At 39.8% G+C, this 71,148-nt stretch overlaps 4 protein-coding genes across 10 annotated transcripts; all 4 read left to right on the top strand.

Annotated features, from left to right (window-relative positions):
* The first annotated feature begins 10,913 nt into the window (after nt 1-10,913).
* Nucleotides 10,914-18,084, top strand: LOC117467714 (mitochondrial antiviral-signaling protein-like). The gene is made up of 5 exons (XM_034111542.2): nt 10,914-10,998; nt 11,996-12,118; nt 12,403-12,583; nt 12,996-13,549; nt 15,492-18,084. Exons 2-5 carry the CDS (start codon nt 11,996-11,998, stop codon nt 16,203-16,205), a joined length of 1,572 nt encoding a protein of 523 aa, XP_033967433.1. The 5' UTR covers nt 10,914-10,998; the 3' UTR covers nt 16,206-18,084.
* Nucleotides 18,085-23,876: 5,792 nt separating this feature from the next.
* Nucleotides 23,877-39,804, top strand: mavs (mitochondrial antiviral signaling protein). 2 transcript variants are annotated; one of them, XM_034111228.2, is made up of 6 exons: nt 23,877-24,135; nt 26,439-26,561; nt 33,331-33,453; nt 35,160-35,340; nt 35,725-36,413; nt 37,057-39,804. In XM_034111228.2, the coding sequence occupies exons 2-6, from the start codon at nt 26,439-26,441 to the stop codon at nt 37,768-37,770; spliced, it is 1,830 nt and encodes a 609-aa protein (XP_033967119.1). In that variant the 5' UTR covers nt 23,877-24,135; the 3' UTR covers nt 37,771-39,804. The 2 variants fall into 2 exon arrangements, with proteins under 2 accessions (XP_033967119.1, XP_033967121.1); XM_034111230.2 differs by lacking the exons at nt 23,877-24,135; nt 26,439-26,561 and adding an exon at nt 30,743-31,029.
* Nucleotides 39,805-40,160: 356 nt separating this feature from the next.
* pank2 (pantothenate kinase 2) lies at nt 40,161-46,524 on the top strand. Of its 2 annotated transcripts, none has more exons than XM_034111338.2 (7): nt 40,161-40,537; nt 41,018-41,370; nt 41,873-42,126; nt 43,069-43,212; nt 43,622-43,745; nt 44,331-44,456; nt 44,552-46,524. In XM_034111338.2, the coding sequence occupies exons 1-7, from the start codon at nt 40,324-40,326 to the stop codon at nt 44,600-44,602; spliced, it is 1,266 nt and encodes a 421-aa protein (XP_033967229.1). In that variant the 5' UTR covers nt 40,161-40,323; the 3' UTR covers nt 44,603-46,524. The 2 variants fall into 2 exon arrangements, with proteins under 2 accessions (XP_033967229.1, XP_033967228.1); XM_034111337.2 differs by having other exon boundaries at nt 43,069-43,245.
* Nucleotides 46,525-48,591: 2,067 nt separating this feature from the next.
* On the top strand, nt 48,592-68,709 carry loxl3b (lysyl oxidase-like 3b). 5 transcript variants are annotated; one of them, XM_034111787.2, is made up of 17 exons: nt 48,592-48,887; nt 51,528-51,878; nt 52,176-52,339; nt 53,387-53,604; nt 56,869-56,934; nt 58,277-58,333; nt 59,118-59,325; nt 61,193-61,373; nt 63,428-63,582; nt 64,304-64,474; nt 65,065-65,220; nt 65,688-65,847; nt 66,193-66,436; nt 67,177-67,292; nt 67,436-67,572; nt 67,688-67,799; nt 67,985-68,709. In XM_034111787.2, exons 2-17 carry the CDS (start codon nt 51,536-51,538, stop codon nt 68,071-68,073), a joined length of 2,577 nt encoding a protein of 858 aa, XP_033967678.1. In that variant the 5' UTR covers nt 48,592-48,887; nt 51,528-51,535; the 3' UTR covers nt 68,074-68,709. The 5 variants fall into 5 exon arrangements, with proteins under 5 accessions (XP_033967678.1, XP_033967675.1, XP_033967674.1 ...); XM_034111784.2 differs by lacking the exon at nt 65,065-65,220 and having other exon boundaries at nt 48,593-48,882; XM_034111783.2 differs by lacking the exon at nt 65,065-65,220 and having other exon boundaries at nt 48,593-48,887.
* Nucleotides 68,710-71,148: the final 2,439 nt, after the last annotated feature.

Below are 71,148 nucleotides of genomic sequence, written 5' to 3'. Positions count from 1 at the left end.
AAAAATTGAAAATGCCCTTATACGCTTATAACGTATAATGTGCAATAAACACTTTTTTATTTTATGGATTAATGTATAGGTAAAATCAGTTAAATGTTTATGGGTGAAAATACATTAAGAAACACTTTAAAAGTGCTCATATCTGCTTATAACAGTTTTGTAATGTGTTATGTACATTGTTTACATAGTGCTTATAGATATTAGAACGATTGGAGTAAAATGTTCCTTTATTGCAGGGGTAGCCAACACGGTGCCCGCGGGCACTCAGTCGCCCGCAGGGGCAACGTGAGGCGCCCGCCGGGCACGTTCTAAAAATAGCTCACCAAGAAAATCCAAAATGTATAAAATACACAAAACAAAAAAGGAAATGTAATTAAAAGAATCTACCCTATGCATAAACAAAACCTAAATCATAGCGAACTCTATCTACTTACTACAACTCTATATCTATCTAACACCCCTCCTCCCCCCACTCCCACAATGAATATCGACCAATCACGTTCTTGCTTGATTTGCGGGACCAGCGTTGCAGTCGGGAAGAAAAGCAATGTGGCACCTCCCCGCTGATTTTCCTTCTGGCAGAATCGACACTACACATCATCCCCATTGAACACAGCCTAGTCATGCCAGTCTATACAACACATGAGGGGCAGTTTTACTCTGTGTGTTGTAACTTGCATATATTTGTTCCACTTGACGCACACACGCGCATGGCGTAATCTCCAGGGGAGACATCTCCCCCGCTCTTTTCGAAATCCCGTTTGTGTCCCCCCACTTTACAAATATGTTTATTATTTTTTAACGCAAGCCGTCATCGCCACGGAAGAGCACACAGCCTGTGTGTGTGTGTGTGTGTGTGTGTGTGTGTGTGTGTGTGTGTGTGTGTGTGTGTGTGTGTGTGTGTGTGTGTGTGTGTGTGTGTGTGTGTGTGTGTGTGTGTGTGTGTGTGTGTGTGTGTGTGTGTGTGTGTGTGTGAGAGCACCCCATTTATCTATTTAATATAGATAAAGTAAGAAATCATTCCAATGTGTACTATAGGACAGTACAAAAAACTGTTTGAAAGGGGAGTGATTAGTAAAATATGCATAAATAAAAAGAAAGAATGCTAACTAGGTAACATAATATAACAATAAACAAGTTTAAATTATTTGTTATTGGTTGTGTTAAGATGTTTGGATTATTGAAAAATATACAGCTCCCTTTCATCTGAGTGTTGAGAGCTGTATCCATAAATTCATGTTCAAAGTGCTCCAGATTGATGCATTTAACTTCAACATTTAAAAAAAAAATCTTCCCGGGGGAGCATGGATCCCACTAGAGGAGGTGAGGACCCCCCTAAAGGAGGTGAGGTCCCCCCTGGAGGATGTGAGGCCCCCCCTAGAGGAGGTGAGGTTCACCCCCAAATAAAGCAGGTTAAAATAATTAAATTGCATACATGTTCTTTTAGTAAACACTGAAAACGGGTCCCACAGACCCAAACAGCACAAAAAGGTTAAAGGTAAGCATATCACAATGTTAAAATGTGCTAAATATATACACTGCAAAAAACAAAAAAGAGAGGAGTAAAAGTAGCCCCGACTTGTTTTATTTGTAGAAAGTAGCCCTCATCCTAAAAAAGGTTGGTGACCCCTGCTTTATTGTCACATTGCTTATATTCAACTATTAAAGGTGGCGTAGGTAAGTTTCAGAAACCGGCTCGAGATACACTTTTTGTTATATTCCATGGAATGCTCTTAACATCCCGATAGCAATGAATATCTTAAGTGCTTTGACAAAAAATCCATAACAAAATTTCATCTGTAGAAGCCGTAATACTGTAAAAAGTACAACCAAACCGATTGGATGGCCTACCTGCCTGTCAGCCTTCCATCGGGGCACAAACTTATCTCGTGCCCTCATTGGTCATGTGCGCGTTCGTGTGTGTTGGAGGAGGGGCTCTATAAGGAAGTGGCAGATTTTCTCCGGTTGTGTATTTTCAAATTCTAGCGATCTCGAGCCGGTTTCTCAAACTTACCTACCCCACCTTTAAGGCAGATAGATAAGTACACATTAAGTGCTAACGTTCTCTGCAACACACTCTCACTCCCTAAGCGTCCAGGAGCGACGTTTGGTCAGGGTCCCGTGGCGTGCAGTTGTGACGCTCCTAGGCTCCTTCAGCGTCATAACGGGACGCAAATAGCTTTCAACTGATTGCAATGTATTCCTATCTGCGGCGGGATTTGACGCTCATGGAAGCACGGCATTCGTTTGTGTCGGCTGCCCTTAAAGGCAATGTGAGCGTCCATTCCCATTGGATAACGGAGAATTGTACACCCGGAAGTAAGTATTCCTCTTACTGTCGATTGATTTTACAGTGATATCTGCACTACTCATCGACTAAAAAACACCAGATTATCCTTGTTAATTACACAACATTGATTGGTTTAAATTGTGTGCAATGCTTTTGTATTTTTCCCCTTCGATTCGGAGAAACAATATTTTTTCGGAGTAAAGGATGGCAGAAGACACTACACTACCCAGAATCCCCAGCTATCGTTTGGACTACACCATGTGCTCCGTTTGACAAACCCTGGCGTCTATGTCACATGATATTCAAATTTCTCCCTGCAGAAAAAGAAAACATGGCCGAACTTCGTTTTATTCTCGGTGGAAAATGCCTATTTTAAAGTTAGTTTGGCCATTAAAATGCGTTTTGATGTCATTTGATGCGAGAAATATGAGTTTTTATTTCAGATTATGTGTGCAGTGGATGTACATGATCTTTAGTTTGCTAGTTATTACGAAGATTACTTCAGGAAATCGCGACGTCTTCATTGTTACCAAGGTGGTTGCTAGGGACTCTGCTATCGATATTATTTCTGTTATGTTGTGTAACTGTTTAATGGTGTTATCTTTATTGCTACCCCCTTCCCCGTCAATGTATAGTGTTGGTCCACAGCGCAAACATATTAGTTTAACAAAATCCGCATCTAAAGATAGCCTACGTTATTTCCCCCTGTGCAATTCCAGTCTCACATCTCACAGCACATCGTCATTAACAAATACCGGAAACAGACCGAAAACATTTAACAAAAATAATAATAATAGTTTATTCCGAGTGTGCTTGCTTTTCTCTTTGAAAGTCATCACACAACGGCATTGTAATACACGGTTCGGCTTAAATATTACATATCTGCCGTAGTTCTGTATTTATAGAGCCTGATGAGAAGACTTCTAGACAAACATGAGGAACTGAAAACGTGACGTGGATCATAAATATATCAGCCATTAAACAACATCTTACATTTCTTTTCACACAATACGTCTCCTTGCAGTATCAACACTAATTCGGCTCACTTTTATATTTGATCCAATTGGTAGATAGGCTGTATTTACACCATAAAAGTGCACAGCTGATATAAAGGGACACCTAGTGGTTAAAGCATGTTATTGAATTTCATTATTTGTATTATTAGATATTAATACGATCCCTATAAAGTATATTCATTACTCGTTATTCTCTACTAATAGTTAATTAAACACTGTATATAATGACTATTTTGCACATCCCTTTCAAGATTTCAAGATTTTCTAAGGTTTATTGACATATCATATAGGCCTACACAACTGTGGTGTAGTTCTGCACTGAATGAAAAACTTGGGTCACAGGTTCCTCAACAGTGCATTACAAGACATCTATCAATATGTGTGCATACCTCCAGCAATGTTAACTATGTTGAAGCACTTATTTTAACTGATATTATACATAATGAATTATACTCTTATAAGATGTATATAGATATTTCATCTCCGGCCTTGTCAGGTATTGAACAATCAATAAATAAAGAACACAGAATTGTTGAATATAAAACACAGAATTTGTGTGATTATACTAAATGATTTACAAATAAACACCACTGCATATTTAACTGTTACACATGCTGATGTAACGCAAATGTTCCAACTTGGGATCAATAAAGTATATCTTATCTTAAGCTGATCGATGGCTACTGCCATATTTGCAAAATGTGCCTCTGAACCTTGACAAGTGCATGTTTCAGGCTTATCAATTAATGTAATATAATGTAATGTTATCACAGGGGTCACACACATAAGACCAGCTGTTAAATAAAGCTATTCTGACCTTAGCTGGCATGTGTGTATATATATTAATACTGCCCATTATGGGCACAAGCAATTTTCACCCATCTATTAATTATATGTTTTAAATGTGAGTGTTTCCTGTCCCCTAAACCTCCAGGGATGTACACAGTTTAATACTGGCAACTTCTTATTATGGGAAATACGAAAACGTCTTTTAAAACTACAACTCCCAGTAGAGACGGGAGGGGGGACGCGGTGGACCCGGTCAAATCCAGTTTTGGACAGTCTGCCGTGGTTCCATCCCATTTCAAGTGCTGTTCGAGAATCGGCTTAACCCTCGGAGCACACTCTCCAATCACAGAGCTTGAGGACTATCACGGGGTTTGTCAAACAGAGCACATGGTGTAGTCCAAACGATAGCTGGGGATTCTGGGTAGTGTAGTGTCTTCTGCCATCCTTTACTCAGAAAAAAATATTTGTTTCTCCGAATCGAAGGGGAAAAATACAAAAGCATTGCACACAATTTAAACCAATCAATGTTGTGTAATTAACAAGGATAATCTGGTGTTTTTTAGTCGATGAGTAGTGCAGATATCACTGTAAAATCAATCGACAGTAAGAGGAATACTTACTTCCGGGTGTACAATTCTCCGTTATCCAATGGGAATGGATGCTCACATTGCCTTTAAGGGCAGCCGACATAAACGAATGCCGTGCTTCCATGAGCGTCAAATCCCGACGCAGATGGGAATACATTGCAATCAGTTGAAAGCTATTTGCGTCCCTTTATGACGCTGAAGGAGCCTAGGAGCGTCACAATTGGACGCCACGGACACTGACCAAACGTCGCTCCTGGACGCTTAGGGAGTGAGAGTGTGTTGTTCTCTGAGGCATCATTACAGCATTTATGTGACAACTCAAACGTGTAGTTTGAGTTACCTCTGCAGTAAATTCACATTTTACACATTTGAGACAAGAATCCAGACACCGTTAGATACTTGAATCTTAATGTTTGTGATGCTACAGTATGTACAGAGGATGGTCAGCTGCCCATCCCCCCCTCACGTGACCTGCGTTAACAGACTAACCTTTCAGCGTTGGTTAAAAATAGAAAAGGAAGGAAAAACATGCTTTTAATCGTCTGTGTGTATCCAGTAAAAGCATCGGCCGCCCGTGGCTCCGGCTCCACGGCAGATTTGACATTTTAGTCTGCCTGAGTGAAAAGAAAGGTTACAAGTCGAGTAAAAAATGAAAACCCCTCTTCATCATGCTTGTGCACATCAATTATTCACGACTGTGTCTCCAAAAGTCTGCCCTTGGGTCACTTGGGTTTTTTGTTTTTTTATATTATTCACACTTTTTATAGAGCTTTATATAAAACACCAGACATCACAGAGTCACAGCAGCATTGAAGTACACAAAGTAGATGATTCGTTTTTGTACCAGACTTTGTAGATTGGTTTTAAGAGCAAATATATAGCAAAGTCTTTATTTTATGTTGACCTTAATATTTATAAAATTCAGTTTACAATGTCTGTATTATATGTAAAAACAGTGTCATGTGTTCAAGTGAACACTCACATATGATATTTAAAGATGTGGTGGTCTGCTTTGTCTTTACGTTTTCATTTTTAAAATATTTGTATCCTTAATGTTGTTCTATTTTAGGGGGAGAGACATTTTAGCATTTGCAGACCATTTATATGCATAAAAGCCTATATAACACACACACAGCATAATAGGGCCCCTTTAATATAAGCCTCAATATGCACATTCTACCAATGTGCATGAAAGTGGTTGTGCAATGAGCATGATTTAACTTCATGATAACATTGGTGAGATTTAAATAACAATGCAGGCCCTTTGCTATAAATAGTCAATTCTATGATGAAAGAATGAAATGAATTGGTGTTTACTGATGTTCTCCCCATTCTGTTTGCTGTCTTAATTGGGTTAGAACCCCAATGGTGATTTGACCTTTGACTCGATGGTGTTAGTTCATGTGTGAGCAATACACGACTCAGATCACAGACACAGCACTTTACGGACAACCGCCATGCACTCAGCAGAGAGTCAGGGTCGAGGTCAGGGCACTTTGTCATATAACCCACAGCGATATGACACAAGTATCATCAATTTTCCCTCCTTCATGTTACCATCACATGAAGAGATACTATTTGCAACAATCTCATTAGAAGTTAAATGTTCATCAAAGAAGCCATAATGAATCCTGTTATGTAATGCTACAGTATGTAAGCAGTAACAATGCGTGGTTCACTTGGCTATTTAAACATAATAGAAATTGAACTTTCTTCAGGGGATGAGGTCCATACGGTCCCATTTCTGCTTCACATAGCTCCCTCAAGTGTGCATGTAAAAAAGATACTCATGCATCATTCATGCAGACAGTGAGCTCCTTCATATGTGGGCCAAAGGACATCCGTCTCTACTGAAGGCTGAACTCATTAACTTCAACCAAAAGCTGAACTCATATTAAATGAAGACGCAGTCAGGTTTGATCAGCAAAAGGAAGAGAAGAACAAGAAGGTAGGATTAAGTAGCAGATGTCACTTTATGTATACTTCAAAAGGAAATATTGTACATTTTTGCACAGTTTTTTGACAACCTTAGCTACATTAAAAATAACCTATATTGAAAATCCTATTTAAAGGGCCCTATTGTGATTTTTGGGGTTTCACTTTATTATATGGGTTTAGGGTTTGTGTTCATGTAAATGATTCTCTTTTGACCCTGCCTGTCCCTGACCTGAATAAACTGAACATTGCAATACACTGGTTGTATCTGAGTCGTGCTATTGAGTTCTGATCTGTACCTGTGATCGTGACAGAGATAGCCCCAACATCTGGAGACACTGAATCACTTGTCTGACCCTTAGGCTCGAAGCCAGCGTTCTTGCAATCATAAACCATTTGTGACCGAGAGTTGCCCGGTCCTAAATTGGGAATATCAACATATAGCTGCAGCAACACATTCCTTAAGGGAGAAAACAGAGTCAGGGTTGATCGCAGGGGCGGTTCTAGGGGGGGCAGTGCCCCCTAACACTGACCTCTGACCCCCTGTGGCCCCCCTAAAAATAAAAAGTGAAAAAAATGAAAAATGTATGATTTATTACACGATGTATTGAATGACGGAATAGGCGGAACTAACGTTATTCGTCATTCTAGTCGGACCCATTAGAGCGGTGCACTCAGGACCCATTAGAGCGGTGCACTCACTTTCACTGTCCGGCTGAAGCGCGCGAAAAACAAACACTTTTCATCTCGGATCATCAGAGGCTGTTGCATCCAAGAAAGGCTGATTGAAACCTACGTTTCGAGAGACTACCACGATAATTGAAGGTGAGTTAAACTATTGTATCCGTGTAATTGTAGATCTAAAGTAGAGATGTAACTGTTCATTGCCTTTATTTTTATATAAATATGATATGGTGTTAGTGCAAAAATGGTACTATAACTTAAGCTGAAGCTAACAGTAATAACTATAAGATATATCTGAAATAAATAAGTGTACTGAAACAAATACCAATAACTGTATTGCATTGTTTTCTTATACACAATTACTTCATACTGTCTAGTTCTCTTTTTCGTCCTGCATTTATTGTGCCCGCCTCAGAAGATAACTGGCCCCCCAGTGGCCCCCCCAGTCAAATTGGTCTAGAACCGCCACTGGTTGGTCGTAAACGTCAACAGGCTAAAAGGTTAAATATCTTAGGAGTAAAGGAAAATTATTCTCTAACATGTACTTTTGGTCTGAAAAAAACAACATTGTTAAGGTGTGACTTTGGGTAATTGTGACAGCATTTCTTACTGTTTTCTGAATTATTACAAACCACATCTAAATCCATATCATATAGTTAATACATCAAAATGAGCTTTTACACTAATACATGAGCAAAAATAATGTAATGATAAAAGATGTAATAGCTTAACAGTCACAGAGAACACTTTTCTGCATTCATAATTTAATTTCTAATACTTGAAATACCACTAAAGCTGAGTGGAAAAATCTGTGCAGTCCTGTGCAGCATTACATTGTTATGAACACATTTGTGAGCAGAGCGCTGTAGTTTTAAAGCTAAAGTCTTCTGACAAGAAACCAGTCCTGCTCTTTTATTGAGACATATGATGTTATTGTTCCCCACTCAACCGTGATGGATGGTTGATGTTGCCCTCAGGCTCTCGCTGTGGCTTTATCCGAGTGCTTCATCTTGCAAAAGAAGCAATGCCCTGCAAGATGGGATGAAAGGTTTGACTTGATTCAAAACAAGACTCACTAGTTTTAGCTTTCTCTGAGCTGCATGTAGAGTTACAGGGCTGAGGTAAAGATGGTTTGTTGTCTACATTTGTTAATCTCTTGATATTTTGCACCAGATTGAGTGTACTATGTGATTCAGCTACACTTCTTCTATGTTTTTAATCCCTTACAGGAAAAAAACACTCCGATGTATAGACTGCAGTGCTTTGATCAAATATCTTTAGAATTGTTTTCATAAAAAAAGTTCTGTGGCACTGAGATGCTTTACACAGTTTAGTTGGTCATATGTCATATTGAAGACAATACAGTTACTTTTAAAAGACAAAAAATAAATAACAAGTGTTCATTCAGGCATTACGTATTAAGGGTTATCTTGTTTTGACATGCAGCAATCTTTATTTGGCAAAAATGGAAAATAACCATCATTTAAAGTTCAATATTAAAATGCATCCCAAATTATTTAAATCTTTTACTCGTATGGATTTATTGTTTGGTGCTTGAAATTGGTTATCTGTTTGACTGTTTCTATACACCGATTGAATGTACATGTATAGGTGTGTATTCATGGACACATGTACTGTGTATGTGTATTGTATGTGTTGATATGTATGCATATGTACACATGTAGACATTTGCCATTTCAAACAACCCCTGTGTACTTTTTCGTTTTTATTTGTATTTTGACTAATTTTGTTTGCTATTTCATTTGTCATTTTCGGGTCTCTAAAAATATGATTTGAAAAACTGTACTTTTAATATAATGTGACCCCAAATAAATAAAGTATACAACAACAACCACATTAGTTATCTAAGGTCATAGGTTCATGAGAGTAGTGTATTTATATATTAGAAAGGGGAAAAGAAATGTAAAATATGTCATTCGGTTTTTGTATTAAAAGTGGTATCTGTAACTCTACTCATACACAAATGGGACTCATTTATAACTTCGCTCTAGATACATCCAGCTTCTCTGCGTAATACAGATATGGTTTAAATGTCTGAGTTGCAGTGAGTCTAATCTAGGAAGAAATTGAGCGGTAAAGTAGGAAAGAGCACCACCTACATGCAGTGACCAACAAATGCATGACAGTTTGTCACAGGCAAATTCCACCCACAATGTTTGATTGACAGGTGCAGTGCAAAGAAACCACAATTATCCAATTTTTAAAAATGCCAATTTTTTACGAGACACTTGTGGCAGATGTGGCTTTACTTTCACATGAATAATGCAAAAATAATATTAAATCTTTACAGACATTAAAAGAGCATTTAATCATGAAAAACCTCTACATTCAAGCAGTGCACTTACATGTATTCAATCCCTGTAACTGACCTGCTATATAATGAACGAACTTCCGTCCTTGTGTCATTATCCCTGCCATAATCCTTCAGTAATTCAGATTACTGGGATCCTGTTCATGTTAACTCACTTCTGGCATTACCACGATAAGAAACCTTAAGAATAAGACGGCAATTAAAACTAATGATGCGTTTCTTCTGGACCAATGATACAATAGTTTGGATTTTTTTTAACAATATATTTATGTGTGTAGTGTACTTGTTTTTTCTTCCATAAATAGATTAAATTGTAGGATTATTGTCATACAAAAGACAAATCTTCTTTTAAAATCATTGAAGGTATTTTTTTTGTATTCAGCAGATCTGACAGGGGAAGGCATGAGACCTGTATGTTGCCTCACATATTGTTTTAGGGAGAGATATACATAAATAATGTATTTGGAGCCTAAAAGTGTACAGACCTTCTTTGGGTAATAAAAAGGGGGTTAATAATAATGATAATATTTCTTTAAAAAAAGGTCTTTAAAGAAATTAATTATGGATAAATCCTGAGAGTAGGTATACTTAAAAATAAATAATACATATATAAACAAATAAATATTGCCACTGCAATGCTCATCGTTGTCTGTATAGATTAGTAATGATTAAATGTGGATTACTTAAATTCTGTGCTGCGTACTAAAATACATCTGTATAAATCTGTATGTATTATCAGTATTGGGGCGAAATAACTACGTACATTTACTGAAGTACTGTACTAAAGTATACATTTGAGGTCCTTTATGTATTTAAATGTCAAATTACCAAACATATCAATTTATTTGACATTGATATAGTCCTCACCTGGTGCTCCTCTTAATGTAGTTTATTGTGTATCATGTTTTATGTAGATGTGGTTACTGTATCAATGTAATAGCAAATATAGCACAAGACGTATTTCAACATTTTGTGTGTGTGTGTGTGTGTGTGTGTGTGTGTGTGTGTGTGTGTGTGTGTGTGTGTGTGTGTGTGTGTGTGTGCGCGCGCGCGCGTGTGTGTGTGTGTGTGTGTGTGTATTGTAAACCAGACACCCAGATTCACTCCAATTCTGCAGACATTCCAAACACAGCACAGCAAAAATCAAGATTAAGCACGCCCCGCCTTCTTTACAGTTTGACCTCAATCCTATTGGTCCATTCTTTGATCGACGGTGCTCTTGTCCAATAGGAATCGAGAACGGGGAGTTCAAGGGTAACTTCTGCGCAGATGTGTGTGAAGGTACAACAACGCAGCTTTTAGTGTGAGAGCTGGAATAGCTTTTGCGAGGGAGTCACATACTACCGAGGCACCACAACTCGAAAGGTGAGCACTTTATTACGATTAATTAAACTGAATGTAATGTGTTTCCCCCCTACCATTGCCCCGCCAACGGAGCCCCGCACCACATTGCAACTAATCTATCTAGGCTACTGTCACTTTTAACATTGAACATGTGCTCTTTTATTAAATAATTGAATAATTCTAAGTTATGAGTTTAGTGTTGTTTACCCTAAGAAACACCGATGCATCAATCAATAACAATAATACACAGCTCCTCTCTCTGCTCCAGGATTTAAACATGTTTTTTAAATATCCCTCGATCTTGCATAGTCATTTGTTCTACTCCAAAACTTGCTCGATGGGTTATTTCCTCATGCCAATATGTAGATCTAAATATATCTGCTCTCACTTCTTGTCACTCTTGTTTGCTTGCCCCTACTTGCAAGCTTTCTCAGACTGCTTCAAATACAACTTGAAGCAGTACATCGGACTTTACTGCTATGCATGATATTTTACCCACTGTCTTGTAAGGCAAAGATACTGCCAAGTAAAGTGACTGTCATGTCCTGCCAGTATGGTTAGGGGCCTGTGAAACTTCTTACAGTGGTAGGCTACTGCAGACAGCTGCAACCTTGACAATAGGGAGCGCTGTCCTCCCATTGAAACGAAACACGAAAGGAAGCAGAGTTTTTATGTTTTATGTTTCCCGTAAACTGTAATACAGCAGGGTGGCTGATCTCCACTTTCACTTTCGGTTTCATCGAGTAAAAACCCTGTAAGTGTGGTTGACAACCACGCTTACAGGGTTTGTACTCGATGCAATGATTATTACAACCACTGGTTGTAATAATCATTGCAGACAAAAAATATTTCCTAAGACTTTTTTTGGATACTTTCACATGTCATAAATATGCCTTGCCAACTGAAGAAGTACAATTTAGCGAAATTGCAAAGGACGTGGGAATTTAGAGCAGGAACACATATGGAAGTTGAAGTCTTTACTATCTCTTTGTCTATTTTCTATTTTCTAATTTCACAGATGTCATTTGCCAGTGACAAGCTGTACAATGGGTATCTGCGGCGGAATATGCCGGCCATTGTGCGCAGGGTGCTAGTGAGAGAAATAATTATCCACCTGCCTTGCTTGACTTCTCACGACAGGGTAAGTTTTAACAGGAAGAAGGGCCTGACGCTAGAGCTGGGGGGATCAAATCTCCCAAAATGGTTGTCAAATGTTTTTGCCAAAACCCTCTAATTAGCATTGACAAGGATGTTTACATTTGTTTATTGTAGGTTGGGAGATTGACAGTTTAACAATACAGTTAATTATCGTTGATGACAGAAACAGTTGTTTGTGAATAATAAATTCCACTAATCATCAGCAAGTCACCAACAAGACGCTGAGGAATTGATGTATGTGTTTTTTTTATATCATCTCAATTATAGGAAAACATTGAGGCAAAAAGAGAGGTTTGTGGGAATGAGGACAGCATGGTGCTTCTGCTGGACTGTCTGAAGAGAAGAGAAAACTGGCCCGAGCAGTTAATCGAAGCACTCGAGGCGTGTGAGCATCCAATTTTAGCAGCTGGGCTTAGAACAGAATACGACACTTTGCGAGGCACCAGAAGTAAGTCTTTAAGTCAAGTACCTAACTGTGTATTAATGTGTGGAGTTATGCAATTATCGACGAGAAGTTGTGAGTTCAAAAGATATTACTACAGCCAAGGGGCATCTTTAAGCATTAGATGTACCATATAAGATTCAGTGAATCTTACCCTGAGAATTCAAGAGGTTTATTTCAGTCCTACACAACTTTCTCACAACACAGTCATCTCTGATGGTCGCTGTTTTGCTTCAACTGTAAAAAGAGTGTATAAAGCTGTGAACTGTTCATGCAGGGGCCATAAATGTGCAGGATAGATGTGTATCAATGTCACAGTGTCTATAATAAGAGTCTGTCATTGAGTGTCAAGGGCTATGATATTGTGTATTTGAAAAAGGATTCAAAATGGATTTGATGATGTCATCATTTGCTTTAGCACCAGCTCCTGCAGAGCCACTTGCCCAGGCCTCATCGCCTCTGGAAATCCCTGTGCAGCCACAAGCCCCCCCGAGTGCAGAAGCCAAAGTTCCTGAGGTGGTTTCCCCTCCACAGCCAACTCAGGGTGAAGTGGAACCCCCTCCATCAACCCCTCCTCCTGAGAGCAACTCTCACCAGGAGCCGGCGGAAAACTGTGAATCCGACATCGAGGATGTCTCCGGTGATGATGCTGCGATCCTCGATCAGGTGAGCGCAGGAAACAGCGAGGTTTTGATCGACACTGTGGCCCCTCCGCAACCACCTGCTGAGGAGCTGGAAACAGAAACTCCATCCATGCAAGATCCTGTCGAAACAAGAACAACAACCTCCACGGAGATCAGTCCTCCACAGAGTCCCTCTCCATCTCAGATGAACTCGGATGTGACCGATGGATCCTATTTCCTCACTTTAACCCCAGAGAGGCCTCCGGTCCAGGACACCACCCCCCCTGTGGACATGAAACCTGCTCCTGTCCTGCTGCCTGAAGAGACGTCTGAGCCGCCTGTGACACAGGTGAATACCAAAATAAATGAAGTTTTAAAGATTTTTTCAAGTCATAAATACCTTTCACAGAACGTAAATATTATGCAGGGTAAAGTTGCATTCTTTGAACTTTACTACAAAGGCATCGACCAATCATGTTGTGTGTTACAGATGTCACGTCAAAACATACACGATGAGTATCTTTATAAGGATTATAAAACCACAACATTAAGTCTCCATATAACAAGGCTGCAAATGTTATTGTTCCTTTCAACATTGAAAAAGGCAGCACATACCAGATCCTTCTGTCCATACCTTTCACAATAAAAGCCCAAGATATATACAGTACACAGCGTAACTGTTTACAAGAGGGGACTTCAGAGCATTTTGCTAAAGGGAATTCAATTGAATTTTCTGCAGATTTATGTGAACCTTTTATTGAATAAGTGTTGCAATTGTTGCTACTTCCCATTCCTGCCGTAATAAATAGCTGTTATGTTAAAGGGGAAAGGAAACACCATTACAGCTATAATATTCCGGTAGTTTATTCATTTTACAATGGATATTGATCGTAATATTTATTGTATATGATATTACTCGCCAAAAGAAAATTAATTATCCGCCGGCCGGGTGGGGAATTCCGGGACCAGGCCGCTGCCATTAGGGGAGTCCGGCTATCCATACCGGAAATCAACACAACGTGGCAGATATGGCAGATATGGCAGCGATGGAGGAATTTTGCAATGAGATCGACGTTTTGAACGATGAATTTGACTATTCGTCGGTAGATGACATTGATGTGGAAGCATCTACAGTTACCAGGCATCCCATGGCCTATGCTTATGAACCGATTCGGTCTAATACTAGAGTGGCATACGATCCGGAATCCGCCGAAAGTACCGACAGTTCTGAACTCGCCGAGTGGGATACCACCAGTTCCAGTACATTATTACATAAGGTCACACTGTGTCAGTAAATACCTGTGTGAGCTAGTAATCTGGTAGTGCTGCAATATTTACCTCTCTCTCGGCAGCTGAAGCAGCTCGTTTGGTGGCTCGAACTTCACGTTTGTTGACACTGGTGTCATTGTCTTGCGCGGCCGACGTGCTGGGACGGTCGGTGTTCCCGACTGCATACGATGAGAAATCGAATATTGTGGGAACAGATCCTGGCTTCAAATCCGATGTTTTGTATTGAACCAGGCATCCAGACTCATCAAACCTCATTTTGTGGACATAATCGTCATTTGTAAAGTGTTCGCTGCACACACGTGCGTACTGATTCAGCGGCGGATCGGACCGTTTGATGGAAATAAGCCATGCTTTGAGCAGCTTCTCATCCTTTAGTGGCAGCCTATGGAAATGTACTTCTTCCTTCTTTGTATAAAAACCATTTGTGCAGCCTGGCGCAATACAATACGCTCCTGACGACGACCGTTTTCTTTTGTTGGAAACCACTGGTGCATTGCACGCCATGTTGTTTGCAGCTGTATTGAGCTTTGGCCCAGGAAGCCGTACTCACACAGTGACGTCACTGGGAAAGTCCCGGATCGATGGAAGCGCCCAAGGTCATTAGGCGCGTATTTCAAAAAATAAATGTGCGTATCTCGATCGTTTACATTGGAAATAGACTAGATACATTTCCTAATGTGAATATTGTCGCATGGAAAGCAATTTGAAAAGTGTTTCCATTTCCCTTTAAATGTTTGCAGAAAAGTATTCATAATGTAAAAGTGATACGTGAAAAGCTACTTTTTGTCTGCAGCATTTTGTCGGCAGCATTTTAATACAAATGAGAGGAATTGTATACAAGGCATTCAATCATTTCTTACCTCTGTGGAGCTTATGATGTTGAGTTTTTGTATAACAGTGAATCAGAGATGGATACATTCATTTAAACTTTGAACATATTGTCTACACAGATTTAAAAAAACAACAACTAAATTGACATGTAACATGATTCTCTCCTGCAGGTTATTGAAAGCAGCCCGCAGACAGAAACTGAAGCTGCCACCTCCCCCCTGCCGGTTGATTCAGAGACGGACTCCTCTATCTGTGATGACAGCTCTGTGTGTCTGAGCAAACCTGGCCCACTCCTCAGCATCCACCCACAACAAGATGCTATCCCTGCTATCCCTGAACAAAGAGAGCCGGTGCAGCTCTATTCAGGGAATAGTGAGCGTCTGGAAATCAGCGATGCTGCACCAGAAGCTGTGACCTCTTCCCTCCTCCCCACATGCTTCACCACTGTGAATACCGCACTGCCATGCCAGGAGAACGGCATCGCTCGTAACCACAGCGAACCGGAGGAAAACCACTACGAGTCTCCCTGTGAGAGTTTGGATATGCAAGTGCTGGAGAATGTCGTGCATATATCCGAGGAGCCGTCTATCCTTGACCTAGACGGCCAAAGCTCAATACCACGAGTTCAAATCATGAATGGTGACGCAGCCAAAGAGATCACCCCTGCGCCACCAGTATCCACCAACACTGGTGATACTGTATTGAGTGTAAACACCCCCTCTGGTGAGAACTGCCTCCCTTCTGAGCCCACACCTGCTGATATCTCCCCAGAGCCGAAGACGCTGCAGAATCCAGAGAAGAAGCCGAATAATACTAAGTACATTCTGATGGCTTTAGGAGTGGGCGTCTGTGCCCTGGTGATGGCGTGGAGGTTTAAGAATTAAGTGGATTTAATACATTACATGTCACTTGTTAGACAATTTTATCCAAAGCGACTTACATACTCAATACTGTGGGCAATCCCCACAGGATCAATCAATCAATCAATGTTTATTTATATAGCCCAATATCACAAATGTTAAATTTGTCTCAGTGGTCTTCACAGTGTGTACAGAATATCAGTATGACAATACGACACCCTCTGTCCTTAGACCCTCACATCGTACAAGGAAAAACTTCCGGAGAAAACCCACAGTTTAAAGGGAACATGGGAGAAACCTCAGGGAGAGCAACAGAGGAGGGATCCCTCTCCCAGGACGGACAGACGTGCAATAGATGCCGTGTGTAAATTGAAAAGATAATACATTTGCAACATAGGTAGTCCAAATGTTTGGAAATGCATGTGTGTCTAATAGGAAGATGAATCCAGGACCGATGATCCAGGACCACGGCCACGACTCGCGATCCAGGACACAGGACCGCAGGATCATCCATGACTCCGGATCCCGGCGTATATAGACACCAAAAAGAAAGAAATTTGGGGAAGCTGGGTTAATCGGAACATGAGAGTACACGGGTATAGACAGAGAGAAGGAAGAAGTAGGATGTCCCCCGACAAACTAAGCCTATATCAGCAAAACTAGGGGCTGAATCTAATCAGCCCTAACTATAAGCTTTATCAAAAAGGAAGGTCTTAAGCGCACTCTTAAAAACGGATAGGGTGTCTGCCGCCCGAACACAAACTGGAAGCTGATTCCACAAATGTGGAGCTTGATAAGAAAAGGCTCTGGCTCCCATTGTACTTTTAGAAACTCTAGGAACAACCAACAACCCTGCATTCTTGGAACGCAATGCCCTAACAGGGGTCGGCAACAGGCGGACCGCGGTCCGGATCCGGACCCAGATGCCGACCTATACGGACCCGGAGCTATAATCAATACATTAATAGGGGATTTTTCGAAGCCTCCTGCTTTTTTAACGCTGATATGGGTGACTTGTGTAATTCGTGGAGAACCGAAGAGTTTTCGTTTTGGGGTGGGGGGAGTCAGTCCGACTGACGGACAACTTCTCACTTCAAAAAAGAAGAAGAAATCTAGTCTTTAGAAGTATGCACAGTGGCGAACTGTTGTTATTAGCATCTGGTTAGCTAGCTATGCTAACGAATTTAAAGAGCTTTTCTACAACCAGGTGGAAGAGAGCTCTCTCCTGAGAGGCTCAAATAACCTCAGCTCAGTGAGGTTAAGGCACACCTTGATATGATCATTATAGTTATTAATGAGACTAAATGAAAAACAGGTATAAAATACTATATGACAGTAACAAAAAAGTTGTTAAAAATAACAAGAATAGAGTTTAAAAGGGGAGTGATTTGTAAAATATCCAAAAAGAAAAATCTGCTTACAGTTCTGTTTCATATGGGTGTTGAGAGATGTATCCATAGATCTCTTAATGTTGCTCTCAAAGCGCACCAGATTGATGCATTTAACTTCAATATTTAAAAAAAAAAAATCTTCCCGGGGGAGCATGCCCCCGGACCCCCCTAGACAAGGTTAGGTCCCCCCTCCCACTTAAATCATGTTCACATGGATAGGATACTAAATACATTTGCACACATCTTGTGTCCATATCTTTCTGTTTTGGTGGTCACGCCACACCGTGCACATGCATGCATACGAGAGTCATGGTGAGATATCTGGATTCAGAGGTTGCTTTTTCTTTGCACAGCATGAAAGAAAGGCCAAATTAATGGGCTGTGATTTTAGTTTTTTTAAGCAGAGGTTGAGTTCAATCATTTGTACGACCCTCGGAGGATGTTGTAAAAATGTAAAGGAAAAAGGTTCCCCACCCCTGCTGTAAATAATAATAAAAACCCTTGATTTTTAACTTAACATCTCTATCTCCTATTGATCCGAGTAGAATAGCCAGTTAATTGAAGCATTATAGCACAGGCCTTTGTCAGATGGTATATTACGCTGTTTTTTTTCTGCTTCGAATAGTTCTCTCTTTTTTCACCATACCTGTGTTTGCATCACTGTAACCAATGAGCACCTGCATGTGTATGAGAATGGCCCTGACACCATTTCAGCCCAGATTTACAAACTCCTGGCAGGACAATAAGCTCAAGCTCAATTCTCACACTGAATTTTAAAAAAGTGAGAGAGGGACTGCAATATAAGAGGAAAAGAAAGAGAAACTTTAAAACTGTTCAATTGTTATGATGTGTAAAGACTGATATTGTTCTATAATCGTCTGAAACTGTTAAAGGTGGGGTAGGTAAGTTTGAGAAACCGGCTCGAGATCGCTAGAATTTGAAAATACACAATCGGAGAAAACCACTTCCTTACAGAGCCCCTCCTCTAACACACACGAACGCGCACATGACCAATGAGGGCACGAGATAAGTTTGTGCCCCGATGAAAGGCTGACAGGCTGGTAGGCCATCGTTGTACTTTTTACAGTATTACGGCTTCTACGGATGACATTTTTTTATGGATTTGTTGTCAAAGCACTCAAGATATTCATTGCTATCGGGATGTTAAGAGCATTCCATGGAATATAACAACAAGTGTATCTCGAGCCGGTTTCTGAAACTTACCTACCCCACCTTTAAGTCATGATGTGAAACGGTTAACAAAGAAAAAGGGAAACTCAAGCTGCTGCTGCTGCTGCTGCTACACTTTATTTGATTTATCTAAAATTAAGCACTTTTAAGATGCACATATTTTCAAAAGCTATTTCATTTATTGTAAATGCAGCCCGAGAGGAACATTACACATATCCACAGTATTTAAGTAATGTTAATTGACAATACATATTGTTTATGAATTGTACTTTCTTTATTTGATTGTCAGTCAGTTGCTGATTACATGCAGACGTTGATAAAGCTACAGGCTACTTCAATATATATCACACTAATTCATAATGCAACTTAGACATTTTTATGTTCCGGACCTTTGCATGGGGACATTTTCTCTAAGTGGACCTCGTTGAATTTTAGTTGAAGACCCCTGCCCTAGTAGGACAGTAGGGTATAATGAGTTCTTTAAGGTAAGATGGCGCCTGCCCATTAAGGGCTTTGTAAGGCAAGGCAAGTTTATTTATATAGCACTTTTCAACACAAGGCAATTCAAAGTGCTTTACAAAAAATTAAGCATTAAAAACATTAAGCATTAAAAAAGAAAAGCTAATAAAATAAACATTAAAAGGAAAAATACATGGATAAAAGTTACAGTGCAGTTTAAGATATGAATAGTTCAATTAAAAGCAGCGACAAAAAGAAAAGTCTTCATCCTGGATTTAAAAGTAGTAAGAGTTGCAGCGGACCTGCAGGTTTCTGGGAGTTTGTTCCAGATATTTGGAGCATAATGACTGAACGCTGCTTTACCATGTTTAGTTCTGACTCTGGGGACAGAAAGCTGACCAGTCCCTGAAGACCTGAGAGATCTGGATGGTTCATAATTTAGCAGGAGGTCAGTAATGTATTTTGGGCCTAAACCATTCAGTGCTTTATAAACCAGCAGCAATATTTTGAAATCTATTCTTTGACACACAGGAAGCCAGTGTAAAGACTTCATAACTGGAGTGATGTGATCCACTTTCTTAGTGTTAGTGAGGACTCGAGCAGCGGCGTTCTGAATCAGCTGCAGCTTACTAATAGATTTTTTTAGTGAGACCTGTGAAGACACCATTGCAGTAGTCGAGTCTACTGAAGATAAAGGCGAGAAGAAGAATTTTAAATTATATCCTGTGTTCTATAGGGAGCCAGTGTAAGGCAGCCAGAACAGGAGTAATGTGGTCCCTTTTCCTAGCTCTGGTTAGTACACGAGCTGCAGCATTTTGAATCAGCTGAAGCGACTTGACTGACTTCTTGGTACTCCCTGATAATAAAGAGTTACAATAATCCAGCCTAGAAGTAACAAATGCATGGACTAGTTTCTCTGCATCGTTTTGAGGCAAGATATGCTTGATTTTTGCAATGTTACGTAGATGGAAGTAGGCGGTCCTTGAAATTGATTTTATGTGGGCGTTAAAGGATAAATCCTGATCAAATATAACACCAAGATTCCTTACAGTCTCACTGGAGGCCAAATTAATGCCATCCATAGTTAGTATATCTTTAGATAATTTGTTTCGTAGATTCTTCGGGCCAAGTACAATAACTTCAGTTTTGGTCGTGTTTAACATCAAAAAGTTTAAGGTCATCCACGTTTTTAAGTCCTTAAGGCAGTCTTGAATTTTATTTAGATGATTAATTTCATCAGGCTTGATTGATAAATATAGTTGAGTATCATCCGCATAACAATGAAAGTTTACAGAATGATTCCTTATAATATTGCCTAACGGAAGCATATATAATGTGAACAAAATAGGTCCGAGCACTGAGCCCTGTGGCACTCCATGGCTAACTTTGGTTTGCGTGGAAGATTCATCGTTAACACGTACAAACTGAGAGCGTTCAGATAGATAGGACCTAAACCAGCCTAAAGCAGTTCCCTGTATGCCAACTAAGTGCTCTAGTCTTTGCAATAGGATATCATGGTCGATAGTAACAAATGCAGCACTGAGATCGAGCAAAACAAGAATAGAGACAAGTCCCTTGTCTGAGGCTATTAGAATGTCATTTGTGACTTTAACCAGAGCTGTCTCTGTGCTATGATGTGTTCTAAAGCCAGACTGAAAATCTTCAAATAAATCATTGTTTTTTAAGTAATCACACAACTGTTTTGCGACCGCTTTCTCAAGAATTTTTGAGAGGAACGGAAGATTAGAAATAGGTCTATAGTTGGCTAAAACCTCTGGATCGAGGTTGTGCTTTTTAAGAAGCGGTTTTATTACTGCAACTTTAAATGATTGTGGAACATAGCCTGATAATAAAGACATATTCATAATATTTAATAAAGAAGTGCTAATTAATGGAAAAACTTCCTTCAACAGCTTAGTTGGAATTGGGTCTAACATGCACGTTGATGGTTTAGAAGAGAGAATCATTGAATTTAATTGTTCAAGGTTTATGGCTGAAAAGCATTCTAGTTTACTAGTGTAATATTAGAACTTATGTTTTCGGGAGCTGTTGATAACACTATACTGGTCAAAGGCAAGAGGTCATTAATTTTGTTTCTAAGAGTAACAATTTTATCGTTAAAAAAGCACATAAAATCATTACTACTGAGTGCTATGGGAGTAGAAGGCTCAATCAAGCTGTGCCTCTCTGTCAGCCTGGCTACAGTGCTGAAAAGAAATCTTGAATTATTCTTATTCTCATCTATTAATGAAGAGTAGTAGGCTGCTCTCGCTTTACGCAGTGCTTTCTTATATTCATTGAGAGTAATATGCCAAATTAAACGAGATTCTTCAAGTTTAGTGGAACGCCATATCCTCTCAAGTTGTCTAGACTTTTGCTTTATTTTGCGGGTTCTATTCACCAGGATAGGGTGTCTTGCCCAGGGACACAACGACATGCTGACTGAAGTGGGGTTTGAACCTGTTCTCCCCTGATCAGAACACCAACACACTAGCCCACTGCACCACACGTCTCCTTATATATGTAATAATAATTGTTTTTAAAGGAGGAGAAGATTAGGCTTTAAAGGGGACCTATCATGCAAAATGCACTTTTTGATGCATATGTGTCCCCGGTGTGTCAGGGAACTCACGCAGCATCAGAAAATAAAACCCTCTCTCTTTTCCTCCGTACCCAAATCTCTAAAAACGGGGGTACAACGGAGCTGATCCAGATTTGCGGACCCACAACACTATCAGAAACGTTGCTATCAGAAACATTGCCCGACTGTTTTAGACGTAATATGGTCAGTGTTTACATTAGCGTCGCTAACATTCAGAGCTAACCTGTACTGGAGAACATGTGTGTGAAGAATCAGGAAATAAAAAGGAACTCACCTTGTGGTATAACCGGCAAGAGAGAAAGCCTTTGAGCTCCATACTGTTTCAGAAATAATCCTTGATAATCCATGATATGGCGTTTCATCACGGCAGTATTTCGTTTAGACAGTAGCTGCCGGGTCCCGCATGAGCTCAGCCCTAGGGCTGCTCAATTAATCGTATTTTAATCGCAATTACGATTTTGGCCTGCAACGATTATGAAAACAACATAATCGAAATAAAACGATTATTTATTTAATTTATTTTTTAATTGGTTTTTCAGTTGAAATATACTTAAAGTTCAGGGTAATCAACTGTTAAAAACATACTGTTCAACATTTTTTTTTCAATGAATGGATGTTTTCAAGGTAAATTATCAATTATTAACCCAAATAATCGAGATTATGATTTGCCATAATCGAGCAGCCCTACTCAGCCCCCTCCTTTTTTTTTTAATCAATTTTTTATACCCAAAATCAGCACTTTTGAAACAGGAAGTGAAATAGAGGGATATGAGGCATGGCTAGAATGGGTGATCTGTTTGGTATTTTGAGCAAAACACTTCATAGACATATTTTTTATATATCTGAGACCTATGCTATTGCCTAAAAATAGCATGGGCTTTTTAAAAGAGGATCTTAAGGTTATGGTGCCTTATTGTAGTCAGTGAACTTGAAGGGTTCGAGGCAGCTGTGTAATAGCCATTTTATGGGTGTTGTTGGTGTCTCAGTTTACTTTATTTATATTTATACTGCAACATTATTTTTGGACACTTGGTGGCGGGGGTTAGCTGCACTGGGTATATAAAAAGGGTGACAGGAAAGGACGAGGACACAGGAGGAAGAGAGCATACCGATTTCACCAGCCTTGATGCTCATCACCACAACTATTGACTGTATGATAAACCTTGATATGTAAAACGCTAAATAAAATATCATTCTAAACTGCAGCAAAAGACCGGAAAATCATCTGTTTGTGTATGCGTCTGGATCACTCTCCAGCCCTCCTGTGAAGTAATGGCAAAGAATAGGACATTGGAACATTAACATTGCCATTACCTTTAGTAATAATAGCTGACTTGCCAGACCTTTGATCATGTCATTAATTACAAGTATGTTGTAAAGTTGGGCCGTGTATTATTATTTTACTGTTGATGAATTTACCTTAGTAAACAAAAACAAACATATCCATTTATTTTACATTGATGTAGTCCTCACCATCAAGTAACTGGTGCTCCTTTTAATGTAGTTTATTGTGTATCATGTTTTATGTAGATGTGGTTACTTTATCAATTTAATAGCAGATATAGCACAAGACATATTTCAACATTTTGAACGCAAAAAGGTAGGCAAAGCATTTTCTATGCTATACTAACATTTCACCACTGCCTGCTTTAATGCACTGGATTGCCTGTTGTTGAATACCAGCTTTATTACAATTTTGAAATACAAATGAACTAGTCCTATTTTTTGTGAAATGTATGTATTTAACAGTTGATTACCCTGAACTTTAAATATAATTCAACTGAAAAACCAATATAAATCGATTATGTTGTTTCATAATCGTTGCAAGCCAAAATCGTAATTGCGATTAAAATACGATTAATTGAGCAGCCCGTGTGTGTGTGTGTGTGTGTGTGTGTGTGTGTGTGTGTGTGTGTGGTGTGTGTGTGTGTGTGTGTGTGTGTGTGTGTGTGTGTGCGTGTGTGCGCGTGTGCGTGTGTGTGTGTGTGGGGGGGGGGGGGGGTTTGAAAGGATTAGGATCAGGGATTAAAAACAGATGTCAACCAGAAATCCACATCCAATCCAATTCTGCGGTCATCCCCGCACATCACGGTCAAGATTAAGCACGCCCCGCCTTCTCTACAGTTTGAACTCAATCCTATTGGTCCATTCTTTGATCGACGGTGCTCTTGTCCAATAGGAATTGATAACGGGGAGTTCGAGGGTAACCTCTGCGCAGATGTGTGTGAAGGAGACAACGCAGTTTTTAGTGTGAGAGCAGGAATAGTTTTTGCGAGGGAGTCACATACTGCCGAGCACCACAACTCGAAAGGTGAGCACTTTATTACGATTAATTAAACTGAATGTAATGTTCAATTCCGTGTAAATGTTGTTTAATTAATGTCAATAAAGTTAACTCAGGAAACATCAGTGACATCAGCTTGGTTGTGTCGTATTAATCAGCTGCCAACTTCTAAATGCTACCGTTAATTCATTTTGCTGTCTTAATTGCACGATATCTTATGTATTACAGGCAAACATTTGTCCCTAATGGTCATGTTTGTTGTTGTTCAGGCAGGTTCTTTGTCTATCTAATCTTTTTAGTTAACTGTTTTATCCATAAAAAGGTTAAAAGAGTATATTTCACGACATATTTCAGTAATAAACAGGCAGGAATCTGTCTCTAATCGTTCCTGTTTGAGCAAAGGCTCTTTATTTTTATTTGTAATCTTCTTAGTCCTTTGTTTTAACCACTAAATAACCCTGATAAAGTATATTTCACGAAATATATCAATATTTTACAGGCATATATCAGTCTTTAACGTCCTGACAGTTTTATGCACAGTCTATATATTTACTCTCCAATTATTAAATCACGTGCTTTAATCCAAATGCATGCCTGACAAAGTATATATTACACTATATTGTAGTCACTTCATCCTTTTGGTTTGTGTACAGGCTCTTTTAATTCTTTCTAATCTTCTTAGTCAATTGTCTCACCCATAAATAGGCGTTAAAAATATATCTGTCGCAATATATCTCAATATTTTACAGGCAGATATAAGTCACTGTCTTCCTCGTTGTTTTTGTAAAGGCGCTTTTAATTCCTAGCAATATTGTTAATCAGATTCCATATTAAAAAAAGGCTTGATAAAACATTTTCACCATATAGTTGTCATTGTATACACCAGATATAAGTCACAACCATCATTGTTTCATGTTAGCTGCCCTTTTAATCACTCTCAATCTTCTTATGTAGACATTTAACACAACAAAACAAATGTTCATGATGTTTCAGTTATAACCGGCATACCACTATGTCACTAGGTCATTGTTGTAAGTGTGCAGCTTTTTAATCCCTCGATCTTGCATAGTCATTTGTTCTACTCCAAAACTTGCTCGATGAGTTATTTCCTCATGCCAATATGTAGATCTAATATATCTGCTCTCACTTCTTGTCACTCTTGTTAGCTTTTCCCTACTTGCAAGCTTTGTCAGACTCAAATAAAACGTTCTATAATAATAATAATAACTTGGATTTCTATAGCGCCTTTCATGATACCCAAGGTCGCTTAATGCATGAAATTTGACCCACCGTCTTGGGAAGGCAAATATACTGCCAAGTAAAGTGACTGTCATGTCCTGCCAGTATGTTACTTAGAGGTCATTCATTGGGCTCAGCTTAGCATAACTCACCCTCGTGTCAAGGTGCTTTTTTTTCTCTCACACCACCTTCCTTGTTAATCTGCAATCTCTCATCAGTTTACACTTAGATGCATGCCTGGAAATAATACGCCTACATATTCCCCTTACAGTAAGGCCTGAACACAACGGTAATGGCATTTAAAGACAGTCAACTGTGTGTTGTGTGTGTGTGTCAGGTAAACCCTGGCCTATGAGGGCTAATGATACAGGGAGAAAGACTTTGCTCTTTGGTTCCTTCCTGTGACATTTATTCCAGACTGCTGCTGCTCTCCCACGTTTACATTAAACTTGAACGTACTGCTCTGTTTGACCTGGCCAGAGATGAACAGATAATCCTGTGAAAACGTTCCCCATGACTTGAACCTGTCAACAGATTAGTTCAGCTGACTGTTTATATACAAACAAAGTGAAGGTTTTATGGTGTATCGGACACAGACAGCTTGATTTGACCCTGAAAAGGACATGGTGACTTTTGAGAAGACGACGCTGCACATTTGAAGTTTGATATTAGGACCGAGGGTGATTAATCAGTGACTAGTCAGGGCCTGTGCAACTTCTTACAGCAGTACTGCAGACAGCTGCAGCCTTGAGAATAGGGAGCAGAGTTTGAATTTTTTACGTTTCTCGTAAACTATAAGGGAATTTTTCTTTTTACCACTAATGCTGCAGGGTGGCTGATCTCCACTTTCACATTCGGTTTCATCGAGTAAAAACCCTGTAAGTGTGGTTGTAATAATCATTGCAGACAAAAAAGATTTCCTAAGACTTTTTTTGGGTACTTTCACATGTCATAAATATGCCTTGCCAACTGAAGTACAACCTTGCAAAATTGCAATGTAAAGAAAAGGCGTGGGACTTTAGAGGGGAAAAAAGATGGAAATTGAAGTCTTTACTATCTCTTTGTCTTTTTTCTATTTTCTAATTTCACAGATGTCATCTGCCAGTGACAAGCTGTACAATGGGTATCTGCGGCGGAATATGCCGACCATTGTGAGCAGGGTGAAAGTGAGAGAAGTAATGATCCACCTGCCTTGCTTGACTTCTCACGACAGGGTAAGTTTTAACTGATACTAAGTAAGTAAAGTTTATTTATAAAGCGCTTTTCACAGACAAAGTCACAAAGTGCTTGACAAAACAATAAGACATCATCATAGGAGGCGTACAATGATCAATGAACTCACAAAACACATGTTCAGAAGTCATAAAAGCACCAGAGCATAATTAAGACACAATAAAACAAAATAAAACAAAACTTACAAATGAAATTTAAAACAAACAAATAAAAACATAGTATTAAATGGAATAAAAGCAAGCACACCGGTTACCCAAACGCCTGCCCAAACAGGAATGTCTTTAAAATAGTTTTAAAAGAGTCAACAGACTCCGCAGACTGTAGATGAGCAGGCAGAGCATTCCATAATTTAGGAGCCACAGCTGCGAACGCTCGATCACCGCGGGTCTTAGAGTGGACCTATCATGCTATATTTGAAACATATATCGTAGGGCCATACCTATATAAAACATGTCTGTGAAGGTTTTTTTTTCAAAATACCAAACAGATCATGCATTTTAGCCATGCCTCATTTCGCTCTCTTTGCTGTATTCCAGCCCTGTTTTTGCAAGGGCTGATTCTGTGACGTAGCTTTAGTGCAAATGAGCTGCAGCTGACCACGCCCCCCTGCAGGAGAGGGGAGCGTGCTTTGAGATCAGCTGCTGGGCTGTCAGAAGAGGGGGACAAAAAGAGATCTCCGTCCTCCGTGTTTTATTCTTATATATGATTATATAGAGTCGTTATTAATTTCATCAGGCTTGATTGATAAATATAGTTGAGTATCATCCGCATAACAATGAAAGTTTACAGAATGATTCCTTATAATATTGCCTAACGGAAGCATATATAATGTGAACAAAATAGGTCCGAGCACTGAGCCCTGTGGCACTCCATGGCTAACTTTGGTTTGCGTGGAAGATTCATCGTTAACACGTACAAACTGAGAGCGTTCAGATAGATAGGACCTAAACCAGCCTAAAGCAGTTCCCTGTATGCCAACTAAGTGCTCTAGTCTTTGCAATAGGATATCATGGTCGATAGTAACAAATGCAGCACTGAGATCGAGCAAAACAAGAATAGAGACAAGTCCCTTGTCTGAGGCTATTAGAATGTCATTTGTGACTTTAACCAGAGCTGTCTCTGTGCTATGATGTGTTCTAAAGCCAGACTGAAAATCTTCAAATAAATCATTGTTTTTTAAGTAATCACACAACTGTTTTGCGACCGCTTTCTCAAGAATTTTTGAGAGGAACGGAAGATTAGAAATAGGTCTATAGTTGGCTAAAACCTCTGGATCGAGGTTGTGCTTTTTAAGAAGCGGTTTTATTACTGCAACTTTAAATGATTGTGGAACATAGCCTGATAATAAAGACATATTCATAATATTTAATAAAGAAGTGCTAATTAATGGAAAAACTTCCTTCAACAGCTTAGTTGGAATTGGGTCTAACATGCACGTTGATGGTTTAGAAGAGAGAATCATTGAATTTAATTGTTCAAGGTTTATGGCTGAAAAGCATTCTAGTTTACTAGTGTAATATTAGAACTTATGTTTTCGGGAGCTGTTGATAACACTATACTGGTCAAAGGCAAGAGGTCATTAATTTTGTTTCTAAGAGTAACAATTTTATCGTTAAAAAAGCACATAAAATCATTACTACTGAGTGCTATGGGAGTAGAAGGCTCAATCAAGCTGTGCCTCTCTGTCAGCCTGGCTACAGTGCTGAAAAGAAATCTTGAATTATTCTTATTCTCATCTATTAATGAAGAGTAGTAGGCTGCTCTCGCTTTACGCAGTGCTTTCTTATATTCATTGAGAGTAATATGCCAAATTAAACGAGATTCTTCAAGTTTAGTGGAACGCCATATCCTCTCAAGTTGTCTAGACTTTTGCTTTATTTTGCGGGTTCTATTCACCAGGATAGGGTGTCTTGCCCAGGGACACAACGACATGCTGACTGAAGTGGGGTTTGAACCTGTTCTCCCCTGATCAGAACACCAACACACTAGCCCACTGCACCACACGTCTCCTTATATATGTAATAATAATTGTTTTTAAAGGAGGAGAAGATTAGGCTTTAAAGGGGACCTATCATGCAAAATGCACTTTTTGATGCATATGTGTCCCCGGTGTGTCAGGGAACTCACGCAGCATCAGAAAATAAAACCCTCTCTCTTTTCCTCCGTACCCAAATCTCTAAAAACGGGGGTACAACGGAGCTGATCCAGATTTGCGGACCCACAACACTATCAGAAACGTTGCTATCAGAAACATTGCCCGACTGTTTTAGACGTAATATGGTCAGTGTTTACATTAGCGTCGCTAACATTCAGAGCTAACCTGTACTGGAGAACATGTGTGTGAAGAATCAGGAAATAAAAAGGAACTCACCTTGTGGTATAACCGGCAAGAGAGAAAGCCTTTGAGCTCCATACTGTTTCAGAAATAATCCTTGATAATCCATGATATGGCGTTTCATCACGGCAGTATTTCGTTTAGACAGTAGCTGCCGGGTCCCGCATGAGCTCAGCCCTAGGGCTGCTCAATTAATCGTATTTTAATCGCAATTACGATTTTGGCCTGCAACGATTATGAAAACAACATAATCGAAATAAAACGATTATTTATTTAATTTATTTTTTAATTGGTTTTTCAGTTGAAATATACTTAAAGTTCAGGGTAATCAACTGTTAAAAACATACTGTTCAACATTTTTTTTTCAATGAATGGATGTTTTCAAGGTAAATTATCAATTATTAACCCAAATAATCGAGATTATGATTTGCCATAATCGAGCAGCCCTACTCAGCCCCCTCCTTTTTTTTTTAATCAATTTTTTATACCCAAAATCAGCACTTTTGAAACAGGAAGTGAAATAGAGGGATATGAGGCATGGCTAGAATGGGTGATCTGTTTGGTATTTTGAGCAAAACACTTCATAGACATATTTTTTATATATCTGAGACCTATGCTATTGCCTAAAAATAGCATGGGCTTTTTAAAAGAGGATCTTAAGGTTATGGTGCCTTATTGTAGTCAGTGAACTTGAAGGGTTCGAGGCAGCTGTGTAATAGCCATTTTATGGGTGTTGTTGGTGTCTCAGTTTACTTTATTTATATTTATACTGCAACATTATTTTTGGACACTTGGTGGCGGGGGTTAGCTGCACTGGGTATATAAAAAAGGGTGACAGGAAAGGACGAGGACACAGGAGGAAGAGAGCATACCGATTTCACCAGCCTTGATGCTCATCACCACAACTATTGACTGTATGATAAACCTTGATATGTAAAACGCTAAATAAAATATCATTCTAAACTGCAGCAAAAGACCGGAAAATCATCTGTTTGTGTATGCGTCTGGATCACTCTCCAGCCCTCCTGTGAAGTAATGGCAAAGAATAGGACATTGGAACATTAACATTGCCATTACCTTTAGTAATAATAGCTGACTTGCCAGACCTTTGATCATGTCATTAATTACAAGTATGTTGTAAAGTTGGGCCGTGTATTATTATTTTACTGTTGATGAATTTACCTTAGTAAACAAAAAACAAACATATCCATTTATTTTACATTGATGTAGTCCTCACCATCAAGTAACTGGTGCTCCTTTTAATGTAGTTTATTGTGTATCATGTTTTATGTAGATGTGGTTACTTTATCAATTTAATAGCAGATATAGCACAAGACATATTTCAACATTTTGAACGCAAAAAGGTAGGCAAAGCATTTTCTATGCTATACTAACATTTCACCACTGCCTGCTTTAATGCACTGGATTGCCTGTTGTTGAATACCAGCTTTATTACAATTTTGAAATACAAATGAACTAGTCCTATTTTTTGTGAAATGTATGTATTTAACAGTTGATTACCCTGAACTTTAAATATAATTCAACTGAAAAACCAATATAAATCGATTATGTTGTTTTCATAATCGTTGCAAGCCAAAATCGTAATTGCGATTAAAATACGATTAATTGAGCAGCCCGTGTGTGTGTGTGTGTGTGTGTGTGTGTGTGTGTGTGTGTGTGTGTGTGGTGTGTGTGTGTGTGTGTGTGTGTGTGTGTGTGTGTGTGTGTGTGTGTGTGTGTGTGTGTGTGTGTGTGTGTGTGCGTGTGTGCGCGTGTGCGTGTGTGTGTGTGTGGGGGGGGGGGGGGTTGAAAGGATTAGGATCAGGGATTAAAAACAGATGTCAACCAGAAATCCACATCCAATCCAATTCTGCGGTCATCCCCGCACATCACGGTCAAGATTAAGCACGCCCCGCCTTCTCTACAGTTTGAACTCAATCCTATTGGTCCATTCTTTGATCGACGGTGCTCTTGTCCAATAGGAATTGATAACGGGGAGTTCGAGGGTAACCTCTGCGCAGATGTGTGTGAAGGAGACAACGCAGTTTTTAGTGTGAGAGCAGGAATAGTTTTTGCGAGGGAGTCACATACTGCCGAGCACCACAACTCGAAAGGTGAGCACTTTATTACGATTAATTAAACTGAATGTAATGTTCAATTCCGTGTAAATGTTGTTTAATTAATGTCAATAAAGTTAACTCAGGAAACATCAGTGACATCAGCTTGGTTGTGTCGTATTAATCAGCTGCCAACTTCTAAATGCTACCGTTAATTCATTTTGCTGTCTTAATTGCACGATATCTTATGTATTACAGGCAAACATTTGTCCCTAATGGTCATGTTTGTTGTTGTTCAGGCAGGTTCTTTGTCTATCTAATCTTTTTAGTTAACTGTTTTATCCATAAAAAGGTTAAAAGAGTATATTTCACGACATATTTCAGTAATAAACAGGCAGGAATCTGTCTCTAATCGTTCCTGTTTGAGCAAAGGCTCTTTATTTTTATTTGTAATCTTCTTAGTCCTTTGTTTTACCACTAAATAACCCTGATAAAGTATATTTCACGAAATATATCAATATTTTACAGGCATATATCAGTCTTTAACGTCCTGACAGTTTTATGCACAGTCTATATATTTACTCTCCAATTATTAAATCACGTGCTTTAATCCAAATGCATGCCTGACAAAGTATATATTACACTATATTGTAGTCACTTCATCCTTTTGGTTTGTGTACAGGCTCTTTTAATTCTTTCTAATCTTCTTAGTCAATTGTCTCACCCATAAATAGGCGTTAAAAATATATCTGTCGCAATATATCTCAATATTTTACAGGCAGATATAAGTCACTGTCTTCCTCGTTGTTTTTGTAAAGGCGCTTTTAATTCCTAGCAATATTGTTAATCAGATTCCATATTAAAAAAAGGCTTGATAAAACATTTTCACCATATAGTTGTCATTGTATACACCAGATATAAGTCACAACCATCATTGTTTCATGTTAGCTGCCCTTTTAATCACTCTCAATCTTCTTATGTAGACATTTAACACAACAAAACAAATGTTCATGATGTTTCAGTTATAACCGGCATACCACTATGTCACTAGGTCATTGTTGTAAGTGTGCAGCTTTTTAATCCCTCGATCTTGCATAGTCATTTGTTCTACTCCAAAACTTGCTCGATGAGTTATTTCCTCATGCCAATATGTAGATCTAATATATCTGCTCTCACTTCTTGTCACTCTTGTTAGCTTTTCCCTACTTGCAAGCTTTGTCAGACTCAAATAAAACGTTCTATAATAATAATAATAACTTGGATTTCTATAGCGCCTTTCATGATACCCAAGGTCGCTTAATGCATGAAATTTGACCCACCGTCTTGGGAAGGCAAATATACTGCCAAGTAAAGTGACTGTCATGTCCTGCCAGTATGTTACTTAGAGGTCATTCATTGGGCTCAGCTTAGCATAACTCACCCTCGTGTCAAGGTGCTTTTTTTTCTCTCACACCACCTTCCTTGTTAATCTGCAATCTCTCATCAGTTTACACTTAGATGCATGCCTGGAAATAATACGCCTACATATTCCCCTTACAGTAAGGCCTGAACACAACGGTAATGGCATTTAAAGACAGTCAACTGTGTGTTTGTGTGTGTGTCAGGTAAACCCTGGCCTATGAGGGCTAATGATACAGGGAGAAAGACTTTGCTCTTTGGTTCCTTCCTGTGACATTTATTCCAGACTGCTGCTGCTCTCCCACGTTTACATTAAACTTGAACGTACTGCTCTGTTTGACCTGGCCAGAGATGAACAGATAATCCTGTGAAAACGTTCCCCATGACTTGAACCTGTCAACAGATTAGTTCAGCTGACTGTTTATATACAAACAAAGTGAAGGTTTTATGGTGTATCGGACACAGACAGCTTGATTTGACCCTGAAAAGGACATGGTGACTTTTGAGAAGACGACGCTGCACATTTGAAGTTTGATATTAGGACCGAGGGTGATTAATCAGTGACTAGTCAGGGCCTGTGCAACTTCTTACAGCAGTACTGCAGACAGCTGCAGCCTTGAGAATAGGGAGCAGAGTTTGAATTTTTTACGTTTCTCGTAAACTATAAGGGAATTTTTCTTTTTACCACTAATGCTGCAGGGTGGCTGATCTCCACTTTCACATTCGGTTTCATCGAGTAAAAACCCTGTAAGTGTGGTTGTAATAATCATTGCAGACAAAAAAGATTTCCTAAGACTTTTTTTGGGTACTTTCACATGTCATAAATATGCCTTGCCAACTGAAGTACAACCTTGCAAAATTGCAATGTAAAGAAAAGGCGTGGGACTTTAGAGGGGAAAAAAGATGGAAATTGAAGTCTTTACTATCTCTTTGTCTTTTTTCTATTTTCTAATTTCACAGATGTCATCTGCCAGTGACAAGCTGTACAATGGGTATCTGCGGCGGTATATGCCGACCATTGTGAGCAGGGTGAAAGTGAGAGAAGTAATGATCCACCTGCCTTGCTTGACTTCTCACGACAGGGTAAGTTTTAACTGATACTAAGTAAGTAAAGTTTATTTATAAAGCGCTTTTCACAGACAAAGTCACAAAGTGCTTGACAAAACAATAAGACATCATCATAGGAGGCGTACAATGATCAATGAACTCACAAAACACATGTTCAGAAGTCATAAAAGCACCAGAGCATAATTAAGACACAATAAAACAAAATAAAACAAAACTTACAAATGAAATTTAAAACAAACAAATAAAAACATAGTATTAAATGGAATAAAAGCAAGCACACCGGTTACCCAAACGCCTGCCCAAACAGGAATGTCTTTAAAATAGTTTTAAAAGAGTCAACAGACTCCGCAGACTGTAGATGAGCAGGCAGAGCATTCCATAATTTAGGAGCCACAGCTGCGAACGCTCGATCACCGCGGGTCTTAGAGTGGACCTATCATGCTATATTTGAAACATATATCGTAGGGCCATACCTATATAAAACATGTCTGTGAAGGTTTTTTTTCAAAATACCAAACAGATCATGCATTTTAGCCATGCCTCATTTCGCTCTCTTTGCTGTATTCCAGCCCTGTTTTTGCAAGGGCTGATTCTGTGACGTAGCTTTAGTGCAAATGAGCTGCAGCTGACCACGCCCCCCTGCAGGAGAGGGGAGCGTGCTTTGAGATCAGCTGCTGGGCTGTCAGAAGAGGGGGACAAAAAGAGATCTCCGTCCTCCGTGTTTTATTCTTATATATGATTATATAGAGTCGTTATTCATTTGTTTTAAAGCTCAATAATTAACAAAGAAGACCTTTGACCGGCACTTTTCTAATTTTGTCCGGAAGATTTAAACTTTAACGGACATGTTGACCGGTGAAAGAAAATCTAACTGAAACTCTGCCGCACGGTCCCCTCGTTCTTTGGAAGAGGCGGAGAGGTGGGTGTTCGTCATCTGCTGGTGGACTACCGGAGAGAATTACAGTGCTTGCCTCGACGGGGAGGGATTGCATTGATTTACAGGAGCGAACGCTTGCCTCGGGGAGGGAGAAAAAGAGCCACAGCGGAGAATAAACAGAAGGGCAACCATGGCAACCATGCGCGGGAAGTCTTCTTCGCTGCTTTTGTGGCAGACTACAGCGCCACTTACAGGCCTGGCATATGAACTACAGCGTCGCCAGCGCTTTCGAGCAGCAATGGCCGGCCGTGGCCCAACCCCACATTCCCCTGATAGGTGGAGAGTTGCCCATATAGGCGGAGCTCCTCGTTTCTGACATCAGATAATTTTCAAATCTGTATCAGTCTGTATCAGATCCTTTGCAGCCCCGTTTTTAGAGATTTGGGTATGGAAGAAAAGAGAGAGGGTTGTGTTTTCTGACACTTGGTGAATTCCCTGACACACCGGGGACACATATATTCATCTATAAAAGACGTACAAAAGTGCATTTTGCATGATAGGTCCCCTTTAAGGTGGGTACGTAGGACAGACAGTACGAAAGCTGCGAGGGATCTAATCTCCAAAATATGGTCGTCAAATGTTTTTAAATGACATTGAAAAGGATGTTTACACTTTTTTATTGTAGGATGCGATATTGACAGGGATATTGTTACATTTTAATATTATTAATGACAGGAATATTTCTTTATGAATAATAAACTTCTCAGAAGATTATCAGCAAGTCACCAACAAGAAGCTGAGGAATTGATGTATGTGTTTTTTTTTTATGTAATCTCAATTATAGGAAAACATTGAGGCAAAAAGAGAGGTTCGTGGGAACTATGACGGCATGGTGCTTCTGCTGGACTGTCTGAAGAGAAGAGAAAGCTGGCCCGAGCAGTTCATCAAAGCACTCGAGGCGTGTGAGCAGCCAATTTTAGCAGCTGGGCTTAGAAGAGAATACGACACTCTGCGAGGCACCAGCAGTAAGTCTTTAAGTCAAGTACCTAGAACTGTGTATTAATGTGTGGAGTTATGCAATTATCGACGAGAAGTTGTGAGTTCAAAAGATATTACTACAGCCAAGGGGCATCTTTAAGCATTAGATGTACCGTATATCTTATACAGCCAATACAGTAAATCTTATCTCTGATGGTCGCTGTTTTGCTTCAACTGTAAAAAGAGTGTATAAAGCTGTGAACTGTTCATGCAGGGGCCAGAAATGTGCAGGATAGATGTGTATCAATGCAACACACAGTGTCTATAAGAGATAATACGAGTCTGTCATTGAGTGTCCTGGGCTATGATATTGTGTATTTGAAAAAGGATTCAAAATGGATTTGATTATGTCATAACTTTCTTTGGCCTAGATTCCAACCCCAGCTCTCCTCCAACAACTGTCGTCAGGGCACACGTGCATCTAGCACCATCTGCCAGTCATCTGTCCACCACAGAGAGCGGTGCAAACAGTCAGGCTGCTGCTGCTGCTGCTCTGCCAGCTGAAGCACCAGCTCCTGCAGAGCCACTTGCCCAGGCCTCACCCTCTTTTGAAATCCCTGTGCAGCCACAAGCCCCCCCGAGTGCAGAAGCCAAAGTTCCTGAGGTGGTTTCCCCTCCACAGCCAACTCAGGGTGAAGTGGAACCCCCTCCATCAACCCCTCCTCCTGAGAGCAACTCTCACCAGGAGCCGGCGGAAAACTGTGAATCCGACATCGAGGATGTCTCCGGTGATGATGCTGCGATCCCCGATCAGGTGAGCGCAGGAAACAGCGAGGTTTTGATCGACACTGTGGCCCCTCCGCAACCACCTGCTGAGGAGCTGGAAACAGAAACTCCATCCATGCAAGATCCTGTGGAAACAAGAACAACAACCTCCACGGAGATCAGTCCTCCACAGAGTCCCTCTCCATCTCAGATGAACTCGGATGTGACCGATGGATCCTATTTCCTCACTTTAACCCCAGAGAGGCCTCCGGTCCAGGACACCACCCCCCCTGTGGACATGAAACCTGCTCCTGTCCTGCTGCCTGAAGAGACGTCTGAGCCGCCTGCGACACAGGTGAATACCAAAATAAATGAATTTTTTTTAAAGTATGACGTAATTTGTTTATGGAACAAGGTTGCATTATTTGAGCTTTACTATAAAGGCATCGACCAATTTGTTGTATATAATAATGTTACAGATTACAAGGCTGCAAACTTTATTGTTCCTTTCAACATTGAAAAAGGCAGCACATACCAGATCCTTCTGTCCATACCTTTCACAATAAAAGCCCAAGATATATACAGTACACAGCGTAACTGTTTACAAGAGGGGACTTCAGAGCATTTTGCTAAAGGGAATTCAATTGAATTTTCTGCAGATTTATGTGAACCTTTTATTGAATAAGTGTTGCAATTGTTGCTACTTCCCATTCCTGCCGTAATAAATAGTTGTTATGTTAAATGTTTCCAGAAAAGTATTCATAATGTAAAAGTGATACGTGAAAAGCTACTTTTTGTCGGCAGCATTTTAATACAAATGAGAGGAATTGTATACAAGGCCTTCAATCATTTCTTACCTCTGTGGAGCTTATGATGTTGAGTTTTTGTATAACAGTGAATCAGAGATGGATACATTCATTTAAACTTTGAACATATTGTCTACACAAATTTTAAAAAACAACAACTAAATTGACATGTAACATGATTCTCTCCTGCAGGTTATTGAAAGCAGCCCGCAGACAGAAACTGAAGCTGCCACCTCCCCCCTGCCGGTTGCTGCAGAGACGGTCTCCTCTGTCTGTGATGACAGCTCTGTGTGTCTGAGCAAACCTGGCCCACTCCTCAGCATCCACCCACAACAAGATGCTATCCCTGCTATCCCTGAACAAAGAGAGCCGGTGCAGCTCTATTCGGGGAATAGTGAGCGTCTGGAAATCAGCGATGCTGCACCAGAAGCTGTGACCTCTTCCCTCCTCCCCACATGCTTCACCACTGTGAATACCGCACTGCCATGCCAGGAGAACGGCATCGCTCGTAACCACAGCGAACCGGAGGAAAACCACTACGAGTCTCCCTGTGAGAGTTTGGATATGCAAGTGCTGGAGAATGTCGTGCATATATCCGAGGAGCCGTCTATCCTTGACCTAGACGGCCAAAGCTCAATACCACGAGTTCAAATCATGAATGGTGACGCAGCCAAAGAGATCAGCCCTGCGCCACCAGTATCCACCAACACTGGTGATACTGTATTGAGTGTAAACACCCCCTCTGGTGAGAACTGCCTCCCTTCTGAGCCCACACCTGCTGATATCTCCCCAGAGCCGAAGACGCTGCAGAATCCAGAGAAGAAGTCGAATAATACTAAGTACATTCTGACGGCTGCAGGAGTGGGCGCCTGTGCCCTGGTGATAGCGTGGAGGTTTAAGAATTAAGTGGATTGAATACCTTTTTAAACGAGGGGAAGATTAGGCTTTAAGGCTTTTTAAAAGAGGATCTCAAGGTTATGGTGCCTTATTGTAGTCAGTGAACTAGGCAGCTGTGTCGTAATTACCTTCAGTAATAATAGCTGACTTGCCAGAGCTTTGATCATGTCATTAATTACAAGTATGTTGTTAAGTTGGACCATGTATTATTATTTTACTGTTGAATGAAGTTTGCCCTAGTAAACAAAAACCAAATCTACCCTTTTTATTCTAGTTTGGGAACTTCATAGAAATGGGTTCTTAGGTTATTTATTCATGTGCCGAAAAGTTTGTAAAGAGACACTTGTGCTGTGTATTAATTATATACATATTTGTGTGTCTGATGCACTTTTAAGATAAGACTGTTGGCTATCATCCAGGGAAGATAAGTGTACCAAGGACCTTAAACTACTGGATCTTGACTGTGGAAAAAAGAGTGACAGTATCCCACTCTGTAAACGATGGCTCGTGCACTGTGTATTTATTTGTACATATATAGAGATTATAAAGGTATCCAATTATGTATTTGAGGAAAATGTGATGTCAAAAACATTCCAAAGCAATGTCTGCTTAAAAACGATGGCACTGCTTCAAAGTGAGTTTTCTTTAATACCCCCGTCCTGTTTCTTTTTGAGCCAGAGATTAAGATGACTTAATGTTCCCCAAAACGCACATTCATTTCCAGCTTTACCCAGTCCAATCACACAACTTCGTGAGAGCCAACACATCATTAGATGGAAGGTATTAACCTTGAGCTATCATGTTGTTAGCTGCATATTTAACTGGGTTTTAAATGTTCACTTTTGTGGTTATGCTAATTTCTTCTGTTATCGGACCCCTTTTTATGGCTTATGTCAAGGTTGTAGTTCTGGACAATCAATGACCAATGCATAAAGCGTTGATTGTGATTGTACATCCTTGCAAGAAAAACTAGGGGATTGTGATCAGTGTATACCTAAATAGGTTTTACACTGGAGCCAAGATACACCTCAAAGTGCTGCAAGGCAAACAATAGAGCTAAAGCTTCTTTCTCAATCGTAGAGTACTTCAACTGATGTTTGTTACTGTAAACTTTCGGGAGAAGTAACTCACGGGGTGATCAATGGCCAGTGCATCTTCTTGTAGAAGAACAGCCCCTGCCCCAACTCCACTGGCATCGACCTTGAGCTTGAATGGCTTCGAAAAGTCTGGTGCAGAAATAACAGGAGTGCAACACAGATTACTTTTAAGGCTCTCAAATGACTGTTGACACTCACCGGACCAAACGAAAGGCTTTGAGGGACTGGTCAACGTAGTAAGTGGGGCCACCACCGAGGATACGTACCTGCAGAAACGGCGATAGTACCCTGCCATTCCTAGGAAGCGGCGAAGTTCCCTCCTGGTGGATGGCACTGGGAGGGAGGCAATTGCCCTGATCTTTGCATCTTTGGTCTTTGCTGACCAAGGTAGAGAACGGTACCTTTTCTAAACTCACATTTGGCAAGGTTAAGCAATAGGGATGTGGCCGACAAGCATTTAAAAACTTCTCTTAAGGTAGACATGTGGCTAGCCCAGTCATTAGAAATAGACAACAATGTCGTCCAGATATGCCTTACAGTTTGGAACATGTCCCAATACAAGATTTACAAGCCTCTGAAAGAAGAAATTCTTCAGAAGAAATTAGCATAACCACAAAAATGTTTTAAACTTTGTAAGCTTCATGGCCATCATCTGGTGTAAATGTTTGAGATGAGAATTTATTTTTCCAAAGTTGTTCCTCTATTTTAAAAAGAAAGTTTGAGAAGAGATTTTATTGTAAATAGCATTGTTAATATAAGAAATGTTAGGGGGGAAATAAATCATGTTTTTGCACATTTTATCAGGGTATTTGAGCTGCAAAGATGCTTAAATGTATTCACTATGGAAAATATGTAAATTGTAATCTCAGTTTACGGTTTATCAAAAAAATGTAAAGACTGTCTCTGGATACCCACAATTATACCAATAAACCTGAAATAAAACAAATATTTGTTGAGTGTGCATGTTGATTTCACAGAAAAAATAGCACAGATTTATTTTAAGTCCACAATAACATTTTGGGACTAATGTCACATCTAGAACAGTTATTATTATTATACATAAATAATAAACTACCAACATTAAGAGAGCTTCTATATAAATAAAATATAAAATATGGCTATACATATGGTGCTTGTTTTGATTTTCATGCATTCTGAAAAACAACAAAATGTGTTTTTTTAATGTGAAAAACTAAAGACAAATGTGACACCCAGCCTCCTTTTGCGAACTAACTTGCTAACTCGCATTCTGATTGGTTCTGGCGTCTTTCAATCAAACGTGCGACCCCACCCACCCCCGGCTTGACAGCGAGAATAAAAAAGGACATGTACACACGGCCGTTATAACGACACAGCTACTTAGCTAGCTAATTAGCTAGGGCCTAGACTTCATTGTCCACATAAATCATTGACATTTAATAGTTTTATTTGTCATCAGTATGTATGTAGTGATTTAGTCCTTTTGATGGCGTCCAATGGCCACCAAGGCGACGATGAAAGTATCGACGAAGGCGAAACGCCCACGAAGCAGCCGCGGTCCGACAGGGAGATGCCCGGGTGTTTCAGAAATGAGCCCGACAATGAGGCTGCATCGCCCGCAGGAAGAGCCACATCCCAGCGGCAGACCTCCAACTCGACGGCGAGGCTTCGGAGCGACTCGGTGAAGAAAACAAGGCCGCGTAGGTGTTACCGTTACTAGCATGGGCTTAGTGTATTTACTGGGGATTGCATCGTATACATAAATTAAAAGGCGTAGCCCACAAAAGACAGTCAATAATAATTGAGATTTAAAATGAAGACGTATATACATAAAGCGTATTTAAAATGTATTGTAAATGTGTTGATATTGGTGAGAAGATTTTAGAACTGACAACATAATTGTGGTCTTTGTAGTACAATGTAATATCTGAGGTGTAGTGGCAGTGAATAGCCAGGGTCTATTTTGCAACAAGATGGCGTTCACGGTACACACTGTACTTCTGCCTCTATGGATGAAGCTGCTTTTCCTTATGTCGTTCAACAATCATACATCACCTCTATTTGTGACTACTGTCAATAAGCATTTAAATATGAAAGATATTATATTATGCAATGTTAAATAAAATGAATATTGTGAGTGATTTTTGTTGTTGTTACATTGATTATCTCACATAATGCAGCATTTCCCTGGTTTGGGATGGATATTGGAGGCACTCTGGTGAAGCTGGTCTACTTTGAGCCCAAAGACATCACAGCAGAGGAGGAGCAGGAAGAGGTGGAGAACCTGAAGAGCATCCGGCGCTACCTCACCTCTAACATTGCCTATGGTAAAACTGGCATTAGGGACGTGCACCTGGAGCTGCAGGACCTGACGCTGTGCGGCAGGAAAGGCAACCTGCACTTCATCCGTTTCCCCACGCATGACCTGCCGGCCTTCCTGCAGATGGCCCGCAGCAAGCACTTCTCCAGCCTCCACACCACCCTCTGCGCCACGGGAGGAGGGGCATACAAGTTTGAGGCGGATTTCCGCACGGTGGGTCTATGCAGGTGTTCTCCCCTGTTTGCTTTTACAGGCTGGATTGTGGAGATTGACAGGATGGAAAGAGGAGAGAAAATAGTGAAGTCATATTGAACATATTTATAGCATGTGATGGGAATGCGTGTGATTCTTACTGAACAGAATTTGATGAAGAGCACCTAAATACAACTTTTAAAGATATAATGCAATTTTGGCACTAATAACAAGGACAAAGACAGCATGCACATCCTCATGAATTTGTGATAAACATCAATTCTCTAATAAGGACAAATTTAAACTGTGATAACACTAAGATTAATCAGAATTGTGGCACTAAAGATTCCTTCAAGTATTTTTATAAAAATGGTGAGACACATTTCAATTGAATTTTAGTGAGGGTTCCTGTTTTCTTACCCCCCTGCTTTCCCTCCTCCCTGCGTCTCCCTTCCTCTGTGTTCTCCTGACCGCCTCCCCCTCAGTGATGTTATCTATGTTCTTTTACCCTCTCAAATAAAAGATGGCGGACCTGCAGCTTCACAAGCTGGATGAGCTGGACTGTTTGATCCGGGGGGTTTTGTACATCGACTCGGTGGTGTCCAGCGGACCCTCGGAGTGCTACTACTTTGAAAACCCCACTGACCCAGAACGCTGCATCCAGAAGCCCTACACACTGGAGAACCCCTATCCTCTGCTGCTGGTCAACATAGGCTCCGGGGTCAGCATCCTGGCCGTCTACTCTGAGACCAACTACAAACGAGTTACAGGGACCAGGTAATTATCAGCCATGACCTTTAAACATCAGGGGGGTAATGATCAAAAGTCATAAAAATACAAAAAATGAACTATTCCTCGAGGGTGTACTGTACAGGGTCTGCAGGGGTATACTAATATAAATACATATAATAATTATGTGAAATGTTGTCAAATACCACATTTATTTTTGTATTCACACATATTACCCAAATCTATAACAGACAGCCAAAAACAACTGTTAGTTGGAGTAATAATGTACAACTATTATATCAATAAGAAAATAGTGAAAAATGTCTTAAAATATAACTAATAACAATAAAAATAAGTAAGGTAAGACAACAATAAAGAGAGAAAGATTGCATGGATTAAAAGATGGGAGAAGGAAAAATAAATTGATACAAAAAAACCATACAATTCCTGATGAATTAGATGACATTAAATAAAGATGATATAGATGACATTGAGACACTAGATGGCGCACTCCCCCTCCCCTTGCTTCATGTCAAAGCACTGTGGCTGCTCCTTCAATGCAAAACTTGAATATTACGTGTCTATAGATTCCCAGTAGGATAACTCGGAAACCTTAGTTTTGGCTTACCGGCCCAGTAGAAATGTGTCTTCCTCAAAGTTACTTTTTCAGTCCTCAAAGCGCCTTTAGCTCACTCCAACGATAATGTCTTCAAAGAAAAACCTAACTTATAATTCCAAGTGTAGTAGCAGCATTTTTTTAGACATCTGCCACCCAACAACTTCCCTTCACTTAACTGTTTACTTGTGAGTTGAAACAAAATAGTTCTGTGTTAGTTGGATTTTGTGTGAGAAATGTCCCTTTTCCCTACATTTTAGACTAAAATTGAGACCTTACAATCCCTAGACAATCCAGACTGGTGTATTTTACATTTATAGAATATACACATTTACAATTTCATTCTCCCCCTGTTAATCTGTGTGGTTTCACAGCCTCGGTGGTGGGACCTTCCTGGGTCTGTGTTGCCTGCTGACTGGCTGCTCATCTTTCGAAGAAGCTCTAGCAATGGCCTCTGAAGGGGAGAGCACCAAAGTGGACAAGCTGGTCCGAGACATCTACGGAGGAGACTATGAGAGGTTTGGGCTGCCGGGCTGGGCTGTAGCCTCAAGGTGCGCTTTACAGCAGCTTTTTACTCTAGGTCAAAAGCCTTTTTTTGGTGGAATCATTCAAAAGCACAGTCTCTGCTTTAATAAAACAGAAACGAGTAAAGTGCTACATTTACTATACTTTCTATCCCAATTAATTGACAGAACGCACAAAAAACAAATGTAAAGACACATTTCACTCACACAGACATCTTGATATCATTGTCTTTTGGCCACAATATGAAATTGTGATGGTCCTACTCCCAAAAAAAAAATATATATATATTTGCTCTAAATCTTGTTTTCGGGATTCGCTGTTTGATGTATAACTTTGTTAAAGTTTGAACAGACTTTAGCATTTTTATTTATCTAAAATATTGCTTGTGTTTTGATTTGATAGTTTTGGTAACATGGTGTCCAAAGAGAAGAGGGAGACGGTGTCCAAAGAGGACCTGGCCAGAGCAACACTAGTCAGCATCACCAATAACATCGGCTCCATCACCAGGATGTGTGCTCTCAATGAGGTTAGTAGCTAATTCACTGTATTCATTGCATCTGAGTTTTGAATGGCAAAATAGTTCAGGTCGGATGGACGGATGCCAAGATACAATAGAGAGGGGAAAGATTTGCTTTCGATGAACATGTCTGAAAACATCAGTTCTCCTCCAGTGTCCCTGCTGGGCTTTCCTCTTTGCGTTCAGCCTCTTTACGGTGCTGCCTTGTGACGTCTTGATCAAGCAGCATTGTACAGGGCTATGAAGGCGTAGAGGACGTACGCTGCATTATCAACATGTAATTAAAAACACAAACAATAATGAATCAGATGTGTCTATTGTTCCAGTTTTTTTGCTATCAAAGTAGCATGTCTCACATACACCCCCTTAATCTGGAGTAAAATAAATTGCTTTACAAATTAGATAAAAATGCTTTAAGTTAATATAAAATGAGGAGAGAGTGTGGGGGTTCTGATTACAGAGCAGAAATAACTTGTAACTTCCTCAACAGAGAAACAAAGCCAGAGATTGTCATGTAGATAAAATAACAGTGTTCATAAAATAAGCTTGCCTATTAACCAAGATATTTTATCCCCATTCTCTTGCCTAATTAAGAACATAGAGAGAGTGGTGTTTGTGGGAAACTTCCTGAGAGTGAACACCCTCTCCATGAAGCTGCTGGCCTACGCCATGGACTACTGGTCTAAAGGACAACTGAAGGCGCTCTTCCTGCAGCATGAGGTAAATAACTCAACCATTTATTTCACTATAAATGTACTTTTTTGCTTTATGGGCGTAATGATTTCTGAATCAATGTTCTTTTTTGTGTATTTCAGGGTTACTTCGGAGCAGTTGGAGCCCTGTTGGAGCTTCTGCATCCGTCCTAATCCGTCCGAATTGTATCCAAAGAAGCACTTGTCAGTCTGCTGGTAGAACATTAGCACTTTAAACCGTCCAGAATGGATCCCACAGTGGGATGTTATGCCAGCCAGCAGCCAGTTACTGGTACATTTTGGTTGTGAAAGGCAAAGGTCCTATTTTGTTCCCATAAATCAAGCTGGTTTTGTAAAATGCTAAAACAACTCAGGATAAAAGCACCACGGTTGCCTGAAATTCTTCAATTAAAACCTAAGCGTCACATAGTATAGTCTTGTTGGCTGCACTTACCCCTCGGTGGGTTACTGGCCAGGTTTATTTGACCCTACTTTGGTACCAGGTGCATGGTTGAACGATTGTGTATACGTTTGTATAATGGGTGGTAGAACCGAAATATAATCACAGAAAAAAAAGCACAATTAATTGTTTATATCCTAAATGTGTTGTTTAATTGATCAGTCAAAAAAGGTAGAAAGATACCTACGTCTCCTAAATAAAATATAACGTCTTTCAAATACTTTATTACCGGTAGATATTTGGTTTATTATCATATAAGACCAAAAAGTTTTCAGAAACTGGAACTAGGATTATTTTTGTGACCATCATGTTGCAGATTATTATTGACTAACCCTTTCAGCTCTTCATACCAGTAGTTATAAATACCAAAATATAGGTAGTCAAACAAAGACTGGGACAATATCTTGGTTTTGTGATGATTGAACTATAGTCAAACACTAACTACCACTAACTTATTCAACTGATATGTTTTGTGTGCTGTAACATGTCTGTCACGCAAAATATTGTCTTATAATACTCCCATTAACCTGCTATTCTTTTAGTAAAGATGAAGAAAAGCACTGAAAATAATTTACAACCACTTATTATTAGTCCTTTATGTTTTTGAGTATTTACTTATGTCACCAATAGGACTTTAAATGCGGTTGGGTATGAACAATTATTGTTTTTCTCGTTGGATAATTTACTAAATAATTGAAGAAAAAACACAATTTCATCAGATTTACTCTTGAATGGAGATTTCAATAGTTTTCTAAAGTTTGTTTACCTAGTTCTTTTACTTTGAGCTTTGTTTTGCAAAGAAATCTGGACAATCATTTTTGGGGATAGAAAGACTGGACCCTATGGTATAGATTTAAGTCTCATTCTTACCCCAAACAACTCCCCTGCTGAAGTGCCCTTGAGCCACTGCATCCTGCTCTTTGTAGAGAGAGAAATCAAAGCAATTGAAAATATATTGATACTGAGGTAAAATCAGGACATTTTATTCCTGTGTAATCCTTAGATTTAATTTTAAAAAAGAGATTATTTTAATGCAGAAACGTAAAGCATCCCTCCAATGGAGGATGTAGGTCCTGTAACCCTAAACAATGTTTTTCTTGGTTTAGTATGTATGTGCTTAAATATTCATGTTTTGACTTAAATGTATGTTTTGGGAAGGCTTCCAAAAGCTTTTGTTTTTCAAGAGGTATTTAAAGGTTGATCTTGAACATGTTCAAGATTTAGTCTCTGATTGTCCTATTATTTCATGTAATGCTTTCCGTCCAATTTTGATGTCATCTGTTTGTTATATTGGTCTCTTGCTGGATAACAGGGATCACGTTGAATCATAATCTACCTAAAGAGAGTTTTTCAGCTGTAAGTTTTCTAGGTATGAACTTTGTGACAGTTTATATAGTAAATGAATGTTAATTTAAGTGCCTTTAATGTTTTAGTATCATGCATAAAATATTTTTAGCAGCAGGATTTAAACAATGCAAACTGGGTCGTTGTTCTCTAGGTTTTCCTATTTGTTTGCTTTACATTTGTAGCATTACATTGAAAAGAAAACGTACTATTTTTGTAACGAGTCATAATTCAAATACATAATACATTTCTTACTGGGTTGTCTCTATTAAAAACAAATTTTTCTAATCTTTGTGAGAACTGACGGTGTTTTTCTTGAAGAACATACATTATTAGCAGCAAAATATTCTTAAAATCAGAAAAATAAAAGGACAATATTTGCTGCTGGTAAAAAAATACATTATAAATGAATTATATTTGCTAGTAATCTGAATCTGCTAAGTAAATGAATGTAGTGGACTATAGAAGTACAATATTTGCCTTGAAATGTAGTTGAGTATAAGTGTAAACTAGCAGAACATTTAAATTCTTAAGTACCTCAACATTTGTATTCACCTTAGTGAAGTTACTTTACTTGCCACCACTATGTTTACCCGCGACATTAGAGCAGTGTCTAGTACAGACAACTGAAGCCGAAGTTCGCCCCCATTTATAATTGGAGTTGAGCGGATCTGGATCTGGATGAATACTGAGCAGAACCCAGAGGTATCACGCTCAGTGGGGGATGGATGATCCCCGCTAAATGTCTCTTAACATTTGCCGGAAGCACTCCACGGTTTCTGCGATGACAGCTTCTGGTAGCAAATTCCACTCTGATTGTTCTCGGAAAGAAGGAGTATTTAAGAGTGTCACTAGTTGCGAAAATTCGCTCGAAGTTCAGAGAGTTGGCTTTGGGGGTTGCACTTCTTCTAACTGGCTCTAGGTACATTGATGCATCAATGGCTGAGATGTTATGGACAATCTTGAAGAATAGAACCAAACGAGCCAATCGCCGCCTTTCACTTAATTCCACCCAGTTCAACCTCTTGAGCATTTCTGTGACACTGCTGTCCCATTCATAATCTACAAAAATGAATCTTGCACCTCTTCTTTGTACTGATTCCAGGGCATCACTGTCTTTATCAGTGTAGGGGACCCAGACCGAGCTGGCGTACTCTAGTTTAGAACGTACTAGGGCCACAAAAGCTGTCTCCTTCAGTTTCTGGGGACAGCGTCGCAGGTTCCGGTGTAGGAATCCGAGCGAACGGTTTGCCTGTGTTATAATTTGGCCAATGTGTTGGCCAAATGTCAGGTTATTATGGATTTCTACCCCAAGATAAGGCTGGTGGGTCACCTCTTTTAACACCTGGCCACATAGAGTATAGTTTTTAATGTGCGGGTTTGTTGATCTGCTTGTTCGTAGGATGTAGCACTTACTAGTATTAAAGCACATTCCCCAAGTGTTAGCCCATTCCTGAAGTCTAGTCAGGTCACCCTGTAGGTCTTCTTGGTCACTTCCATTTTGAATAGGCCTGTAGCAGGCAGTCATCCGCGAATAACCGCACTGTAGATGCTACATGTGACGGCAGGTCATTAATGAATCGTAACAAGGGCAGGGAAATGTTACATGTATGCAAATGAGGGCGAAGTTAGTTCGCTTGGACCCCTGTTGTTTCTCTTTTTTTTTTTTAAACCGTTGATATTTTGCCTAAACTGACAAAATAAAGTCTCAATTTGAAATGACGTTAAGTGGGTACTCTACCTGCTGTGAAGACGTTTATATTATCTTTAAACATTACACACACAAAATAATTGTTGTTGTTTGGCCAAACGTCACGTTAATTATGGGAGAAAGTACTGTTTAAAATGTTTGCTAATGAGCAAGCTAACTCACTTGCTAGCTTGTGACCGTTAACGGCTATAAGCGTCAGGGACGATATTTCGATTTGTGTTTCTTCCAGTGGGACATTTGGTAAGAATATTAAAAGTTATTTTATTTTCACAAAAAATCGAATTATTTAACTGTGGGTTTATTGGAGCAACCTGCGTTTTGGTTAATATCGGTCCCTTACAGTTAGGTTCCCAAACAACCTGTATCAAAATCATGAGGCCATAAATGACCATTTCAACTTTAGCACAAAGCCATAAACATGTCCTATTATGCAATATAAGCTGTGGGCCAATGTGAGGATAGTTAATGGATTTTGCAGTCAATATTCTCTTTTCCCAAGAAGCTATTTGCAGCTTTTTTCCGATAGTAATTCTCCTGCGATTTGTCAGGCACGTAGCCTGCGTGTGACATAAGTGAAATGCACGTCTTTATGCAAGAGACGACCGCCCGCTTGTTACAGAACCATTCATGAAAGAGTTAGTGTCTTTCCAGGGAATAAATCCAGCCCACTTCGGTCTCGCAGCCTCTTCCTCCTCCTCGGCGAGGGCTGCACATCTGGCAATTTACAGAGAGTAACTAACGCTGGAAGGAGTAATTGGCTGTTTGTTGGACCACTGCCCCGCAAATTGGACCCTTGTTTCGTGGAGGAGATGAATTAGCTCAAGTTCTGGGATATTTATTCACCTTTCGTCCTTTAGGAACTTCTAGATCAGAAAGATTCAAGACCAAGCTCCCCCTCCTTTTCCACTGGAACCGTTATAACCTCCTCATACTGGAAACGTAAGGTATGGCTATACTTGTTTAGTTGTAGTTTGAAATGAAGAGAATAGTGATTTTCCTGCTAAATTAACATTTTTCACAAAGTTATCATGCTGTGTTTCTATAGTTGAAAAAAACAAGGTACACTATCTGGGTATTAACTTCTACCTGATATATTGTATTTAAAGTATGTATTTAAAGAATTAAGATAATTCTGTTAGGCATCAAAGTGCTTTAAAGCCCCATTTATAGTATGTATATTAGTCAAACAAACCTTCACTTTTAGGAAGCTGAATATTGAAGAAAAATGTGAGGAATGTTGCAACAGGAAACTAAATGTGTTCCAAAGCCAAATATTGACTTGGAAAAATAAGAGTTTTCACAGAAATCACTGCTGCTAGATGTCTTGTTTGGTGTACTCAAATGTGTTGATAGAACTTTGTAATAATCATGTATCATTGGGGTAAATATGTTTAGTTAGAATCGAAAATGAATTCCTCACACTCACAATATATGGGTTTTGGCCTGGATGCTCTGTAGCATCTGTTTTCCAGAAAACAAGTGGTGAAAGGGTGCAGTGGTTGGGTTTTTCTGATTCTTTAACAATCGGAAAGGATTACCCTATTATTATGGTGACATTGTTTAATGTTTGTGTTTACATCCCAATGCTACAGTTGGAGATTTGGATGTGGACAAAACAGTAAAGTGGATCAGAAAAAACAACAAAGCATTGCACTTTCTCTTTCTAGGAAATGTTTGACCACCACGTGTTTCCATTTCGATTTGTTCCCCTTCTTTATAGTGTCTTATCCCTTATCTATAATTCAGGTTCTTACATCATCCATTGTATTCCTGCTAATGTGGATCATGCACATATCTGCTTTTTCATATAAAGTTCCACAAAGTTCCTATGAGGTCAAATACATGCTGTGACAAGGCAGTTACATTTTTTCTTTGCATTAGTCGTAGTTTGACAAAAGTTGTGTGTTTGTTTTGGTGGGAATGTGTGCATTCAGTGTCTCATTAAAAGACTTTGTGATGACCGAAGTGTTCTGTATGTTGTGCTGGAGAACTGCTGCTGCTGCTTGTTGATTTGAGACTTTCACAAAACCTGATCCATGAGCTCATTGGTATGGAGAGTCCCTGCTTCAAAGTGTGTGTGTGTGTGTGTGTGTGTGTGTGTGTGTGTGTGTGTGTGTGTGTGTGTGTGTGTGTGTGTGTGTGTGTGTGTGTGTGTGTGTGTGTGTGTGTGTGGTGTGTGTGTGTGTGTGTGTGTGTGTGTGTGTGTGTGTGTGTGTGTGTGTGTGTGTGTGTGTGTGTGTGTGTGTGTGTGTGTGTGTGTGTGTGTGTGTGTGTGTGTGTGTGTGTGTGTGTGTGTGTGTGTGTGTGTGTGGGTGTTTGAGTGAGACAGTTGGTTTGACTAATGCTAAGCACAATAAAATCAGATACTTGGTGGCCTAATGTTATGGAGGTTTCATGTAACAAAGGCTACAAAAGCAATAATGAAATGTTTTAAATGGTGGCGTGGCTCAGAAGACAGACTGTCAGCGTTGCAAACTTGACCATTTTTTTCTAATTTAGCAACTATTTGAGCTAGTGCTGCTATCTTCTTTCATTGGGAAAGGGTTGGCCAAACTCGGCTTGGGTTTTACATTTCAAAATCCACCATACTCTTCATATATTTTCAAGGATTACCAACACATTGTGGCTCAGCCTTAAAAGCCCCTGCAGACTAAAGCTTAGTGTGAACGCGTGTGTCCTTCCATACTCTGTGAAATTGTACTCAGACTGCGCAGTCAGTCTCAGACATGTTTTGGAAAGGGCACCTTACGTTTGTGGTTTCTGTACAAACACATCACACTACTGTATGTGTGTTTCTGAAGGAACAACCCCCTACTCGCTATAAGCTAAGAAGAAGTGTAGCTGTCAGGGTATCAATAGCAGTCTTATGTTAGCATTCACAAACAGAGCCCTACAGGAAGGTTTAAGAGAGCAGGGTGAACATTTTGTGTGAAAAAGGTAGCTTGTTGTATCAGAAAATATGATGACTAATAACCAACAGGAAAAAGAAATCCTGAAACTGGCACGACAACCATGAATACAACTGAACAAAAAAGCTGCTTAAAAGAGGAAAAGTTTCCAGTCAAAGTGCAGCTGTTGATATCAATAATATAAACATTCATGTAACCTTTGTGGTCAGCATGATTGTGCCTAAGCATTTTGGAATCTTCCCTGTTATTCTCCCCCATATCTGAGTCAAGTAAACACTAACCAGATGGTTTGAATCACATTTCATCAATCTTACTTTACTATGTACTGAGTGTATTTTCAGCCCCTCGTTCAGAACACTCCCGGTTTTAACTAAGCTATTTGTATAAATCTTTCATTTAGGGGGCACCAGGGCTGATCAGAGTGGGACCCAAAAGGGTATTTAGGCAAACCGGAGGGTCATTTGAAGGGCAACTAAATGGGAACTTCAGCTGTTTCCCATCTGGTATGATCAAAACTGTACATAAAAGTTTTCAAAGATTGAGCAGATTTCTCCAGGTTAAACATACATTTTAAATAGGGGGGCGTTTAGACATTAAGAGCAGAAAGGGGAGACTTACCGGTCTGTATAAATGTTTTTATTGTCGACTTACTCTTTTCCTTTTTTTTATTTGCAGTTGTAACGATGGAGAAGTCAAGACGCAGGGAAAAGTTAGCAGTCTCTCTTTTGTTTGGGTTGTTGTTACCTTGCTGTTTGGCCCAGACCACACCATCAAACACAGCCACTCGGACCCCCACGCGGACCCCCACACCGTCTCCATCCCCGCAGACCGAACGGCTAAGGGTTAGACTGTCTGGATACCCCAGGAAACACAACGAGGGTCGGGTGGAGCTTTTTTACAAGGGAGAGTGGGGAACCATCTGTGATGACGACTTTGCGATAGCCAACGCCAATGTGCTCTGTCGCCAACTGGGCTTCGTGGAAGCCACAGGATGGACCCACAGCGCCAAATATGGCAAAGGCCAAGGTAAGAGTGACCTCAAACACTTCCTGATGTCAAGATTCTTACTTAATACACTGTGTGCTCTCTCATATGGTTATTTGGTGTTCAAAATGACAGGTTTGGATATACACAGAGGACCTTTAGATAATCCACTCATATCATTTTCTGTTAGTTATATTGTACTGTGAAGAACTTTCTGCCATGAGTGCCCAGAGCACCAACATGTCAAGCAACCAAGTGTCACTTCCAGGCCTGGAATGATTACTTTCCGCAGGCCTGGGAGTGTGCTGCAGTCTCACTGACAGTCTCCCGCCTGTCCAGGGAAAATCTGGCTGGACAACGTGCAGTGTAACGGGGGAGAGAGGAGCATCGACTCCTGCAAGTCTCGCGGCTGGGGCAACAGTGACTGCACTCACGATGAGGACGCCGGAGTGGTGTGCAAAGACGAGAGGATCCCCGGATTTGTGGAATCAAATGTTATTGATGTAAGTTGCTGAATTACATTTTTTTTTAAATCGTAATTTTGTTACAATACTGTTTTTGTGGTTTATTTGGTTAAGAATAAGATGCATTATTTTGTTTTGGTGTGACGTTTATTGTTGTCTTTTATGCCAGTGCCAAAGACAACAATATACATTTTGTGACCACACGCCTAATTTTGCTGTAAAAATGAGGTTCATCCTACAGGCTTATAATCTAATCTCCCACAGTTTATATACTGTCAGATTTAACCAGCATGGAAGTAGTTCAATGGCTCCTCTTTGCCACCTGTAGCTGCTACACACATTCTGTTGATTAGCTCAGCTCTTTACAATGTGTCTGAGCCTGGCAAACGTACAACATGTCCTTTTTAGCCCTCAATAAAAACATTTATAAAGGAGCAGTTTGGTGGTGTCTTGAAGTAGCATTGTTCCATCATTGCAGTCAGTTTTAAAACTCCATTAATATGGCTGACTGGTCCAAGGTGAACAAGGTTGGACCGGGGACTTGTTTTCAGACTCCTGGAAACAGCTTGAATGACTGGATATATGTGTCTCTGTTACATAGAAGGGTCTTATGAAAAAGAGTTAAGTGGGCAGACTTCCAGATGCAGAACCACTCTCACTCTATCCTGCCAGTTGCAGGCCCAGTGAAATGTGGCGTCCAGACTTTAATCTGTGACCACGAGCCAGTTTTGTTTCCAAATAAACCACAGCGGAAGTGACTCATTGCAAGGCTGAATCACGTTTACCACTTATGAGCTGTTTAGACCTAGAATGTAGTCTGTAATGGCTGTGGCCCACTGTTTAGTCTGCTCCTCTCATTAAAGAGTCCTATAGAGACATGCTTCTGTGTGCATGCATGTGTCAGTATAATCTTTATGATCCATTAAGGACAATGTGATTTTCTAAGCATCCTTACCTCATTTAACTATCAATCATCAGTGTCCTTTTTTAACGAATTTACCTGATTTGATTTAGAAGCAAATTTGAATCTGGAATTATGTATTATTATAAAAAAACATCTGATTGTTCTCCACTTTCTCCAAACAGGCTCAGGTGGATGAGAAACAGATAGAGGAGGTGCGGCTGCGGCCTGTAGTCACCACTGCCAGAAAGAAGCTGCCCATCACGGAGGGCGTGGTGGAAGTGAAATATAAAGACGGCTGGGCGCAGATCTGCGACCTGAGATGGACGATCAAAAACACTCATGTGGTCTGCGGCATGCTGGGATTCCCGCATGAGAGGAAAGTCAACAAGAACTTCTACAAGTAAGATAATAGCTCGACTTCCACCAATAATATCTGATTCTGGCTCATGAGGTTAAAGCTGTGACTTTTTACACAGACAGCAAAGTAGGAATGGACTATTAGGTCTTCAAAATTGTAAAAGGATTGATCTAACCCTATATTTCGTAATTTAGTGGAAATAGACTGTTGCTCATCTACATGGTAACTTAAAGGTAGAATTTGATATTTTGGAAATTTGAAATACACTCACTTGCTTTCTTTTTAAGATAAATAAGAAGATTTGAACAATTCTTGTGTATTTACAGTCAATTAGAAGCTTCAGCTAGCAGCTTGTTAGTTTGCCATTAAGATAAGAAACGCCTATAACGCGAGTAAAACAGGTAAGGTGTGCTAACCAGCATGATAGGTGCTTCCTGTTTTACTGTCAATGCAAAGCAAAGCTAAGCTGGCTTTCTGCTGGTGATGGCCTCATATTTAAAAAAAGTGGTTGACAGTGGTTAAGATGCATAAATGTCATGTGCAGTTTGCCTTATGCAAGTGCCCAAAACAAGTTTCCAGTTTATGCAAATCTAAGAAACAATAAAGTATTCTAAATCGGGGTTGGACTCAGATGTGCATAACCCAACATGTGGAATTACTTCATCTCAAACAAAGGGGCAGTCTAATCGTTTTGTGTACGCAGCTACATTCAACTATTAGATCTTTCTTTGCTTCTATGAACCAGCAGAGGGAATTAGGCCACTTTGCTCTGATGATGTAACTTTCTCCTTCACTCGGGTCGGGATGATTGCTGGTTGACATTCCTGGGCTTTAGTCTGTAAAACAAAGTGGCAACAATGTAACCGAACCACAAGCAGGATTTGTAGACATAAAGAGTGGACATTAGGAACTTCTGTTTACGGAAACCTTTTCTACCATCTGCCAGAACTGCAGCTGAACAACAAAGCACATGATGATTGTTCTCTTCCATGTGCCTCTTGATATAGAAAAAAACACAACCTTTTTTTGTGTGTCTTGGTCAGGTCACATATTTCATGTTCTTGGTTTGTTTTATCACTTTAACAGGACGTGCCTGCAGGGATGGAAAAGTGCAACCAAAGTGTGTTTTGCCCATCATGTTTTTCATCTGCAGGGCTTTCTTTGGCACTGATAGTTAAGACTATTAACAGACAACACACTTATATATATATATATATTTGTTTTTATATTGGGACCTTTAATGGTCACACATGCAGAGCACACAGCACACACAGTGAAATGTGTTCTCTGCTTTTAACCCATCCTAGTACCAGGAGCCTAGTACTAGGAGCAGTAGGCAGCTATTGCACAGCGCCCGGGGAGCAATGGGAGTGAGGGGGGAAGGGGGGTGTCCGGTGCCTTGCTCAAGGCAGGGCAGGAGGTGAACTGGGACCTCTCCAAGTAGCAGTCCACACTCCATTTTTAGGTCTGGTCGGGGACTTGAACCGGCGACCCTACGGCTCACAGTCCAATCCCCTACTGACCGAGCCACTGCCGCACTTTATTATTAATGAGGGATTGATACTTTTTGCATCATCATTCTCTTCATTTCACTGATAAACATTATAATATACTAGTTCATATTGCCATTTTAATACAATTGTAGTTATTCACCTTGTGATTATATTAGAAAGAAAAATGTTTTCTCTCTCGATCTACTAATCCTAAAATCTGCAAATTGTTTCAGCCGTGAATGAAAATAATTGTTAGTTGTTGCCCTAAAATCAGGATCTATATTACGTACGTCTTATATGTTATGTGTAATATCGCACACTTGGGCAGAAACCAAACATTAAAGGTCAGGTTACAACAATGTACGAAACGATATTGACTTTAGACAAACCAGTGATATTTTAGGTGCGCTTGCAGACCTCCACTTTTTTTACCGAGTTTGTTCTTCCAGTATGACTGCACACATTCCTGGCTGCCCTACAGCTGAAGCAGTTTTATTCAGATGGTTCACAGTAGTCTGAGGGGAAATGTGTGTTTTCTCTCAAATGTGTGTGAAGGCTGAGGCTCAGGGGAATGATCCGGGGTTGGGGCGAGAGGTCACATAATGAACAGACAACAACGCCTGGAAAGAAGCCAACATACATTAACCAACAGTCAATCTGTTCTGTGGTGCCTGTCCTTATTTAGTCTTTTTGGGTTACATAGTCTAACAGGGGCTGAAGATGGAAAACCGACTTTTCACAATTGTTTTAAAGTCGAATCCAGGTTTACATTTTACTGAATTCCTTGAAATGTACATACAGAGACAATAATTTTAGATACTGCATTTTGTAGGTGTAAAATACCATCCGTGTTATTTAGGTCATCCAGTTTCTTTACTTCGTTAAGGCATGCTTAAAGTTTAGTAATTTGCTTGGTTGATCTGGCTCGATCAGTAGATATATAATTGGGTATCATCTGCATAAAAATGAAAGTTTATGGAGTCATTTCTTATATTGTTTACGAAGCATATGTACTGTATATATATTTATAGTGACTAAATACGAGACCTTTTTCTAATCGGTCTAAGTTCTATGAGCAACTTTGGCTTGCGTGGAAGATTCATCGTTAACACACACAAACCTAAGACCCTTCAGATAAAAAGGACTTAAACCATACCCAATTTCTGTCTGCATTAAAATAAGTATTCTGAAACCAGTACCAAGTTTAATGAAAAGGAGGATTTTCACGAGTCTTAATAGATTTTGAGGAACATTTAAGGGATTATCTTTGCCAAGAATGCACGAAGCAAGAGAGCTGGTCATATTTCTTCTCAAATACAATGAGGTAGAGAGCGCCAGCCATTAACACGTAGATACTGTATTTATTAATCAGTTGTAACGGCATGAGACTCAAGACAGCCTCCGTAGTTCTGAATAGTTGAAATGGTTCTGTAATTGTGATCATACCTCGTTGACCTGAAGTCTGTAACACGATATACTGGAGAACTTGTGGAATGTCAAAAATGTTAATCACCGCTGACCCTCCAGTACTTCTTACCTTAAAGACATGTGTTTGGAGCCCAGAGACAGTGTGTGTGTGTGTGTGTGTGTGTGTGTGTGTGTGTGTGTGTGTGTGTGTGTGTGTGTGTGTGTGTGTGTGTGTGTGTGTGTGTGTGTGTGTGTGTGTGTGTGTGTGTGTGTGTGTGTGTGTGTGTGTGTGTGTGTGTGTGTGTGTGTGTGTGTGTGTGTGTATATTTGCAGACTGTGTATATGTGTGTGTTTGCATGTAGTCTCACTCCTCTATGTGATGAATTTGGATGTCTCACTGTTGCAGACGTCTGACAAAGCGAGCAGCTGAGAAGGTCTCCAGGCCAAAGGTTAATGTTTCAGCCGGTGGAAGGTACACTGTCACCGGAAAACCCACCGTCTGCAAACTGTAGTTTAGACAGTGGGTTTCCTGTAGGTAGTAGACAATAACCATTTAGCGCCTCTCTTTAGCTAATTGTCCTTTCTTTTTAATATCATAGTATCATGATGTGCAGCATGTGAATAGGTTCTAGATTTTAGTTATCTTGCTTAAAGTACCGTTTGCCTTGCTTGGATGTTGAGTTTTCTCATTACTTCTACAAAAAGTGAATAACCCACTAACATAGACTGTTTGTTGTTCATGATATTACCATTTAATATCATGCTTTAACTATTACACCTACCTCTAAAATCTAAAAGCAATGCCATACGCCAAACTAAATCAATGTGGTAACCTGAGGTTCACATTGGAACGATAGAAAAACTACAATCATGGTAGCCTATTTTTTTTACTAACAAACATAATGTTAATGATCATGCTTTACATGTCATACACGACATGGCCAAAGGTATATGGACAGCTAAACAGTAAAACCATTTGGTCTACTTCCAGTTCCTCGAGGTACATAGTCAGTGAGTTACAATAGATGGCGGTTTTGAAAAACAGACAGGAATACCAGCACGGAAAGCAAAACATAAATCCATCCATCCATCTTCTCCCGCTTATCCGTGGTCGGGTCGCGGGGGTAGCAGTTCCAGCAGAGAGCCCCAAACTTTCTTTTCGCTGGCGACATCAACCAGCTCTGACTGGGGCATCCCAAGGCGCTCCCATGCCAGTGAAGAGATATAATCCCTCCACCTGGTCCTAGGTCTACCCCTTGGTCTCTTCCCAGCAAAACATAAAGCGATACATTATTTAGCTTTCTGCTGGTACTCCTGTCTGTTTCTCCAAACATCTACCTCTGCCTCTACTGTACTACTATAAGTGTTATTCACTGACTTTAGAAAAGCTCCGGTTACAACACCACTTAAAAAATTGGAACTATTCCTTTAATAATTTTCCAAAACTACACCAGAGTATGTCGAAGATTGTCTACATACTTTGACCATGCAGTGTATATGGGTCTGTCATGATGAAACGTATCAAAATAAATTTTTATTCCCATTTGTGTTTATATACATATCTTTTTTGAAAGGATGTGTCACCTACAACAAATCTGTGTGACTTTTGAGTATAACATACAATTTATAAGAAAATACTGAAATGTGTTAAAGACTGTATTGTAAATGTTGAAGGGGGCACATCCTTTTGAAGAGTGTCATTACATTTAACATAATTGTGCATCATGTAACCTTTTGTTACTATGATTGTTTTCACTTGGTCACCTCATTTGTCTCTTCCTAACTGTGCGGTCTAACCCGTGTTTACCTTGCAGGCAGACACCCAAAGCTAAAGCTAACTCTAAGACTAAACAGAGCAGTCCTGGCAAAAGGTAATCTTAGGATAAACAGTTTGGACGGTAAATAACCAAAACACTTCCCGAAGTCTCACAAACAAATGTCCGTTAGACTTCCCCAAAAAATGTGTAGACCCAACACCTCCAGTGCGAGCACCTGCCCTGAAATTGTGGTTGGTTTCAGAACAAAATAACAAAAAGCTTTATCCACCAAACTGTGACTACATATTAAGCTTTTGTTTTTCCTTTTGTTCAAAGTATTCATATTAATTTAGACAATGTCTTTGGTAATTTGTGTGAGGATGATGTTATTCTTACTATAACATGAGCAGGTGGTGGTTTGTTCCTTTGTCGATCAGGAACTACGTCATTCATTTATTTGTGTGGTCTTTTTAGTTATATATCTGTTTTTGTTTTTTCAGATTGTCATATTGTTAATTGTCACTGTATACTTTTAATGCTAGTAACGCATCATTTCATTTATTTAATAATTTGCATTGTCCCAAATCTAAAACATATACTAATTCGATGAATGTTTTGAGTTTGTAGTGTGGTAAAACCAGAAAAGAGACAACAATTAGTAATGTTATTTGCTGTTAATGGAGATGCTGCTCACAGCTGAACAGAAATTATAATACATTTTGATTGGTGCTGAACATCTTAAAAAAAAGTTACAAAACTGAAAAAAATACTATTTTAGTGTCTCTTGCCAAAGTTTATTTAGATATTGATATTTTAGTTTATACAGCATACTATAAGTATACATAGGTCACACATTTGGTATGGATTTCGGACACAGTACATTTTTTCATTCCTCCAGGTTGTATTTGGAGCGTCAGAAGAATCACTTCCACGTCCACTCGGTGGCGTGTGCAGGCACAGAGATCCACCTGGCAGCCTGTCCTCTGCAGTTCAGCAAGCCCAACGCAACGTCCAGCTGCGAGGGCGGCATGCCGGCCGTTGTCAGCTGCATGCCGGGGCCGCTGTTCATTCAAAACAAAGGCTTGAAAAAGAAACCTAAAATATCGGTAAGGCAGCTCGTTTTTCACATTTTGACTTTTCATTGTGGAATAAAACACAGCTGTAACATATAACATGTGTCCCAATAAGCCATGACAGTGAGCTAGCATGCCAGTATGCAGAGGTGTGGACTCGAGTCACATGACTTGGACTCGAGTCAGACTCGAGTCACAAATTTGATGACTTGAGACTCGACTTGACAAAATCACAAAACACTTGCGACTCGACTTGGACTTGAACACCAATGACTCGGGACTTGACTTGGACTTGAGCCTTCTGACTTGAGGTGACTTGATCATTTAATTCAGAGGTCTCCAACACGCCGATCGCGAGATGCCGTTAGAAGAGCAGACTCCCGTTGGGGAGAGCAGAATCTTCAGCCGCTTATACTCTTGCTGAGAATCCTTGCAGGCAGGGGCGGGTCTTTATTTAGCTGGATGGATATTTAGATGCGAGGACACACTAGGATCATACTATTATGTGAAAGAAGGGTGGGGGGCACAGCAGGTGTAGTGGTACAGGCCAGCTGCACAGAGCGACGGGGAAACGGATTTAAATGCAAGCGTGTCGGAAAAAGTCAAGAAATGAGCAAAAACCGAAAAAAGAAGCAGCATCTGGCTGCTTTTCAATGATATTGGAGAAAGCAAAGCTGAGTGCAGGATTTGTAAAATGAAAATAACCTTCAGAGCAGGGTTTTTTTTTGGTAACCACTCAGGATTTATTGTCAGAGGTGGGGGAAGTTCAGATCTTGTACTTGAGTAAAAGTATCAGTGAATACGCATGCAGTTACAATAAAAAGTCCTGCATTCAAAATGTTACAAGTAAAAGTACAAAAGTATTTGCATCAAAATATAGTTAAAGTACCACCTGCAGAGAGATCTAGATGCAAGTGTTATTTTCCCCATAGAGACCGCCTGGCTGCACATTATCCCTTGCATAAAGATAGATTGTGGGTCCCTTACAACATGTTGTACACAGTGGAAATAAACATGCTGGTCACCTCAACCTCAGGGATCTTATCAATTAAACTCCTTCTGAATCAAACTGTCATGGTAGCCTTACCTTACTGATCCCTCTTAAAATAGAAAAACACGTTACTTTACCAGCAGAGAGAAAATGGATTATTAAATTATTAATGTGACTAATAAAGGGCAGTTTGATTATTAAGAATTATTCTGTTGATCGATGTCATTACATTTGGTGAAAAGCACATAATGACTTGTTTAAGATTCGTTTTGTCAACGTTTAGGACTTGGACTTGACTTGAACTTGTCCAACCTGACTTGAGACTCGACTCGGACTTGAGCGCAAAGACTTGAGACTTGACTCGGACTTGCAAAACAATGACTTGGTCCCACCTCTGCCAGTATGAGAAACCTGACGCACCTTAGAGCCTGTAGCCAATATTTATTTATTATTTGCACCTGTGCTTTTTCCGTCAAAATGTACTCTGGAAGTTAACGGCAACAAATATCTTCAGGTTTTCATTTGTTTTATCAGAATCAGAATTATTACCAATTTATTACCAGGTAGGTTGACACGTAAGAGGAATTTGACTTGTTGTCATGGTGCATACATAAAAGTAAAACAAAAATGAAAAAACACAGATGGAGAAGCATTTTAAGAAAACTATAATAACATTAAAAAATATTAAAAATAATAAAAGATATTGCTGCACGATGTCCCCTTTCTTTACCTTTCCAGTCTTATCTGTCCTGTCTCCACATTATGGGCAAAATTGCAAATAAAATCCTCTGTATATATATCTCCATTACCCAGTTATTAAATATTATTACCCAATAATAGCCAAAGAGATGATTGCCAATGTTGGCCAGTCTGCTCATACTAACTTTAACGTGTGTACTGGTTTTCCAGAACAACGTGAGGCTGAAGGGAGGTGCCAAGCTGGGTGAGGGTCGGGTGGAGGTGCTGAAGGGCAACGAGTGGGGCACCGTGTGTGACGATCGCTGGAGCCTGCAGTCGGCCAGCGTCGTCTGCAGGGAGCTCGGCTTCGGCAGCGCCAAGGAGGCTCTCACCGGAGCCCGCATGGGACAAGGTAAGGAAAAACACTGTATGACTTAAGGACGAAATCTAAACTCTCACTTAAAGGTCACCTATTGTGCAAATCCACTTTTTCATGTCTTTCATACATCAACATGTTTCCCCTCTGTGGAAAGAGATTCGGAAAGTTTCAGAATAAAAAGATTCTCTCTCTTTTTGTCCTGATCCATTTCTATAAAAACCTGTCTGAAAATGAGCTGATCAGATTTTGGCCACTTTATGATGTCATAACGATTTTTTTGGCTTGTGTAACCATTAGCCAATCAGCAACCGAGGTAATATTCTCAAACAAAACTAAAACGTTTGGGAACCACTGATGGTTGGAGTTAAAGACGTTGTAGCTTCAGACAGAAGTCCAGTAATAAGTGGAAAGGAGGTAGTCTGTGTTTGAGTTGAGGCTCAAACATTTTTGGAAAATTCAACCAAAGTGTGATTTGGCACGCCTTATGACGAGGCAGCGCTCCATCCTGTACAAAGGTCCAAAGGTTTGCCCTGCATACGTTTCCATGTCAGCTAACCTCTCAGCTCTACTAACTGAGGTTTTACTTGTCCAGTGATGGTTTTTCTGCATCATTAGAAAGAAGAAGTATCATTTAAAGTGATGCAACCATGATGAGATGCTATTGACTTCAATACAAATATAACAGACACGCTTGAATATGACAAAATGGTTCAATTGTAATTGACACATTTCCGCAAGCAAAGCCAATTCTGCGATTCGCATTCAATCCCTCTTAACTGCTGAAGTGTATAACTGTCCTCAGGTCAGTCATTGCCGTCCATCTACAGTCTGTCTTTTCTCTCAGGTCATCTCTGACAATCTGTTCGCAAAAGGAGGGCACATTCCTGAACTGATTCCTCATGTGGAGCTTATTTTAATAAGTAAAGGAATGTTGTTCATGAAGACAGACAAGAAACAAAGGCATGAAAGAGGATTTGGAACATTTCATGAATTTTATAAATCCATCTTGTGTCTGGATAAAATTGTATTAAAAGCATTATGATAAGTATTACAATATTTGTCTTAGTGTGTGTGTTTGTCTTGAGAACATGGAGGTATGTGTAGTTTTATGTAAACTGCCCGGAGATTCCACTAAAGAAGAAACAAACGGTCTTTTGAAGGGCGTTTCTCGGGACCGCTGGGTGGGGATGTCTTCTTTCGTGTGTGTACATCAGGATTTCTACCACAGAGGAAGTGGGGGGAAGAGACTCTTTCAACCTTCTCTGTGCTCAGAGACCACCTGGTTGAATTCATCTGGGAAACTTTCCTTAACGTCACCTCAGAAATGTCAGAATACAATCAGCTCATGGTGGAGTGAGTTTAGAGGGTGAACGTAAACCAGGGTGTCGCTGACAGGGAACATGCATGCTCAGCAAACATGCCTCAGGCTAAAAAGTGTTGTTTGTAGTTTGAAAGGCATTCAAGACTGGATCCCCCATAACTTGTAGTTCTTTGTGGAAACATATACAAATTAAACATTACAGCATTACAAATTTGAAAAACCTCAATTTAAAAATGCCTTTTTGTGGCTTTTTATGGTCTTTACTAAAATGCCTTTAATTTTGTATCCATGAAATTGTACATATTAAAGATGAAAGAAAATTGCTACAATGGAGTTTTTGAATCAAACTCATCTGTTACCTGTGACATTTTGATTTAGTTTGGGGGTTAAATGAAACAGTGAATTCACCTGCACCCAATTTGTCATAAAGCTTTGAAATGTGCATGATTTGTACTTTTCCCAGTTGTACCCCATTAAAACTTACTTTATTTTTAAACACCTATTTGCTACTAATTAATATAATAGATTTTTAAAGGACCTAATTCAATGAATCTTCATCTGATAGAAGTAGAATCTTAGTATACACATATCTTATATCTGAAAGTCAGGTTTTGTCAGCTTTATATGTATTGTTTACTCAAGGAGCTCTAAATATAAAAGTGGAGAGAATGGATCCAGACCATCGCTTCGCTTTGAACTTAAAACTAAATCCATAAAAAAGTTGACCATCTTTCACTTTAAAGCTAATTTCTGTCTTTCTGTACAGGAATTGGTCCGATCTACATGAACGAGGTGAAGTGTGTCGGCCAGGAGAGATCCATCTGGAACTGCCCCTTTAAAAACATCACATCGGAGGACTGTCAGCACGTGGAGGACGCGGCTGTCCGCTGCAACGTGCCCTACATGGGCGTGGAGCACTCGGTCAGAGCTGAACCTCTTTACTACAACGTTCATCTTTAAAATGTGCTTCAAATTTGAGGAAGAGTTAGAAAACTGATTGAATGGTTTATACTGTTATTACACTATGTATTGCATTAGACAGTACAAGAAATGATATAGATTACTTGTGATTTTTTTTTTACTTTCTTACGCTTTCATGAATGTAGCATAGGCAAACACGGTATAATGTCTTGTCTTGTTTTTTTCTTGCTCTAAAATTCCTTTTGGTTTTCCCTAACTTGAGATTTAGACCAGAGAAATCTCAAATGTTTCTCACAACCAATGCTTTTTCACTGCTTTCACATTTTGTTCAATATATTCTAAACCAGGTCCGTAGCTTGAAACCCGCTCAGCTCCGAATTAATTTATGGTTTAGAAATTAATGAACACAAAGTATTTTTTTGGGACAGCGGCAATTTCCTTTTAACACAGAGTATTTCTGGTTTTGCAGTTTGTATTTACCCAAATCATACTCTATTCCATGTTTCCTGTGGATACACATTCAGGCTGGATTTAGTGGAATGAAAAGTCTTCCCTTTTATCTTAATGATAGTTTTCAATTCGACTTACATGCATTTAAACCATGTTACATTTCAAATGTAAAATAACAAACCTTCCAGAGATAAAGGTAGACTTTCTATCCAGCCTGGCCCTTGTGGATCTGTGCTCTGCTTCCTGGTCTCTAACCCTCGGCCCCGCACAGATCCGGCTCGCGGGAGGACGGACCCGTTACGAAGGCCGTCTGGAGGTGCTGAGCTTGGACTCTAATGGGACGCTGAGCTGGGGTCTGATCTGTGGAGAGACCTGGAACACCAGGGAGGCCATGGTGGCCTGCAGGCAGCTGGGCCTGGGCTACGCTAACCAGGGCGTGCAAGTAGGTTACTAACAGCACTAAAGCAAACCTCCTGCAGCAGAGCGCAGCTGCCTTTTGGTATATTTGACATGTGCAAATATACCCAACTGAATACAGTTAGTGCTTTGCATATGTGTTCAAATATATCCAATACTTCTGTGTTCAGTCACATATTACCTTATATGTGTAGCATACTAAAACCTGTTATTAGAACTGGTAACACATTCAAACATAGTCCTTAAACTTTTGGTTCACATGGTTTGAACTATCCCTTTAATGTCTGACAGTAGATTATACGTTTCACATTGGGGTAGAAGCTACTTCTCCTACATGGAAGAACACGATACTGTTGTGGTCTTTTTTATGTGGGCTGTCAAACCAGACTCACATGAAGTTTCTATTCAAACTCAAAGCTACTCACCACTCGAGCTGAAGTGGGAACCTCATCTGGAAAACACTCTCCCGCCTAGAAAATCTAACAAAAACTGCTGCTTCAATAAACATTTTCCACTTCTGGAGGACTGTATATGATGTTAGCTTGAGCCCAGACAGTTCAGAGACAGGACAGGAAGTGTGTCCCGTCACTGACTCCCAGCAGGGCCTTTCTGCAGATCCGGATAGTGGGCGGCCGGACCACGTATGAGGGCCGGGTGGAGGTTCAGGTGGGCTCCAAGTGGGGCACAGTGTGCAGCGCAGGCTGGACCACAAAGGAAGCCATGGTGGTGTGCAGGCAGCTAGGGCTCGGATACTCCATGCATGCCATCACTGTAAGTAGGACAAACAAAGAATGAAGAGATTTGTTCTTCTGTGAGAAGTGGAACAAATGTATTCGTAACAGGATGAGATGCTGTGGTGAAAGAAGGTTCCAGATCTTTACTAAAGTCAAAGTAGCAATCCAACAGTTTAAAAACAATCGTTGTACAAAAGTTTCCATCCAAAATCCTAAGAAAAAGAACTAAATCACTTCAATGTTGCATTTGTTGAAGGTGGGGTTTATTCTTAATACTTCATACACTGCTGGGTATAAGGACTGATTTTAATATTTCAATATCTGCAGAACTTTTTCGTCCTGCAGTGAACATAAACTGATTGTTACACTGTCATCATCCTGCAGCCATAAACGAGTCCTGAACATCTACTGTTTTCAACATCTAACTGAACTCTCTGAAAGGCTCTTTCCTGATCGATGCACCGTGTTTCTCTCTGTTTGCACGTTTGTCTATCCCCATCTAAGGAGACCTGGTACTGGGACAGCAGCAATGTGACGGAGATGATAATGAGCGGCGTGAAGTGCACAGGAAACGAGATGTCTCTGAGTCAGTGTCAGCACCACAAAACAGTCAGTTGCCAGAAAGCAGCGGCAAAGTTTGCAGCAGGAGTCATCTGCTCGGACAGTGAGTGACAGAAACTAAAGGAAAAATATATATAATATACATATTATATAATTGATTATCATACTTGATTCCAGATTTAAAGATTCAAAGGCTTTATTGTCATGCACAAAAGGTACAACGTAGTTTTGGTAATGAAAATCCAAAGTCCCAGGCTTCTTTCACAATGCAACATACTATACTTAAGACACAGAAAGAATACAATTGTGACATAATGATTCACATAATAAACAGGAATAAGAAAAACAAGATAAAACAGAAGTAAAAGTAAATAAGGTACAGTCAAATAAATACTGTATACTGAGTAAATGTAATCCATTATAATATGAATACTCCTCCTGTGTGCAGCGGCCTCTGATCTGGTTCTGAACGCGTCGCTGGTCCAGCAGACGGTCTACATCGAGGACCGTCCTCTGCACATGCTCTACTGCGCTGCGGAGGAGGACTGCCTCTCAAAGACGGCAGCGCAGGCCAACTGGCCGTACGGTCACCGCCGCCTGCTGCGCTTCTCCTCTCAGATACACAACATCGGCCGAGCTGACTTCAAGCCCAAAGCTGGGCGACACTCCTGGGTCTGGCACGCCTGTCATGGGTAATGTCGTCTTCATTTAACAGGTCTTAGAATACACACCCATTATTGCTCTTCATCTTTTTTCATCCAGAAATACATCAGATTTCATGGAATATTGCCGTTTCTAGCTTTTTGGGGGCCCTATGCAAGATGCTGTTTGGAGGCCCTATTTTTTTCAAACTACAATGGGGGGATTCCGAAGCCTTTAAGATGATCTGTGGAGATGCATCAATCTGTTATACTTTAAGAGGAAAACAGGCTAAATTTACGAAAACCAAGCAATTGAACCTCAATAAATGCAAGAGATGCAGCATTTTCTCAACAAAGTTTAATTTACATTTTTCATCTTCCTCAGACGTCATTCATTGGGTGACAGCCCAACGATGATTTGGACTTTATTACCCCACAAATACAAGCCGCAGCTTTGCTATTATTGCAGTTTAGTTGTGTTTATATCCTATATTTGATTTTTAAGCATAATGCTTCACTGTCTACAAATACAGACGGCTAATTTTAATTCTCCCCAAATGTTTTGAGGCTGGACCTGAACTTTCAGCTTGGGGGCCCCCTAGTGGCCGCGGGGGCCCTATGCATCCACATAGTCCGCCTATAGGAAGAAACGGCCCTGGGATATTTGATTCTCCACTTTAAGTATAAACATTGTTTTTGAAGGGTGTGGAATAAAATTGTTTAGCAGATGCTAGTTTACATATTTGAAATGAAGGTTTTTTTAATTTTGAAATTGTCTCTGTATTTTACAGCCACTACCACAGCATGGACATTTTCACCCACTATGATCTGCTGAGCGGAAACGGTACAAAAGTGGCCGAGGGACACAAAGCCAGCTTCTGTCTGGAGGACACAGACTGTCAGGAGGGTGAGTCTGATCAAAACAAATACAATTTTATGTTAATAGCACAATATTACAAACTACAAATGTGTCTCAATCTATGCAACATAACACTCCCTTTGTCCTTAGACGCCTTCATTCAAGATTAAGTTAATCATTTTGCCCCTCAGGTGTTTCTAAGCGCTACGAGTGCGCCAACTTTGGGAATCAGGGCATCACTGTGGGCTGCTGGGATTTGTACCGTCACGACATCGACTGCCAGTGGATCGACATCACAGACGTCAAACCTGGAAACTACATCCTGCAGGTGATCATGTTCACAAAGCAAATACCACAATAATGTGTGCGTGTAATGTACCGTTGTGTTTTAATCTCTGATTGTCTACCCTGTTACAAAAATGTTTTTTTATGTTTCTACACAGATTGTGATTAACCCAAATTACGAAGTGGCTGAGAGCGACTTCACCAACAACTGCATGAAATGTAACTGCAAATATGACGGACATCGAATCTGGCTCCATAACTGCCACATTGGTAAGCAGTCAAAAAAAACTACCAAATTAGTAAATGTTGTAAGTGGTGCTCGTTTTCAGATTATTGTTTGTTATTTTATCAATATTTCTATCGTTTATACAACTTTAATGGGCCCAGATACTTGTGATTGTTCGTCTATGTATACAAGTAAATACATATTATTGTTGCTTTCTTCATCCCTACAGGTGATGCATTCAGCGAGGAGGCAGAGAGGAGGTTTGAGAAATACCCCGGGCAGCTCAATAACCAGATTCCTTCAATAAATCAACAATAACTTCCCGACATATGCGCCCCAGAGTCGGGGAATAAAAACACTTTACAGGTTTAAAAACAAAAGACAAACATTTGTATTTTCAGGTTAAAAACTGGATTTCCTCACATCATTCGGAGTTATGGAAGAAGCCAACAGTAATTTCCTGCGGTGAATGTCTTTTTATATTATACTTGAATATTCAAGTTTTTTTTTTTTTTTCTCAGTCAGTGAGCTAATGCTATATTTTTTATTACAAAAAATTAAGAATGTTATGAATGTTCAGAGTTATGGGTGAAGCATCTTTATAAAGATATATTTGTCTAAATATTATACAAGTTAGCAGATCAACAAATAGATAAAGTACTATTCAAAAAATGTTGCAAGTATAATACCAGTAATCTTGTTCACAGAACAAACTGTAACACACCTGCCTCCACACTATTTATTGCTTAAATCGGTGCTCAAGAACACTTAGCATTGTTGTCAGTTTTCCATCTGCTTTAGTCTTGATGTAGTGTATTATTATTATTAATAAAAGTAATCTAGGGTTTGAATGTAGATGTTATCGGGCAACAACAACAAAAAGTACACTTACCCTCAACAATGTCTGAATGTAAGCTGAACTGCTGCACCGAATAAAGAGGAGAGGAATACACATTGTGCTGCACCCTTTTTGTTCAATTTATTTAAAAAATAAAATGTTGGTGGGTTCCTGGAGGTTTAGGGTTTCCGTTTAACACTTTTGGCCATGTTTTCTACTTTGGTTGCATATGTCCACCAGTCATGACAGTTCAAACCCCAGATTATAATCAGGTTTCTCGATAAATAGGTTTTTCACAGAGCAAATTGGTTTAGTTCATAAAAACATAAGAAAAATGAAAGAAATATGTTAGTGTTTTCAGTAAAACTGTCTTTTAAACAAAAATATATAAAATAAGGTTCTGTACATACATTACCTCACGAGAAGTCAGGGCCGTTTCTAGCTTTTTGGGGGCCCTATGCAATATGCTGTTTGGGGGCCCTAGTTTTGACAGTTTTTTAACCACAATGGGGGAGGGATTCCGAAACCTTTAAGATGATCTGTGGAGATGCATCAATCTGTTACACTTTAATAGGAAAACAGGCTAATTTCCCGAAAACCAAGCAATTGAAAATTACAAAAAATGATATTAAAAAGGTAAACAATAAGGCTCCTCTATGTCAATACATGCAAGAGATCCAGCAATGCTGCCAGCCCAACGATGATTTGGACTTTATTACCCCAAAAACCCAAGCCACAGATTTGCTATCATTGCAGTTTAGTCGTGTTTATATCCTACATTGGATTTGTAAGCATATAATGCTTCACCGAACACACAGTGGTGACTGGTCATTAGGGGCAGGTGGGGCACAGCCCCACCTCGTGTCAGCAGAAAGTATTACAAATAATGATTACAAAAAAATGCAAAAAATAAATAACAAAATATATTTTAAGATCATGTTTAATCCTCTGATTTGTCTGTGCATTGCTGTTTTAGTCTGTGTTGTTCTAATTAGTGTCTACAGTGTGTGCCTATTGAGCTGTTTATAGAGCCATGTGGGACAAAACCCGATCCTGCCCTTCCCTCTCACTGTCTAAGTGAATGGTGACTATAAAAACTACACTGCGCATGCTCAGAGTATTGTCCTATTTAATGTGTGTGGCAAAAAAATAATGCCCATAGGGGCATAGAGCTGCCATCCCCACCAAACGTCATCTCACATCATTCAGAGCTGATTGGCTGTAAGTACGTGTGCCACGAAAAGTGTGGTGTGTGAAGAGGAGGAGAGAGACGCGTCCTAAAACCAGGAAGTAAGCTGCGCATGGCTTCCCTCCACAAAAAAGCAATGATATTTCTCCATGGGATTTTAGAAAATAACTCAAAATAAGATCTGTGGGAAACGTACCTGTTAGATAAATGCACGTTTTGTTCAGCCGGATAATATCCACATGTCTACCCTACTTTTATAATCATAAATCTATCGATTAGATTTATGATAGACTTTTGAAACTACAAGAAGATAAGGAGGACTTTTACAAAAAAGTAATAGAGATTTTTGTCCAGAAGGATAGGCAAATCCTTCTTCATCTTCAAGTCAAGGTAAGACCGCAATTTTATTGAAAATGGGATCTTACTAAGAGAGAACAATTCAATATTTAAATGATAAAATTACATTACAAGGGTATCCTTCTGTTGAACTGTAAAATTAATCGAAGCATCAGACAAAAAAAGCTTTTGAAAATAATATTATATTTTGATTTAGGTCAAAATATAATATTTGTAAACCTGAAGAGTCAGTGCCAGTGCCTCACCAGCCATGAACCTCACTGCGGAAGCTTATATAGACATCTATGTTTTTTGTGCCCCACCACTTTTGTACATATAAAAACGCCACTGCGAACACAGGAGGGGGCTTGGCTGTCTACAAATAAAGACCGCTCATTTTAATTCTCCCCAAATATATTGAGGCTGAACCTGAACTTTGAATTCTCTGCTCCCATCATAATCTTGGCGATCTTGTTAAAATTGTGAATGCAGAATTAAAAATACTATGTAACTGGTTTGCAAATTACATGTTATTCAATACAAAGTCTGAGAGTAGAAATTACCGCATTATACGGATTTGCAATACAGAGATGGAAAAAGTTGGTGCATGTACATTTTTAGGACTGCTTGTTGACGAAAAACTCAATTGGAAGCACCATATAAATTATGTACAGACTAAACTGTCAAAAAAAATAGGTATTTTGTATCATACTAAGAACATGCTTGAGGAAAAGATACTCTTTATAACAATTGTTACGTCCCCACTAAGGTCTAGGGGACCTGGAGACAATAACATACAACCAATACAAATGAGGGAGTCAGCGTAACAGTTGACAAGGTTTATTTTGTGTAAACCCAGAACCGAACAGACATATAACTGAAACACTCTGTTGGTGAGGAGGAGGAGGAGGAGGAGGAGGAGGAGGAGTCAAAGGATTGTGCCAAACAAAAGAAACAAGCATAACAACCAGGCCTATCTCTACATCTATCCTTTGAAACCAAAACTCAAACAAAAACCCTCACTAACTAA

The sequence above is a fragment of the Pseudochaenichthys georgianus genome, chromosome 22 (genome assembly GCF_902827115.2).
Source record: "Pseudochaenichthys georgianus chromosome 22, fPseGeo1.2, whole genome shotgun sequence".
Taxonomy (NCBI): Eukaryota; Metazoa; Chordata; class Actinopteri; order Perciformes; family Channichthyidae; genus Pseudochaenichthys; species Pseudochaenichthys georgianus.
This window is presented reverse-complemented; position numbering and strand designations above follow the sequence as displayed.

Bases quoted from the DNA above. Each gene is read 5' to 3' on its own strand.
- loxl3b (XM_034111787.2), top strand. From the start codon at position 51,536: ATGGAGAAGTCAAGACGCAGGGAAAAGTTAGCAGTCTCTCTTTTGTTT. The intron at 58,334-59,117 runs GTAATCTTAGGA...TCATTCCTCCAG, and splicing joins CAGAGCAGTCCTGGCAAAAG to GTTGTATTTGGAGCGTCAGA. The intron at 64,475-65,064 runs GTAGGTTACTAA...GCCTTTCTGCAG, and splicing joins ACGCTAACCAGGGCGTGCAA to ATCCGGATAGTGGGCGGCCG.
- mavs (XM_034111228.2), top strand. From the start codon at position 26,439: ATGTCATCTGCCAGTGACAAGCTGTACAATGGGTATCTGCGGCGGAAT. The intron at 33,454-35,159 runs GTAAGTTTTAAC...TCTCAATTATAG, and splicing joins GCTTGACTTCTCACGACAGG to GAAAACATTGAGGCAAAAAG. The intron at 35,341-35,724 runs GTAAGTCTTTAA...TCTTTGGCCTAG, and splicing joins CACTCTGCGAGGCACCAGCA to ATTCCAACCCCAGCTCTCCT.
- pank2 (XM_034111337.2), top strand. From the start codon at position 40,324: ATGGCGTCCAATGGCCACCAAGGCGACGATGAAAGTATCGACGAAGGC. The intron at 41,371-41,872 runs GTGGGTCTATGC...CTCAAATAAAAG, and splicing joins TTGAGGCGGATTTCCGCACG to ATGGCGGACCTGCAGCTTCA. The intron at 43,246-43,621 runs GTGCGCTTTACA...TTGATTTGATAG, and splicing joins GGCTGGGCTGTAGCCTCAAG to TTTTGGTAACATGGTGTCCA.
- LOC117467714 (XM_034111542.2), top strand. From the start codon at position 11,996: ATGTCATTTGCCAGTGACAAGCTGTACAATGGGTATCTGCGGCGGAAT. The intron at 12,119-12,402 runs GTAAGTTTTAAC...TCTCAATTATAG, and splicing joins GCTTGACTTCTCACGACAGG to GAAAACATTGAGGCAAAAAG. The intron at 12,584-12,995 runs GTAAGTCTTTAA...CATTTGCTTTAG, and splicing joins CACTTTGCGAGGCACCAGAA to CACCAGCTCCTGCAGAGCCA.